A 72,089-nucleotide genomic window follows, 5' to 3' on the forward strand; every position below is an offset into this window, starting at 1 on the left:
TTACAGGGAATATATTGTTCCTATCATTTTATCCACGTGTTCGCGGATGTTTTTTAATGAAGCTTCATATACTAAAATTTCATTCTAGATATAATTCAGCTAGATACATATTGAAATGAAGCAGTATGCTCTAACACTACATTATTTTATACTTGTTTCGCCACGAAGAATGAAGACGGGACTGCACCTGTAAAAAGTCTTTCGCCTCCGTTGACATTCTGCCCTCGGGTTGACAATATCAATGTAACACACGCTGTCATATGATATTTATATACTATCACATAACTTAATTAATATCACATTCATCCTTATTAATATCACATTCATTTTTAGAAAAATACCCCTAATAAAATAGACAATTGCCTTTAAGTATCCAAGATTACTGTAAAAATTTACAAGGTCACAACATTACAGCTGTAAATAGTTTGAGGACACGTTATCTTCAGTTGTTACTTTGAATGCGACAAGTTCAGTCTAGTAAAAGTAGACCGTTCTCAAAAGGACTCCAGATGTGAGAAATTATTTGTGTAAACAAGTTATAAATGATAAAACTAAAAGGTAAAGAAACGCAAACATTAAAAAACGACAAAAAAGATATCCCACTTGTACACGACTTGAGTCATAATTTGCATAAACTGTATCGGATTGTATACAGTATCGAAAACAAAACGTATCCAGAATTTGTACGTCATGTCTGACCTAAAGGTTAAGTGGATCCATTGTTTTATCATATTTTATTACATTAAATTCTTCCTATTTTGTACAATAATAAATCGCTACGTTCACTGAAAAAAAGCAACATAAATTATCCCGTATCAACAAGATAAGTATTAACATAATGATAACGCAGAATTTGTATCCTTACGCGTGCAAAAAGTACCCTTTTTACTGCAAACCATAAAATGTCTTAAGCCTCGTCTACATTGTTCAATAAAAACTTGCACAAGACATAAATCATGGCAATTAACTTGTATAGTGTAGACAGTATACTGTGCCCTATTAGTGTCTTTTTGAGTTGCAGCTTCCAGATAATTTTCGGCTACAAGATCTTGTAGCGTTTAGAACTCTTCCTATTTTTCTTGCAAGGTTGTACTGTCAAATGCTCTGATAAAGGGTTTTTGGTGAGGATCACCTGCCCAGTATGGTATTTTGTTTATATTTTTTTATTAAATGTGTTTTTAGACCTAATCAACCACTATTTTTGCAGGGCTTTTTAAAAATATAGGCCTATATATCAATGCGGACAGCTAAATAATTGATGTTTTAATTGAATGATATGCTCAAAAGCTATGCTTATATAATTCACTGTCTTGTTCTTCAGTTGGCTATATATCACTGTAATAGAGTTTTTTCTCAATTAATATTTTCGCTAATGATTCATTATGTAAATGTCCAAATATTTCTTACTTATAAACAAAATTACTTGTATCAATGAGTTCGGCCATTTTCTTTATTTACCTGCTATGTTTTCCCTCCATTTATATTGATGTGTCTTCCAAGTTCAAGAAATATTGCAGAGTACTAATTGCTTGTACAAGAGATAAATCAAGACTTTCTTGCAGTATGTAGACGGGGCTTAACACACGGTTACAATTTATGGGCATAGCAATTCATCTCAATAAATTAATTACACACCACAAGTGAAATAGTCTTATTTTCTCCCTCACTTCGTTCGTCCGAAAATAAATTATTTCTTTCCTTTACTATATAACTAATACCAAACAAACAATTTAACACAAAATAGGTTTAAAAGATGGTTGTTTACTACTGTTCATATAACAAATCAGTAACACAATACAACAATGGAACACCTTCAAAATATATATAATAGTAGTCAGAAATACCATAATATACTAAATATGCATGTACTTAAGCAATCAATATGTCAAAGGAAACATAACATAAACCGGACTATGTATGAACATATGCAACAAGGCAGAATACAGAATGGACAGTTCATATGTAATACGACAAATACTTGTCACATTATCTTAATCTTTACGTATTTTGTTTTTAATTTCATCTAAAAACTACCCAGGAAGACAGGTTAATCGTATGCTGCGAGCCGGCTGCCCCAACCCTAACTCTTTTCTAATTTTTATAATATTTTTATATATGAGGGGGGAGGTAGGGAGAATCCGAGGCTCTGACCAGCGAAAAGGTTCTCTCCACCCCCTGCTTTCCGAGTATTTACTAACATTCTTGCATAAAAACTACTTTTTTCACTGGATCTGCCCATGTATTAACGGGAGAAAAATCGTGTGCAAACAAGGCAATTACCTTCGGTCTCGGTCACAAACAATCCCGCGGGCTTCTGCAGACGTTAATACACAAAAACAAAAACGTGTATTATTCCTACATCAATGTTTCTACAAGATAAATTAAATGTGCCAAACAGAACAAAAACAATATGAAAAAACTGGGTAATGTCCGTGAACTGTCATCCAATTATAAATCGATGAATTTCTTACAGAAATATTTCAGTTAATATGATTTTTACAGAATCATAATTGACATTAAGACCATCTCCTCATATTTCTGCAAATACTATGCCAGGATTTGGCGAACCTGCGTGTTATCGCTTTGTGTAGTAAACCTCAATGAACTATAGCCCGCGCTAACTCATGAGAACTTCGTGCTTAAAAACTAAAAAACAAGAAAGAACCATAAAGTACCAAAAAGAAAAAGATAATAACTGCATCTCAAATTTATTTGCTCAAATCTTTTAATGCGTTATATAATTGTTTTTATTATATTTTGAAAATATGTAAATAGAGTCGTTTTGTTTAATGTAAAGTCGATTCGCCATATAACTGTTTAGTTTACACTAGTTTATTTTATGTCGATTGTGAAGCAAGTTCTACTACTTATATTACTCACTCTCGACACCTCCTTCCTGGTGGGATCCATCACCACTGGAGTATGAGAGAAGGGAAGCCTGTTTCCCTTTTAATGCTGAGCGTCAATCAAGGGAGCTACTGCTACCGTTTTCCACGTCTTTGGTATGATGCGGCCGGGGATCGAACACATGCACGATCTTCCACACTCGAAGCGGACGCTCTACCACTAGGCTATCGAGGTAGCTGTGTCAAAAGTGGTTAGAAACAGAAACAGTGTTCTTTTTTTTTATCAAAGTTTCATTTAACAACTCTGCGGTATCCTATATTAATTACTTTAAGAACTGAATTGTACTATTTATTATACTTTTTGTTGCAAAATGTTTTTGTTCATAAATAAATAATTAAGGAACAAATTATCATTTTACCATGTTTAAAATAAGAAAATTGTGTTCTAATTTTGAACTTCAGTTTGGTGCATGTCAACAATTTTAAACATTTTACATATATATAGAAATAAAAGTATTTAAATCTTTTCAATTTTATTCAGATTAAATTTAAATAATAATCTAGTGATTTGAGATGTACTGTGAAATGCGAAGGTTTTTATTTTGAATTCTGAATATTGTCAAGAACATTTGACATGTGAAAAGAAAACATGAAAATCAGTGCACATTATTTAAACATGTTATTAAACTTGAGGCCTCAATACCTGTAGATTGTAGTACGAATGTAATAACCTTTTAAAAGCTTATTGTCAATGGGGTCAAAGAACGTTGTGCTATTTAATTGACCTGTCAAAACATGGTCCCGGCTTTCATGTTAATCTTATATAGGCTCGAACAGAATATAATAAAAGCCGGGTCCATTTTTTGACAGGTCAAATAAATTGGACAATACGTTGTACAAAGGTCAAATCGATTTTGCACACAGCTCTTAGCTTTTTCCCGCCGTGTGCAAAATATCAGCAAGCGAGACGTGTATAATTTCATTCATCACGAGGACATCGTCAAATTCGTTTGGTAAAACTTGGCGCTAAACTGAACAAGAGAAAAAATGGGCGATCCATGCAATTGTGCCGAAAGTAAGTCTTGTAATATTTGATAGATACATTCCATGCTTTGTATAGATATATATTAATTATTGATTATTGTGTCGCAAGTGTTATGTTTTTTATTATAGCTAATATATATATATATATATATATATATATATATATATATATATATATATATATATATATATATATATATATGCGTAATAAGTGTATATTTTTATATAACTACGTAATTTTATTCTTTTGATGAGAGTACGATATTTAAACTTTATTGAAACTGGACGCTTCTAAATTTTCTAAAATGTAAATATTCATAAACGGCATGTAGTATAGTGTACACGTATTTGTTGTTTTTTTTTGAAAGTCAAAAATTAGAAAGAAAAGCGATATAATTTTAGTTATTAAATTTGTTCAACACTTAAGTTTTAATGTTTTATTAATGTTGACTATACATGCTATGTTACCAACATCTGTTGACATGCCCGCCCGCTTAGCTCAGTAGGCGGGCGGGGCGTATGTTCTCCGTGACTATTTGATAAACGACATTGTGTCTGAAATCATTAGTCCTCCACCTCTGATTCATGTGGGGAGGTTGGCAGTTACTTGCGGAGAACAGGTTTGTACTGGTACAGAATCCAGGAATACTGGTTATGTTAACTGCCCACCGTTACATGACTGAAATACTGTTGAAAAACGGCGTTAAACCCAAAACAAACAAAACAAACAAATTAGCTCAGTAGGTAGAGCGTCGGTCTACGGATCGCGGGGTCGCGAGTTCGATCCTCGGGCAGGGCGTGTGTTATTCCACCTCTGATTCCTATGGGGAAGTTGGCAGTTACTTGCGGAGAACAGGTTTGTACTGGTACAGAATCCAGGAACACTGGTTAGGTTAACTGCCCGCCGTTACATAACTGAAATACTGTTGAAAAACGGCGTTAAACCCAAAACAAATAAACAAAATCTGTTGACATGATTAAATGATGATATGTCAGATTATTTTAATACCTACTTTGAGGCTGAACAAAGAAACATAATTATATTTAATTATAAAAATATGTGCGAAGATTTATCGGGTTTAATTAAAACTTTTGAAGATTTCAAACACGGTATGTGTATTATGAAAGAATAATTACATATACACAATCGATCGGTAAACTAGGCTCACATGCTTATTAGGAAACCAGGCAACACTATCGAGATTATAAACAAGTCGAAAGATTTCCTGCGGCCAGAAGTTATACAGACCAGAAATAGAAATTGTTACCGATGTTTGTGTGACCACAGTCTAAAAGTAACTTATGGATAAATAGCGAGCTTGGTTTTTTTGTGTTTTTTTTTTTCATACCATTACGCTTTAATGTAGAAAATATTACTCCATTCTACATGTTTTACAAGTAGATCTATGAAATATGTATTTCCAAAGAAGTATGAAATACACAGAATCGCAACAGGAGATAATCTATTTTTAATCTAATCTAAATTTATTTTTATAGCTCTTTGGTATTTCTTAATTCTGAAAGTCATTGTTTTTAGCAAAAATAACTATATTTTCCTTTCATGTATAACACAGCTTTTAGCTCAACTGGTCACATTCCTTGAATATTGAAACACTTTACTAGAGTTATCACAAATGTGATTCATGCCTTAAAAAATTCACTATTTGACATATAGAGCAAAACAACACAGAACCATAATCCAGGATATTAAAGAGCATTTAAAAAGTCTCTTATGCACAATTAAGTATCAATATTGATCATTGCTGAAAGTTTGAATAAATTATATGAAATAATGAATGAGGAATACAGATCAGAAGCATTTCTCTATATATCATATAGCTTGACAGCTATATTGCGAAAACGGCGTTCCATAAATGCGAAAAACCAATCACATATCGTTAAAAAATCACGTGATATCACCCATTCCCCATGTGCTACACTACTTGTTGCATTCCAATATGCCTGCGTTCAGGCCGCAGGTAATAAGATAATGAATGTATTTTCGTTATATTTATGTAAATATGACAAGATTCTGTTTTACTTCATTAATTTTATCATGACGTTCATCCATTAAACATGAATCATGAGTCGCCGAAAGGGATTGATCGACCGTGTAGTGATAATTCATATTTACTGGTATATCTTCTGTAAAACCAGTTTACCTGGAAGCGATGCTGCGCATATTTCACATATTCTTGCATACCAGACGGGGATTTCCGGTATTTTACCGGTGCTGGAAAAATCCACCTTACATCCCGGGGTGTAAGATGACTCTCGTGCTTTAAATGACGCATTACGAACTACATATATGTAGAGGATTTATGTAGTAATTTGTATTTTATTTAAAAAACGGAATAAAAATTCAGTACCTTGACAGTTCCTATTGGTTCCTGATATTATAATTCTCGATTCAAATCACGTTATTTTATCAAAATCCATAACGTTACGGTGCAGCTGATAAAACTAAACCGGAACTAAACATTGTTATTTGTTTTGAAACGTTATGAAGTCTTTCCTGTTTACGGACGTTGGTTTCCAGCGCTTTGTTTAAATACACTGCTATAAAAAATAGTTCTAAACAGAAAGCCGTTTGATTTTATCTTTATTATTATTTCTTGAAATCGGTATGCAAGAAAAAGATTCTTTCAGCTCTCGGGTAACTGTTTAGGCGGTAACTCGGCAGGGAGCCTCGTTACCACCTAAACAGTTACTCTCGAGGCCGGATATTCCCATCTGCACCTACAACCAGTGAAAGAATCTTATATTATTAAACAATTTCGTTGTCAACACAATTCATTGTAAGATGATTTTTGACTATCCTTTGGCTAATTTATTTCTCGCATTTTTAGCTCGACTATTCAAAGAATAGTCTATCTATTCTACTCACCCTGGCGTCGGCGTCGGCGTCGGCGTCACACCTTGGTTAAGTTTTTGCATGCAAGTACATACAGCTATCATTTTAAGGCATATAGCTTTAAAACTTATTTATTCTTTTTCTAGGTCAATTACCAACCTCACTGGGTCAAGTTCCATAACTTTAACATATATTTTGAGCAAATTATGCCCCCTTTTGGACTTAGAAAATTCTGGTTAAAGTTTTACATGCAAGTTACTGTCTCAAAAACTAATGCAGATATTGAATTGAAACTTCACATGTGTCTTCGGGGTTATAAAACTAGTTGATAGCACCAAGTCCCATAACTCTGACCTTCATTTTGGCCAAATTATGCCCCCTTTTGGACTTAGAAAATTCTGGTTAAAGTTTTGCATGCAAGTACATACAGCTATTACTAAAAGGCATATAGATTTGAAACTTATTTTTTCTTTTTCTAGATCAATTACCTACCTCACTGGGTCAAGTCCCACAACTCTGACATGTATTTTGGGCAAATTATACCCCCTTTTGGACTTAGAAAATCCTGGTTAAAGTTTTACATGCAAGTAACTATCTCCAAAACTACTACAGATATTAAATTGAAACTTCACATGTGTCTTCGGGGTTATAAAACTAGTTGATAGCACCAAGTCCCATAACTCTGACCTTCATTTTGGCCAAATTATGCCCCCTTTCTGGACTTAGAAAATTCTGGTTAAAGTTTTACATGCAAGTTACTATCCCCAAAACTAATGCAGATATTGAACTGAAACTTAACATGTTTCTTCGGGGTTATAAAACTAGTTGATAACATCAAGTCCCATAACTCTGATATGTATTTTGGTTAAATTATGTCCCCTTTCGAACTTAAAACTCTTTTGATATTTAACATTTTGGGTAATAATTTTCTGCTTCTGTGACAATATTTCGAATAGTCGAGCTTGGCTGTCTTACGGACAGCTCTTGTTTATGGTGCGAGTTGAAGGTTTGACAGCTTTTGACAAACTAATTTAGTGATGTAATAAAATTATGGTTAACAGCAAAATTGTATGTTCATTGACTTTTACCATACCGAAGAATATTTCTCCGGCCACTAATCGATAGCGGTCAGATTTTCTATATAGAAATAAGAAGGGCATGTACACATTTTACTTACTAACAAAATTACTAAAAATAAGAAACCTTAGGTGCAAAAATATTACCAAAGTTCAACATTTGATTCATCACAAAGTTTTTTTTTTTTAAATTAAATTTTATCTTTATTTTTGATTCGTTCTTCGCATGAAGTTTGATGCCATCATTTCGTCATTTTTTCCCTTCTTTTTTTCCGTATAAAATGTGCAAAAATCTCATACATGCGTTTCTTCAAAGCATTTTTTTGTATAAATCCATTGATATGAAAGCTTAAGTGCAAGAACTTACCTTCTCTCATTGAATTTATGTTTTGAAAGATATTTATTTCATTTTTGTGAAATAAAAATTTGATTCGGTCTCAGACGGTTTATTTTCACTAATTTCGAAGAAAAACTAACTTCAGCGCGAAGTTGTTGTTGTAGCGTCATAAGCAGACGATATTATAGTATGCCGCGTGAACATGCGGTATTGTGATCAAAACGTTAAAGTAATGATTTAATCATTTAATGTAATTTTACTTCGCGAGTAATTCATTTTGTGTTAATATCACAAATTAACAATATAAGAAATGCAATTAAATATTGCAATTAATATTTCGGTTCTAAAAAGAAAGAGACGCGCATTCTTTGTTGTCAAAGAGTATATTTTATTTATAGCTCTTGTTGTTGTCTCACCTTATTTCATATACATTTAAATATCAGTGTCAATTATGTCAATTAAACATTAAAAGATAATAGCTTCCTAAAACTTGATCTAAAATGCAATCTGTCGTAAAAAATAAATACAGATTTTTGTATATTTACTAATATTTTTGAATAATTAAGTCGCTAAAAATGTCGTCGTGATGAACTTACTTTCATAATTTATTGTACATGTTAAATTCAAGATGATTTTACATAAAACTAATTTCTATACTGTAATCCTATTGTATATGCATCACGCATAAATCCTTTTTATTGGACCTGTAATAAAACTTGCCAGTTACCTCTAAATAAGGAACATTAAAACAACACAGACGTTTATAACACTGATAAGGCTATAATTGCGTTTTGAATTACGGGTATTTTTTTTTTGTATTTACAAGGTATAATTATCATGCGATTTTAATCTTTCGCATATTTTTTATTTTGCAAGCAGTTTTCATATATATTGGTGGAATATGTGTACTTATATTAAAATGAATAATGTCTGCTTGAATACGGCAAAATACCTGTACCACGCTGATTGCCACTATCTTTTTTTTTTAATTTTACAAACTTCCTATTTTGCCAATATTTTAAGAATTACTGAATTGATATACGTGTGATGTTCAACCATTTCAGAATAAAATAATTCAAAACCTACACCTGTGTAATTATAAATTGTAAACAGCTGTTTTAAAGGGAAAAAAAAAAAAAAAAAATAATAACTTACGTACGTTTGTATTTTTGTGACATAAGAATGGACGTGGTAGTGGCAGCAGGTATAATTCATATCAATCAGACAATTTTAAAATATATTAGTCAAGTTTATTTGTATTTTGTGACTTCCCTATTGGATATTTGTCTTTGTGTTTTTTTCTTGTTTTTTTGACAAGAATGTGTTATGGCCGTAAAAGTTATAAAATCGTATAAAACATGGTTCGATCTTTTCTTTTTTGTGTGGGGTGGGGGGTGGGGGGGGGGGGGGGGGGGTACTAGGTCTTTTACACATATTATACTTAAAGACAGCGTTATTTAAAACAATGTAAAATCAGATCATATTTCTTTAATATATATGTCAGATTTTATTTTTCAACGACAGCGTATTTTATAGATGGGAGACGCCGTAAAAATATCAATGCTAGTGCTATATAAATATAAAAGGAAGTGTCTATGGGTACGAACCTCCTTTTTTCTAGAGATTAAGGGTCATTTACATTTCAAATTTGGTTGAAAATGAAAAAATAAATAAATAAATAAATAAATAAAATAATTAAAATACTTCATCGATATTTACCTTTAACTTGAATCTAAATGGTTTACAGATAGCAATGATCACCCGATTTGTTACATTGTTTTTCGAAAACATGTTAAAATATACATTCTTCTTATATAAGAATATGTATGAAAATAATTTTATGGGAATATATGGTTTTTATTGCTGATAGATATGTTATATTGATATAAAAATTAATTTAATTATTATAAAATAACATGTTAAAAATGCTATGGTTCAGAAAATTACATATTAAACATTCTTTAGATAAAATGACTTGTTTTATTTCTAATGAAAAATCCCTTTTCCATAGTTTGTAACTCCAGTGACATTTCAATTAAGCTTGTTTAATTATCTTATGAAAAACCTCTTTTATTACACTTGATATTGAAATAAACATCCAGGTGACAATACCCGGAGGCAGTAGATATAGACATCGCAATACCGGTCACCTGTTACCAATACCAAATAGCTGTTGTCTCCCCTGATAACGATTTATAGGTTACACTCTACCAATTCAAGTCCTTATTTATTTCATATTAATAACAAAACATTCAGACCTCATTTTCAGCACTTTAGAGCATTTCAATGATATGAAAACCATATATGGTCATTTAGTATAACATGTCTTCTTATCAAAAATAGAAAAATATTGACATGTTATGTTGAATATAAGAAAAATAATCTGTTCTGAGAAACATCACCCTCTAAAAATGCCCCCATGAAAACAGCCGTTTAGCAGTTACGCGTAGGTAGACATTTTTCGCAAAGAATAAAACTTATTCCAAGAAATTTACAATGAAAATGGTCTAGATCTATTCTCAATACTATAAGCAATAAACATAAGACAAAAATTTAACTGTCACCTCCTCATGTCACTCATTATACCAGATTTCATCCATAGCATGGAACTACATTTTGGACTACTTCACATGTAACACTGAGTAGTCACTTCCGGTTTGGTGTAATCCGTCCACTGCAATATCGGTCATGAGGTCAATTCTTCCTCATGTACATGCAATAGTGTATTTTAGCTAACATAGGTACCAACCAAAATTAAACTGTACGGTTTAAACAATTAACAAAATGTTTGAACTTACCAATTATCTTACAATAAAAGAATACGGCTAAGTTACTTAAATGCAAACATCCTAGTAGGCTGTAATTCCAAAGGTGTAAGTCACACAAAAATGTTATGTAAAATAGGATTATAGCTGTGCATTTGATCTTCCTTGTATAATTTCAACTTTACCAAAATTGATATTAATAATTTATTTTTTCATATTGTATACGTTTCCAACTGTTTTGAAAATAATTGAAATTAATTCCGACGTTCACCGTCATGTGTATTTAGCAGTCGGTTGCTTCTCAGAACTTGAATCGAAATATTCTGTACAAGTACTTGGGTTTTATGGTAGTACAGATAAATTCTGCATACAGTTTTTGTTTTATATATTATAATTATATATATATATTATTTAAGTGTTTACATTTTCTACATTGTATCATTTATAATGTTACAGCGGGAAGCTGCAGGTGTGGTTCCAATTGCAAGTGTGGTGCTGACTGCAAGTGTTCCGGATGTAAAGTTGTTTGCAAATGCGGGGGTATGTATATCATATAACCACATTTTTTAAGAGTTAAGACTGAAACGAAAAAGAATACTTCCTGGGTTGTCTTCCTTTTTATATACATTTTTATATACAGTAAAATACACGAATATGACGATGTAACGCCTGTCTACTAGGCTACAATATTTGGTCTGCTATTTTACTTTCCTTCTGATGTACATGAATTAGTAATCTAAACATAACGTATAATATAAGACAGAGACGTGCTTAAATGTATTTAAACAATCCGAGTGGTGATTGCACATTACGTGGGAATTCCCACGGGCGTTGCCCTCGTGAAATTATTGATCGGGAAATATTACCTTGTCGTCGTGTTTAAATTTATTAAAATGTATTTCTACTTTATATTTTTCTTAAACTGGACAAGCTATAATACGGATTATCAATTCACGTGAACTATGTCATTTTTAGATAAATATAACATTGTTATACATGATAGATAAATATATAACGCTATTGTACGATTATTATATAGAATTAGTTGATATCAGTTTAGTTTTAATCTATAATTTCAATTTTTAGATTCGTGCGTATGCGGGAAAGGATGCACGGGACCAAGCACGTGCCACTGTGATAGTGGCTGTTCGTGTAAGTGATGGGAAGAAGTCACGCGGTTTGAGCGGTTCGTGCGAGCACATGCCATGAAATCACGTTGCCACTTGCCAAGATACTCCATGCACCGCTGTAAATCATCAGATCAGAGATGGCGGTTTCACAACTTTTATCAAAAGACTGTTGAAAGAGACACTTGTCTCATTTCATTTCTTAAAACCGCGTGACATTCGTTGAAATAATTTGACAGAGTACAAATAAAATGAATTTAATAATATTGTGTTCAGTTTTGTGTATACACATAGTCTTGTGCTAGTCATATGCTGCATCTTCTGATACTTACCCTGCTAAATTTCTAAATTAAACTTGTCCATCTTTCAATTTGAACAGTATCATTAACTGTTAAAAGGGATGCTAATCAAAAAAGTTACTGACTGAATGGCGAACAGTGCAGACCATGATCAGAATGCACAAATGTGCAGTCTGATCACGATCTGCACTGGTCGCACAGGCAGAATCAATCGTGCCCAGCTTGATAAGGGTCAATCCCTGTATACAGGTGTGTTTCAATGATCCATTTTAAATACCAATACCATGCCTTTGCGTTTGTGTCATTTTAGACAATGATGCACTGTTTAAACTAGAGAGTGTCATCACAAGATATCAAGAGAGTGACAAAGCCATTTTCTAGGGTTGCCACTTACTTTGAAAAGACAGGGAAAAATATTTTTTTCAAGGTAAGTGAATTGACAGGGAAATCTTGATAATGGTCATTGAAAAAAATATAATTTTAGAAACGTCAGGGAAAAATGATATTTTATAAAAGGGTGGATTGGATGACTGTAGAGGAGGAGGCCAAAAATATGGTGGTATTGGCCAGTGAAAAGTATGGTTTAGTCAGGGGAAAGTCGGGGAATTTTTTTCTCAGCTAAGTGACAACCCTGTTTGCAATAGATGCACCGTACACAAAGACACACGTAAAAAGTACTGCAGTAAGGCCCTCTTCTAGTATATTGCACGTGTACAGGTCTCTGAGCAAAATGTACTGCAATAAGGCCCTCCCAAGTTTATTGCACGTGAACTGGTCTTGCGCAAAAAGTACTGCAGTAAGGCCCTCTGCATTTTTATTGCACGGGTACTGGAAATTGTTAACTATATAATATAATGAGTATACATGTGTATTTCTTTGTTATAGTGCAAGATCGAAATATTTTTTTTACCGAGTGAGCACCAGATGCATTTTTTTCTACGCGATAATTGGTGTTCACGAGTGACGAATTATAATGTTTTGCATGTAAAACAATTTTATTATTTTATATCTATCAATGGCTTTAAACTTTGTACATTGACATACAGTGAAAATAAAACTTGATTTTTTTTCTGTGTAATTACCAGATACCTTTCAGCCTAACAATACACTGAAAACATTTAAGGTTGAAAAACATATCTATAACTTTGTTGCAACTAATATTTTCCTATTCCCAAATCATTTAGAAAACCTTACACTTGTTTACTCAAAATTCTTTCTAAAATTTAGCTCACCTGCATAAACGGTTTAAGATAAGCTAGAAGTTATATGTATATGTGGACATGGAAATAGGATGCGTTCTTTCGCCCGCCCGTCCATCCGTCACTAGGTGCCCGGTCCATAACTCTGCCATCCATGGTCGGATTTTGAAAAAACGTGGCATAAATATTCCCCATAATGAGACGACTTGTCATGCGCAAGGTCCAGGACCTTAGCTTCCAGGTCAAGGTGACACTTAGAGGTCAAAGGTTAACAGGGTCTGTTTCGTGTTAATGTCCATAGAATTAATTGGCAAAAAGTGTTCCCAATAATGAGACGTTGTGCCATGCGCAAGACACAGACCCTTAGCTCCAAGTCGACGTCATAGAAGTGAAAGGATAACATAGTCTGTTTCTTGTCTGGTCAATAACTCTGCCATTCATCGAGGGGTTTTTTTTCAACCACTTAGCACAAATGTTCGCTATAATAAGTTTGTGTCTTGCACAAGACCCGGACCCCTAGCTCCAGTGTCAAGGTCACACTTAGAAGGCAAAGTTGAACATGGTCTGTTTCTTGTCCGGTCTATAACTGTCGTTTATCAAGGGATTTTAAAATTACTTTGCACAAATGTTCCCCATAATGAGTTGATGTATTGTATCAAGACCTAGACTCCTAGCTCCAAGGTCAGTCACCTTTAGAGAACATGTTTGGTTCTTTGTAACTTTTTTATACGTTGGTGTATATTTAACATTTACCCTGCTAAATTTCTAAAATCGATCGGTCAATCTTTAAATTTCTCAACATCTACTTCACCTAGGACCTTGAAACTTAAGGTATGTTGGTCTTCATGTGTACATGACCCCTGTTGATTTCGGAGTCGCTGGGTTAAAGGTCAAGGCCACAGGGACCTGAACATTGAAAGTGGTTTCCGCTCAATATCTGGACAAGTATTTCACTAAAGACCTTGAAACTTCATACGTATGTTGGTCATGATGTGTACATGACCCTTACTGATTTCGGGGTCAAAGGTCAAGGTTATAGGTATATAAACATTCAAAATGGTGTTTTTCTTACTTTGATTTTGTTACACCAATGTATTTCTTTAATTTCATTTTCTACCTGTCCATTTCTTTTTCCCCCTTTTTCCTTCAATAGTGCTTATTAGTTTGGGGGTTATTTATTGTATGCCTTTATTAGAACTTTAACTCATTATCACCTAATTCGGACAACCCGGCCAAAACACTGTCAGGCGTTAGCTGCTTGTTTTATACTTATTAACTAAAAGGTAAACATATCCCTCTTGTATATGACTTGAGTCATAATATCCATAAACATATATATGTATACAGTATCATTACGGTGAAATAAAAGTACCCAGATTTTGTACGTCATGTCTAGCCCCAAAGCTTAAGTGGGTCCTTCGTTTTATCATATTTTATTAGATTAAATTCTTCCTATTTTGTGCAATGATAAATCACCATGTTCACTGAAAAAAAAAACAACATAAATTATCCCGTATCAGAGTGATAAGTATTTACATAATGATAATGTAGAAATTGTTTCCTTATACGTGCAAAATATACAGTTTTACTGCAAACCCGAAAATGTCTATCTTATTTTGATATGTTACAATTAATGGGCATAGCAATTGACGAAAAAATTAGCATCTCAATAAATTACAAATAATTAATAACACATCACAAGTGAAAAAGTCATTATTCCATCTCAAGTTGGAACAAAACGCTTTTTTGGAACTTTATTCTCTCAAATCTTTTAAGGCGTATATAGGTATTTTCAATGGACCGTATATAACAGGGAATGACAGCAGCCATAAGCCAGACGCAAAATCATCAGCCATTATTAAGAGAAAACAATAAAATTACAAAATGTATTATCATTTCGTTGGCACATGAGTTAGCGTCCGACCATATACGTCTGTCATACCCGCTGCAACTTATTTATCAGTATAAATGAAAACTAGGAAAAGGCCGCGACTTGATTTAAAGATTTCCTATGGCAATTGACAAGGCGAGATAATGTTTAAAATGCACATACTATACAAACAGCTAAACATGTATATTGAAAATAACCTAATTTCATTTGCCCCTGCGAAAACTGCAAAGGAACAAACAAAATACATTAAACAAAATCCAGTGAAAGAACAATTATCACCAGCGATGGCTGCAAAGGGAAAAATTACTAACTATACACATAAGTTATTAGAGAGTACAAAAGTACCTTACTGATACCATAAAACAGTAAACACCAAATTAACATTCTGATAATAGAAAAGCAAACATACGACATCATGTACAATTGTTCAAATATGTACACATATTATACGAGATGCCGTCATATCAGTTAAGATGCATGCCGCAATCGAATCTGTATATTAAACAATACAGTTCAAGCCTCTACATGTTCTTAGGAAGAACAAATTCGATTGTATATTTCTCAAACGGAATACGAGCCGACCACAAAAAAAAAACTACCCAATTTTAACTAGGACAGAAGGAAACGTGTTTCCGTAGCCAATGTATAACACATTGAAATGCTCAGACAGACTAAACGGTGGGGAAACCAAGAATGCAACGTCATAAAAAAGCAGCGCAAATGAGCTGACCACACACAAATTTACGTCGATTAAGGTAAGAAAAGTCTTGTAACTTTTTTATTACTGCAGCTTTCGCCTCGGGATAAAGAGCACCGTACCCGGCCTGGAGTATACTATTCTGCGATAGTGTTCCATATTGTATGTATAGCTTGGTTTTTGCTCGAAAACGCGAACAGTTGGCAAAGAGGGTATGAGCTGTACCACACTTTTGTCTAAGAAAGTGAGTTTTGACCGTATTTTCGTGAAATGAGGACAGATTTGACGCTCATATAATATCAGTGACTAGCATAATAGTCAACCATTGTTTTATTTTGCAATTTACAAGGATATCTGACGATATTTTATGCAAAACAAACAACATTATTAAAATGAGAACGTCCACACTGACGACTTTGTTGGAGAACATCCACACTCCTAATTACCATAGTGCAGTTATGCTTCCTAAAAGCTGTTTCTTAGGCAGTCAAGCTACGTTGTTCAACAACAAATGTCGTCTATACATACAATCAGCAGTTCAAACCATTTACCGCGAGGCTGTAGACCAGTTAAAATAGATCTGCCAAATCATATAGCAATGGCTGAGCTCATGTTAGGCTAACATTAATCTTTGTGTATAGTGTGGCATAAGGACACTGTGTTCAAATTGATTGCATCTTAGGAAAAACATTATTTTAAGATAACAAGACAAATTCGCATAAAAATCCTGCACACAAAGTTTAAAAGCAAATAAAGGATTGGAATAATTATTGTATTGTTATTTTGTTTATAACTATATCCATCCCAAAGTGCATAAAACACGGATAGTTAGTACTTTAACTAAATATTATAACTGTAAGATATTTTAAATCTTATTTCAGCAAATGGAAGTTTCCTTCAAATATCAAATACAATCCAACCTTATACATAAAAGGGCATTATCACTTAAGGTGATTATGCACATTTGATAAACCGGCAGAAAGGCATACATTGTATTATCATTACGTAGACTAAAGCCTGGGTTCTGCATACGGAACCGAAATTTATTTATTGAATGGCAATCCCATGACAACAATATTATATTTCTAAAGATAAAACATGATATTAAAATTGTTCAAACATTAAATAGTTCTAAACAGTGTCTTTAAATCAGCTTGAAATGCGCTGATCTCTTAAAATAAAGGCAACGTCTATAGCCTAGTGGTAGAGCGTCCGCTTCGGGTGCGCGATGTCGTGGGTTCGATCCTTGGCCGCGTCATACCAAAGAGCAGAAAAAGCACATGACACTATCGATTTACATTTGCCAAAAGTTGCAAGTTTATTCTGTAATTCGGAGTTTAATCCAATTTAAAATCAGTGAAGAAAAAAAAAATGGATCCGAACTTGTAGAACTTCCATAAGCATCATACGGGAAAGATTTTCATGTGACGCCTTAAACTTTCATCAGTATTTATACACCTTTCCACACTCCTCACATCCTTGGTTTTCTCTCTCCGCTGTGACTGTCTAAGTGTTCCCGCAGAGCAGGTTTTCCGGCTGAAGCTTAGCCCCTAATATCGCACTTCAATCAAATGCTGATTTATTAAAATAAATTTCCCATAATTTGAAATGTACTGCAATGCTATTGGACAAAAAATAATTTCAAACACTAAATACTGTTAGGCCACACCAAATTAATTTCTTGGTCATCGGATTTTTTCCAAAAAATTTAGGAGCGAGCGAGCGAAATAAAAATAAAAATATTTGTTTTTGGATTTCACCTATTTTTGGAGCGGGCAAGGAGCGATTTAAAGAAAAAAAATAAAAAACCTTGTTACAAAAAGCAACAAGCACTGCAAAAACTTATCAAAATGGCTTGAAAAGACATAAAAGAACCGAAGATCTTTAAATGTTGATGGTTTAATTACAAACTGTTCCCAAAATACATTACAAACATTTAGACATTTAAACAAACTGGGGGAACAACAGGCGGATACAAGAAAATCTGGCAATTTGACCGTATTTCTAGTGTATATAACTAATGTGTTTGCTAAGTTTTATCCTAGGCAAGCCAGTACCCTGGCCACATAAAGGGTTTTGCCTTAGATTCTATGTCACTACATAAGAATAAGAAAGCTGTTACTCTCATGTAGTGTATAACAGAAATCATTATATATATGGAAAATTCTGCAATCACCTCACTAGTATATTAGGTATACTCATGTCCTATATATCATAGTGTCTGTCAACTTTCGATGCAATTTCACAAGATACCAGGAAATCCATCATCCACTGATTGCCAAATTCACTTGTAAATTCAATGACAAATTTTACACTTTCTGTTGTTCTTTGATTTAACATATAACTTTGGCAGATAAAGAAATAAAATCTGGAAAGTAGATCCCTCGGAAGCACCGAGAACAAAGCAAACAGTGAAAATTGCAACTCGGTTTTATTGAGTCTGTTCATGAGCAGTAATGGAATATGTAACACTGCCCAGGCCCACTAGCACCGGCATTTTATTACTTTTGATGATGCAAGTCTTAACAATAAATGCATTATCATCTTCAGTTTCTTTTTGATAAATAGATCTGATGGTACCCATTAAACAAATCTGAAAAAGGATCTTTAAACAGTTATGTAATATTCTTGTTTTTCAACTCTACTTGAAAAATAAAAAAGTAAGCCTTTTGTTTTCTTGGATTGTGAGTTTGTAAGCTCTTTAGGATTCCTTTGCCCTAATAAAGTTCCATGTGCGTACCCCTTCTCCGCATGAAAATTGTGTTCATTTTACATAGCTGATAGAAGCAATGTTCCAGTCCTTAAAATCAAAGTTATTTAAACAATATATTATTTATGATGTAACACTGTATGTGAAGTCCCAACTGAATTATACCGCCTAATCATTTAAGTACTACCAAATTACTGCTGATATGTGTGTATAATTTTAAGGATTGCAGCAAAACGTTGTTTTAATCACCAGCCATTATTAAATGACACTGTTTTAAATAATAAGATATTGATGTTCATCTTGAGGAAAAAATGTTCTGCGGAAACTCTTTCTGATGATCTTTCAAAGATTTATTTAAACAATCTAACTGTCATTTCGGCTGTCAGTTTTGCAAACTGGGGCAACACAGAGCCTCAAACATGTTCTTCTGGTGTTTTAATGGACAATTATGATTAAAAGTATTAAATTTTATGAATTACTGTCGCTTCACAGTGATAATAAGGCCCCTAAACAGTGAAAAACGCCCGCTCTGAAATTTTGAAATCAGTCTGCAAAAACTGAAGCGAGCGGAAGCTGATTTTCAAAAAAAATATTTGTTTTTGATTTTGGAAAAAAATGGAGCGGGAAATCCGTTGACCAAGTAATCAGTTTGGTGTGGCCTTGCAGCTGTATTAATAAATTCACTAGTTGCGGACACCTATTCACATTAGCATATCTTAATAATTTCAAACTGTTTTATAGAGTTTGAGCCGTATTGTTCGTTAATAGTAGTTCAGCCCGGAAAATTGTAAGGGTGTTTAAGTATAGGTTTGTGGTTTGGCAAAAGAAATTTACATATACTTTGTTATCTCGCATATGTAATTGGTGCCAAAATAATTTAAATGGGAGAAGTTTTATTTTTCTAATAATTGGCTAACCTGTTTAGTGTTTAAAATTATTTTTTGTTTACATATTTAAGCTCCGCGTACAGTATGTGTCTTACCGGGTTAATAAACGACTGGAAGTAACTGTTGATTTACCAAAATTAATTTCCCCATAATTCCAAAAATACTGCAATGACAGTGGGGAGAAAAATAATTCCAAACACTAACAAGAGTGCCAGAATGTCACAATATACGCCCGTCAAAGCAAATTTCTTTACTCTAGCACCTGTATTTGCAAATTGAATTTTAATTTTGTGGTTGTTTAGTAATCATTGTTAGTCGTTTGTTTTTAGTCCACAAAAAACTCCTTACCAGGTAGAGATGCCTTAAAATACACCTAAAATTGGAAAGTAACATCTATGTTGTACCAAAGAAAAGTGGTCTTATTTTTCCCTACGGTCAATTATAAAAAAGTTACAATATAAGTTATTTATTGTAACAACTAAGGGAAGTTAATCTTAAAAAATCCAAAAAAAAAAAAAAATTGTAAGTCCACACAAAAATCTTTACCAGGTAGAGATTGGTCAAAATACACCTCAAAATTGGATGTAGCGTGCATGTTGTACTACAGAAAAGTGGTCTCGATTTTTCCCTACGACTAGTAATGAAAAAGTTACAATATAAGGTATTTATAGTAACAACAAAGGGAAGTAATTCTAAAGAAGGGAAACATATGACACTTCGTCTCATGATGGTGTATAATTGTGCCAAGTAACAACAAAATCTCTCCATGCCTGAAGAAGAAATTCTCCGGACAAAGTCATTCTTGTATCTGACCTTTGGTCTCTAAGTGTGACCTTGACCTTAGACCTAGGGATCTGGTTCTTGCGCATGACACTCCGTCTCGTGGTGGTGAAGATTTGTGCCAAGTTATATCAAAATCCCTCTATGCATGAAGAAGAAATGCTCCGGACAAGGTTTTCATTCTTGAATCCTTAGACCTCTAAGTGTGACCTTGACCTTAGACCTAGGTACCTGGTTCTTGCGCAGGACACTCCGCTTTGTGGTGGTAAACATTTGTGCCAAGTTATATCAAAATCCATCCATGCATGAAGAAGATATGCTCCGGACAAAGTTTTCTTTCTTGTATCATTTGACCTCTAAGTGTGACCTTGACCTTAGACCTAGGGACCTCGTTCTTGCACTTGACACTCCGTCTTATGATGTTGAACAATTGTGCCAACTTTCATCAAAATCTCTCCATGCATGAAGAAGATATGCTCCGGACAAAGTCATTCATGAATTAGACCTTTGACCTCCAAGTGTGACCTTGACCTTAGACCTAGGGACCTGGTTCTTGCGCATGACACTCCGTCTCATGGTGGTGAACAATTGTGCCAAGTTTCATCATAAACCCTCCATGCATGTAGAAGATATGTTCCGGACAAAGTCTGTGGACGCCGCCCGCGCGCCCATCTGCCCGCCAGGGGCATTCCCATAATACGTCCCGTTTTCCAAACGGGCGTATAAAATGGTGGAAAAAAGATTTATGTTTTCTTTTCCATTTTTATATTATATATTATATTATATATAACACGATCTTATTCATGTAGAATCTACTCTACTGAATATTTATATAGATCAAACGCCCTATATGGATTGCAACAATATTTTCAAAATTGACATTATTAAATTTATGTCATAAAAAGAAATAAATACTGTCATCCGAAACAAAATAACGAATGACGCGCAGATTGAATGCAGTGAAACTTATCACTTTTACCTTACTTTTTTACATGTCTGATTTTAAAACAAAAACGGTTTTGTCTTAGATTTTTCTAAATAGTGCATGATAATAGTGTGGATGTTCTCCAACAAAGTCGTCAGTGTGGATGTTCTCATTTTAATAATGTTGTTTGTTTTGAACAAAATATCGTCAGATATCCTTAAAAACAGCAAAATAAAACAATGATTGACTATTATGCTAGTCACTGATATTAAATGAGCATCAAATCTGTCCTCATTTCACGAAAATACGGTCAAAACTCACTTTCTTAGACAAAAGTGTGGTACAGCTTATACCCTATTTGCTAACTGTTCGCGTTTTCAAGCAAAAACCAAGCTATACGTACAATATGGAACACTACCGCAGAATAGTATACTCCAGGCCGGGCACGGTGCTCTTTATCTCGAGTCGAAAGCTGCAGTAATAAAAAAGTTACAAGACTTTTTTGACCTGAATCGACGTGAATTTGTGTGTGGTCAGCTCATTTGCGCTGGGTTTTGATGACGTTGCATTCTTGGTTTCCCCACCGTGGACTATTCCTCGAAATACTGAAAAACGGACTGAATTCAAGCATGCTAAAATATATAACAATATTCGATGTCTATCATTTTTAGCTCGACTATTCGAAGAATAAGTAGAGCTATCCTACTCACCACGGCGTCAGCGTCGGTGTCGGCGTCGGCGTCACACCTTGGTTAAGTTTTTCGTACCAGTCCACATTTTGACAAAGTCTTTTGAGATAAAGCTTTGAAACTTTCAACACTTGTTTACCATCATCATGGCCAGTTATAGGCAAGAGCACATAACTCCATCAAGGTTTTTGGCTGAATTATGGCCCCTTCTGGCTTAGAAATCATGGTTAAGTTTTTCGTACCAGTTCATATTTTGACAAAGTCTTTTAAGACAAAGCTTTGAAACTTTCAACACTTGTTTACCATCACCATGTCCGGTTATAGGCAAGAGCACATAACTCCATCAAGGATTTTGGCTGAATTATGGCCCTTTTTGGACTTTGAAATTGGTTCTGTTTTCATACAAGTCCATGTTTTGTCAAAACTATTTGACATATGGCTTTTAAACTTTGAACACTTGTGTATCATTATGATTTCCATCTGTAGGCAAGAGTACATAACTATTTTGACTGAATTATGGCCCTTTTTGGACTTTGAAATTAGCTCAAACATTGCCTTTTTGGACTTTGATGCTACCATGCAGGAGCCTGAAAAAGAGATGAACAGAAGCAGCAAAGATTACTGATTCACGATAAGTTTATTAACAATATATGCAATTATGGGGATGGGTGGATGGGAAAAATTCGGCGAAAAGTCTATGTTGTTCCATTGCTGATCAGGACTGAAATGGCAAAGCAAACGGGGCAAATCTAAAAACGAAATTCACGATTTTTATAAACAGGTTTATTATGCACAAAGTGCAACATAAAACCCAATATTTATAAGATATCTAAACAGGGTCATTGATTAAGGTTTAAGAGTATATCACCAAAACACAGAAATATTTTATAAACGAACAACATCGTTACCAATAGTTTACATGACCATTACATGTTCTGCCGTACTGTCCCGTACTGAAAATATTCTGAAAAAGTTGTCCCCCTTTGAAAATGAATGCCATTTGTAAAGAAATAAAAATAAACAATCGCTGAAAACTGTGTTCCGCCTAGCTATGTGAAATTTCAACACTCGCACGCTATTACAAATGCATCAAAACAAACATGTGTAACAGTTCCTTGAAAATGGTGAGATTTTAAAAGCGCTTGACTGTCTGGAAGTGGGGCCTGTTTAAACAGTTCTTTTTTTCGGAATTCAATTCTTATATCAGTATACTGACACTTGTTTTATAGAGTAATATAAGTAATATACACGCTATCATTACAAAAACAACAAAACAAGTGTCAGTATACTAATATAAACATTGAATTCGAAAAAAAGACTGCCTAAATGGGACCCACTTTCGGACAGTCAAACGCCTTCAAAAAGTCACCATTTTCAAAGAACTGTTACACATGTTAGTTGACACATGTTAAATTAATGCAACAGTATCTACATATTCGATCTTCTCTTGGAATTGCAAAATGGCGACCAGTCTCAATAGCAAATTTATGGCTAGAACATCTAAATCTTGCAAGTGATTTTCTAACATAAAATGGTAAGTTCAAGCACAAATACCTTTCGGGATTTAAACAAGTTTTAAAATGATTGTATGTATCACAACGAGTCGAGCTATGAATATTATCATGCCACATTTGATTCATACAGTCAATTAATCTTTGTTTAAATACACAAATAAAATTGCTAACATCACCGACCTCTTGACTTAGCCATACAAAACCAAAGCCATAGCATACAACAAATTTTTGACAGCGCTAGCCCAATTCTGTCTTCCTATTTCATCGTGCCTTTTCAACATAATATAACAATTTTGGGATATTGTGCGTCAGACATGGCAAGTAATTTACACCAGTACTTAATACATTTTACATGATGATCAATGCACAAAGGTAATCTGCCACATTCACCAAGGGCAACACTATCATTTACGTAATTATTAACTCCCAAAAACTGCTTACAATATTGAATTTGAACCTGCTCCAATATGTGACATACTTCTGTTCCATGTATTTCAGCCCCATAAGTAAGTATGGGTTTAACCATTGAATCGAACAGCTTAAAATATTCATTATGTGAGAATGCACCAAAAGATTTCTGATAAGCCTTTATAGCATAAATAGATTTTCGAGCACATTAAACAATAAACCCCATGTTTCCGCTTGTTTTCATATTATTACAACTTTATCGTTTACATACCTTATCGTACGCGGAGTAAATATGGCCGTGAACTTACGTACGGTGAACTACTTACGCTTATCGATAAATGCTATACTGAACTATATATAGTACAGTTTAGGTACGTTGTACAAAGGTTAAATCGATTTTGCACACAGCCCTTAGCTTTTTCCCGCCGTGTGCAAAATATCAGCAAGCGAGACGTGTATAATTTCATTCATCACGAGGACATCATCAAATTCGTTTGGTAAAACTTGGCGCTAAACTGAACAAGAGAAAAAATGGGCGATCCGTGCAATTGTGCTGAAAGTAAGTCTTGTTATATTTAATAGATAAGATCTCATGTTTAGTATATATATATATTAATTATTGATTATTGTGTCGCAAGTGTTATGTTTTTTTTATTATAGCTAATATATATATATTTATGCGTAATAAGTGTATATTTTTATATAACTACGTAATTTTATTCATTTGATGAGAGTACGATATTTAAACTTTATTGAAACTGGACGCTTCTAAATTTTCTAAAATGTAAATATTCATAAACGGCATGTAGTATTGTGTATATACACGTATTTGTTTTTTTTTGAAAGTCAAAAATTAGAAAGCGAAGTGATATAATTTAAGTTATTAATTTGTTCAACACTTAAGTATTAATGTTTTATTAATGTTGACTATACATGCTATGATACCAACATCTGTTGACATGATTAAATGATAATATGTCAGATTATTTTAATACCTGCTTTGAAGCTGAACAAAGAAACATATATTTGATTATAAAAAATATGTGCGAAGATTTGTCAGGTTTAATTAAAACTTTTGAAGATTTCAAACACGGTATGAGTATTATGAAAGAATAATTACATATACACAATCGATCGGTAAACTAGGCTCACATGCTTATTAGGAAACCAGGCAACACTATCGAGATTATAAATAAGATAATGAATGTATTTTCGTTATATTTATGTAAATATGACAAGATTCTGTTTTACTTCATTAATTTTATCATGACTATCATCCATTAAACATAAACCATGAGTCGCCGAAAGGGATTGATCGACCTTGTAGTGATAATTCATATTTACTGGTGTATCTTCTGTAAAACCAGTTTACCTGGAAGCGACGTTGCGCATATTTCACATATTATTAAACAATTTCGTTGTCAACACAATTCATTGTAAGATGATTTTTGACTATCGTTTGGCTAATTAATTTCTCGCATTTTTTATGGTGCGAGTTGAAAGTTTGACAGCTTTTGACAAACTAATTTAGTGATGTAATAAAATTATGGTAAGCAGCAAAATTGTATCTTCATTGACTTTTACTACATGCAATAGTAAAAATGTATTTTAGTATAGGTTAGTGTTTATTAATGTGTATTTACAAAGTTTAATCAGCTACGAGCGGCGCAGCCGCGAGGCTGATTAAGTTTTGTAAATGCACATTAATAAACACTAACCTATTTAGTGTTTGAAATTATTTTTTGTGTTCGGATGACATCAGAGCAAATAAAATCAATAACGCACCTCTTGTCCCTTCTATACACATGACTCACCTGATAAATAAACGACTGCAAGTTAATGCTGATTTACTAAAATAAATTTCCTGAAAATTTGAAAAGTACTGCAATGCCATTGGACAAAAAATAATTTCAAACACTAAGCTAACATAGGTACCAGCCAACATTAAACTGTACGGTTTAAACAATTAACAAAATGTTTGAACTTACCAATTATTTTACAATGAAAGAATATGGCTAAGTTACTTAAATGCAAACACCCTAGTAGGCTGTAGTTCTAAAGGTGTAAGTCACACAAAAATGTTATGTAAAATAGGATTATATCTGTACATTTGATCTTTCTTATATAATTTCAACTTGACCATAATTGACTTTAATAATCAATTTTTATATTGTATACGTTTCCAGCTGTTTTGAAAATAAATGAAATTTATTCCGACGTTCACAGTCATGTGTATCTAGCAAGTACAAGGGACTCAGAAATCGAAATATTCTGTACAAGTACTTGGGTTTTATGGTAGTACAGATAAATTCTGCATACAGTTTTTGTTATAAATATATATGATGCAACGATATTTGATCTGCTATATATATGTGTTTACATTTTCTACATTGTATCATTTATAATGTTACAGCGGGAAGCTGCAACTGTTCCGACCAGTGTACCAGTGATGGTGGCTGCAGGTGTGGTTCCAATTGCAAGTGTGGTGCTGACTGCAAGTGTCCCGGATGTAAAGTTGTTTGCAAATGCGGGGGTATGTATATTATATAACCACATTTTTTAAGAGTTAAGACTGAAACGAAAAAGAATACTTCCTGGGTTGTCTTCCTTTTTATATACATTTTTATATATACATGTATCAGTAAAATACACGAATATGACGATGTAACGCCTGTCTACTAGGCTACAATATTTGATCTGCTATTTTACTTTCCTTCTGATGTACATGAATTAGTAATCTAAATATAAAGTATAATAGCAGACACAGACGTGTTTTAATTTATTTAAACAATCCGAATGGTGATTGCACATTACGTGGGAATTCCCTTGGGCGTTGCCCTCGTGAAATTATTCATCGGGAAATATTACCTTGTTGTCGTGTTTAAATTTATTCAAATGTATTTCTACTTTATATTTTTCTTAAACTGGACAAGATTATCAGTTCACTTGAACCATGTCATTTTTAGATAAATATAACATTGTTATACATGATAGATAAATATAACGTTATTATACGATTATTATATAGAATTAGTTGTTATCAGTTTAGTTTTAATCTATAATTTCACTTTTTAGATTCGTGCGCATGCGGGAAAGGATGCACGGGACCAAGCACGTGCCAGTGTGATAGTGGCTGTTCGTGTAAGTGATGGGAAGAAGTCACGCGGTTTGAGCGGTTCGTGCGAGCACATGCCATGAAATCACGTTGCCACTTGCCAAGATACTCCATGCACCGCTGTAAATCTTCAGATCAGAGATGGTGGTTTCACAACTTTTATCAAAAGACTGTTGAAAGAGACACTTGTCTCATTTCCTTTCTTAAAACCGCGTGACATTCGTTGAAATAATTTGACAGAGTACAAATAAAATGAATATAATAATATTGTGTTCAGTTTGGTGTATACACATAGTCTTGTGCTGGTCATACGCTGCATCTTTTGATCCTTTCCCTGCTAAATTTCGAAATTGAACTTATTCATCTTTCAATTTGAACAGTACCATTAACCGTTAAAAGGGATGCTAATGAATAAAGTTACTGACTGAATGGTGAACAGTGCAGACCATGATCAGAATGCACGAATGTGCAGTCTGATCACGATCTGCACTGGTCGCACCGGCAGAATCAATCGTGCCCAGCTTGATAAGGGTCAATCCTTGTATACAGATGTGTTTAAATGATCCATTTTAAATACCACTACCATGCTAATTGCGTTTGTGTCATTTTAGACAATGATGCACTGCTTAAACTATAGAGTGTCATCACAAGATATCAAGAGAGTGACAAAGATTTTTGCCAGGGTTGCCACTTACCTTGAAAAGTCTGGGGGAAAACTCTTTTAAGGTCGGTGAATTGACAGGGAAATCTTGATAATGGTCAGTGAAAAATGAAGAGGAGGAGGACAAAAATATGGTGGTATTGGTCAGTGAAAGTATGGTTTAGTCGGGGGAAAGTCGGAATTTCCATTTTCTTAGATAAGTGACAACCCTGTTTGCAATAGATGTACATGTACACAAAGAGTTTAGACAAGCGCAAAAAGTACTGCAGTAAGGCCTCTTCAAGTTTATTGCACGTGTACTGGCCTCTGCGCAGAAAGTAATGCAGTAAGGCCTCTTCAAGTTTATTGCACGTGTACTGGCCTCTGCGCAGAAAGTACTGCTGCAAGTTTTTTGCACGGGTACTGGAAATTGTTGACTATATAATACAAAGAGTATTTTTCTTTGTTATACTGTAAGATCGAAATAATTTTTTCTTCTTTTATATCTATCAATGGCTTTAAACTTTGTACATTGACATACACTGAAAATAGAACTTGATATTTTTTCTGTGTAATTACAAGATACATTTCAGCCTAACAATACACTGAAAACAATTAAGATTGAAAAGCGTATCTATAACTTTGTTGCAACTATTATTTTCCTATTCCTAAATCATTTAGAAAACCTTACACTTGTTTACTCAAAATTCTTTCTAAACTGTAGCTCACCTGCACAAACTGTTTAAGATAAGCTAGAAGTTATGTGTATATTTGGACAAAGAAATAGGCTGCGTCCGTCCGTCCGACGTTCCCGGTCCATAACTCTGCCATACATGAAGGGATTTTGAAATAACTTGGCATAAATGTTCCCCATAATGAGACGATTTGTCATGCACAAGATCCAGAACCTTAGCTCCAAAGTCAAGGTGACACTTAGAAGTAAAAGGTTAACAGGGTCTGTTTCGTGTTAATGTCCATAAAATTAATTGGCACAAATGTTCCCGATAATGAGACGTTTTGCCATGCGCAAGACCCAGACCCTTAGCTCCAAGGTCAAGGTCACACTTAGAAGTGAAAGGTTAACATACTCTGCTTCTTGTCCGGTCCATAACTCTGCCATTCATCAAGGGATTTTTAAAATCACTTCGCACAAATGTTCCCTATAATGAGTTGATGTGTCTTGCATAAGACCCGGACCCCTAGCTCCAGTGTCAAGGTCACACTTAGAAGGCAAAGTTGAACATGGTCTGTTTCTTGTTCGGTCTATAACTGCATTCATCAAGGGATTTTAAAATTCCTTGGCACAAATGTTACCCATAATGACTTGATGTATTATGTGCAAGACAAAGACTCCTAGCTCCAAGGTCAAGGTCACCTTTTGAGAACATGTTTGGTCCTTTGTAATACATTGGTGTATATTTAACCTTTACCCTGCTAAATTTCTAAAATGGATCGGTCCATCATTAAATTTGGGCAGCACTATTTATTATTCAAATAATTGTTCACTGAAAATTTACCGACTGAATAGCGAAGAGTGCAGATCAAGATCAGTCTGCACAGCACTGGTCGCAGAGGCAGAAACACTTGCCGCCAACAGGCTAAACGTTACTGAATGATTTGGCATACATATTCACCATTACAAGAGATTGTCAGTTGCAAAGGTCAAGGTCACAGACAACCAAGTTAACTTTCATTTTTGTTTGTACCTGAAATCTTTTAAAAGTTTACTGACATTCAATGTCAATATTTCCATTAAAAGCACGGACTTGCTCCAGTTAGTCGCCCTTAGCAAATGGCGGCCTAATAAAAGACAAGTTTAAAGGTTTCCAGATTGGCTATTTTGATACGTTGAATACACGATGAGGTACTGTTGAAGGATATTTGTTGTGATACATAAATCGTATAAAACTTTCTAGTTTCAACTTACATGGATAATGATTTATCTCTTATTCAGTAGTAAGAGAGTTTTTATAAGTTCCTAAGGAAAGAAAAACAAAATAATTTGTAATGAAAGAACATCGGACAAAGGTTTAAGCTGTCCACTGAACTTTAAGCGGTTCATTAACTTTTAAGTGAATGACTTACGCTTAATGAGAGATAACATTTGATAATGGGGAAGACAAGAAGTGGCTTTTCTTCAATTTTTAAGGTCATTACTTTCTCGTTAACCTATAAGGGGAATATAAGGACAGAAGTGCCTTGTAATAATATGATCATACATCGAGATATATACCCGTTGAGTTATGTTAACAGGAGCAACTTTCTCCATCTCTGATTTATGTTAGATGTCTACAATGTTAAGGAAAAGTTTCGTGCATTTTAAGATGAGTTCAGTAACAGAGGCCGAAGACTTCTAGGTCCCGTGGTCTATCTTGTAGTAAAGCGAGTGCTCTCCGCAGTGGCTTTAATAAAGTGCAATTCTTTCTCTGGCTGTAATTAATGTTTACAGAGAAACGAAAACAGACTTCAACCTAACAAACAAATAGAAATATGCAAAACATTGTTATGAGAAAACTTCAGTTAAGTTTGGTAAAATGTTACATCAAAGCAACTGTTTGTACTTCATTTGTTTTATGTCAGGTTCAATAATTCTGCATACTTTATCACAAGAATTCAGAAGCAGAGAAACACGTGCCAGTCCAGTGTAACAAGTAGGACACAAATTATCATATTTTAGGCAGCTGTTTACTAATGGACAAAATAATTTTTTTTAGAGGCACATCACATCACTTTCACATTCTCGCATACTATTTTGGATGTAACAACAGGTCACCTACTTCAAATTATTAGCCCGTCACAATTATGGGTCCAAACCCCGCTCGGGTGTAGAGTTCAGTAATCCAGGGTAGGTCTAATGCAAAACATAAGCGTTTGCCTTTTCCTGAAACAATACCTTGATCGTCTTTGAATCTTGACAAAATTGTTAAAGGGAGAATATCATTACACGTATCTAACAAGTTTTGTAAAATTGAATTATCTTTCTGAACTGAAAATGAATAGCAATATTCTGAATAATTATCCCGCCTTCGCGATTTTGCACATATCTTGAAACAATACTAAACGTACTTTTTTTTTAATTACCGCAAGCTCAGAACATTTTTTGTACATTTTCAAATCAAACGATGCCATCATATAAATTTACTCACTGTACGACTTTCAATCCATATTTTGAACACTAAAGGACTGCAATATAGAAACTAGCAAAACGTCATAATAGAAACAAAACAAAACATTTTTAATTAATAGATTTAATATAGTCATCGATATTAGCAGACTCGGTTTGATTGAGTCTGTTCATGAGAGGCAATGTAAGGTGCAACACCTCTCATGCCCCCCTAGCGCCGGCTTAAGCGGAAAATGAGTGTACTCCATGATTCCAAAGGACCAAAAATGTAACAACACTGAATCCAAAGACTGCATTAAACACAACAAACGAAATCAAAGTCATAATGGAGAAATCCAAGAATTGATACTGTAGTCGAAAGATATACTCAGTTCACGTTAAATTATTTACCGAATGATCATACTAAATGGGATTGTTACTAGACTAAAATGAATACAGTTGTTTATCTATATATGACACAGAGTACAAAAGCGACATTGCATTTGTAACAATCGTTGAAGCTTTATAGATGAAGCATTTTTTTTTATACGAAAAGACCTATAAATTCGAGGGAAATAATATGTTTTACATATTGTCATGCTGCGTTCACATTTGCCAATGAGCGTTGAAAGTTTCTTTGAGTAAATAGAATCAAATTGCAATAAAAAGCATTTTGATATCAGTTAGCCAACTTATACTAGATAGGAATAAATTCATATAAAATTGTTGGGTTTTTATAATTTAACTTTCAGGCCCACATTTGTAGGCCTTCTCAATTAAGGCAAACTGCACATAGGTCACCCAATTGGTGTTTGCATTGAAAACAAGTTGTCCTGCACATATGAATCCCTTTGATAACTCAATGCACAATAATGTGCGTGCATTAAATATGCTTGTGTAAATACATGTTATGAGAAAACCTCATGAAAATGCATATATGAACTCCATGCTTTAGTGGAAGGCTGAGCAGAACCACATCCGTTATTTGAAGTGATATGTAGCTAGTTTATGTAAGTGAGCCGCCATAAACGGTTTTTAACTAAAAACAAGCGTATTCAGACACATATTCAGTAGAATTCAACCCTTTAAATAATTATATTTAAAAAGAGGCGTAAAATTGAACAGTTATATGATGCAAAATAGGAAAAGAACTCCGTGATATAGTATTTTCTTATATCTTATATTTTTCGGTCCTTTTAAGATCTTATAGTACATTCAGTTTACTATAACAAACTTCCTCTAAAGCCGGTTCTACAGGGCGTAAGGTGAGCACCCCTGAACAGACTCATTCAGTCAAAATCTGCTACTACAGGGCGTAAGGTGAGCACCCCTGAACAGACTCATTCAATCAAAATCTGCTACTACAGGGCGTAAGGTGAGCACCACCCCTGAACAGACTCATTCAATCAAAATCTGCTACTACAGGGCGTAAGGTGAGCACCACTGAACAGACTCATTCAATCAAAATCTGCTATAAGTTTGCTGCTATTATAGCAGCGATGAAGTGGCCTTTGGCGATTTAAAAAGTCTCCCCGTATTTTGTCTCGGTTTTGTTATACGTTTTAGTCCAATGCGATTTCATTCAATCTTATGAAAGATTTCCTCGTAAACCGGTGCAGGGGGTGGGGGAAGGGCGTTAGGTGTGTTGCACATTTCTTTACCTCTCAAGACCAGACTCAGTAAAACCGAGTCTACTATTATTTGCTTGATTGCTTTTAATATTTCCAAAGGATTTTCTTACAGATTTTATTAAATGAAATTATCTAGGTTACTGAGGTATGCATAGCTTTAAAGGTTTTATAGCTTTACTATATCAAAATTATACTGCTGACTCAAATAGGAAGCTTGAATGAAAAAGAATAAAAAGACCAACCGAATGCCTCGAAAAATGTATGTTTGTCTGATTGTGTACAAGAGAAATAATCATAGATCTTAGAGTTGTTACTTTAGACAAGTAAAAATTACATAAAAATGTTAAGATTTGATATGGCATTTCGTTTACATTAAATTCTTTGTCTCATTCTATTTAAAAAAAAACTAGTATAATATGATTATTGTAAAGATCTCAAGCCATTCCCTACAAATTCAGTTAATATGTGATTGTCAATTATAAAGGCAAGTAATTTCCTTTTCCTTCGTTTTGTTATTTGATATAAACGTAGTACATGCAAATGAATCCATTCACGGGAATGAGTTGCCGTATTACACTTATTAACAATTATTACTTTTAGATCTAAGTTCTTTATTTCAAAAACTATTCATCAACATGTAGTATAAAATGAAATGAAAATTTCACAATTGGCTGAGGGGGAATTTTCCGTTCGCACATCAAACTTAACGACCTCGACCCGAGCAGTCGTTTTTCTGCATGCTTGTACATGTTAAAGGTAATGTATTCATTTCTTCCTACCCTAACCAATTCGTTATGTCTATATCTGGGACAAACTCCCTCATTATTTATTCAATTATGAATGTTTTATTTTTCCATTACAAAACATTCCTTATTTTAAGAATTTTGTCAAAAATATTATTGAACGGCAGTATTTCACAACTTTAAGCGTTACGGTAAATCCCCACAACGTCAACTGGTAAACAACCTTTTTTAATTAAAATTATTTTTAGCGATTACGATTATGCTGCGGTTGGTTGAATAAATACTTCTATATAAGGCATTTCCTTGAGTCAATCTTCATATTCTGCATAGAAAGAGCAGCGTGTAAATTTCAAGAGACGAAAACAACAATATGAATCACGTTTTCAGCATAATCTTTTTTACTTTCTCGATGTGTATCACGCATTCGTTTGCACAGCCGCCACGGAAAGGTAAATACATTTAATGCATAGAAACCAACTAAACGACAATTTTATATTAAAAGCGTAATATCTTGATAATATAGTTATAGGTAAAAAGATGCTATTTCATGCATTTTCAGTGAAAAATAAAAATACATTTCTTCATTTTCGAGATTTTTTTTTATTTTTATTGTCTTTGACGCTGACTTTAATTGTAATATTGATTAGATAAACAATAATACAATATATGTCTTCTGATTAAAAACGTGAATTTACTTTCAGAAGTGGCATGTCCATCGTGTTTCCATCTTGAATTCGAAATCCGCAACCTTCCAAGGTTTATCAAGATATTTGTCGAATCCATGCTGTCAGGACTAAAATTGTCCAATCCGAACTGCGCAAGCAATAAAGTGGCACCTAAAGCCTGCCCGAAGCCTCTAATCCCAGGTCTCATGGAAAACAAGTGCCAGACAGCAACTATAAATCTAAAAGCCGTCGGAATAAAATCCATTTTTCCAGGTAATGCATTATCCAAATTCTTTTATAAAATTCGCATTTTCCAGCTAAAATTTGGTATAAAGTTTATATTGATTATATTTCGTTTGTTATGCAATACTTTTCCCAAACACAAAACTGTCGTCATTGACGTATCAAATACGGTAAAGAGGATAAATCAAAAGAAAAATCATGAATTTCAAAGTATTTTCTTACTTTTTATAAGTGTAAAAAGTACTTGATAAACAAAAAATAAAAATCATTCAGTGTGTTTGTTGTTGATTCTCCGATATAATATAAGTTGAGACAACAATTAGGAAAAAAAAAAAAAGATTTCACAGTTGTGGCTCATTTTTGCCAGCCCCCTCCACCTTTCCCCCCCACCCAAAAAAAAATTGTATGAGAATCTAATTTTAACCTGTTAAAATATTTAAAAAGCAATATGTCAAAGCAAGTTCAGTCGTTATACTAACTGATATGTAATTGATGTTACAGATGCGGAACTAGATGTTGGTGTTACAATCCGAACATGTGAATCTGGATGGTCAGGAACTGTGGATAAATGTATGAAACTAAGCGAAGTTGATGCTGCAACTAAAGCAGAGATTACTAAGAAGCTTAAAAGGGTGGAAACTCAGTGGAACAGCGTCACCTACACCGGAAACGTTTGCATCAAAACACCTTAATCACAGGAATTTTGAACTCCAGTACCTACGTGTTATTCCCGTTTTAAACTCTCGTTTCATACTGAACCAGATCTTTTTATATGATATTAATACCTTTTCTTTTAGAGATTTTTACCCTTTATTTTTATATAAATCCACGTAAAACTGTTTTTATTTGTATTATTATGACATGGTAAATATCATCTTTTCAAAAAGGCATAATTGTTTCAGGGAGTTTGCGCATGTTCGTGTTTCTTCCTGTATAGCCAGTGTGATACTATCTTTTCAATAAAATAAACTTCTTTTCAAAAGTATTGTCTACTGTCTGTTTACACTAATAACGATTTATTTTATGTAGAATTCCATGCCATTACAAAAGTACTTAAAGGCCTAGATCCACTACTATAAAAGTGTTTGACGTCGTTTTTCAACAGTATTCCAGTTATATAACGGTAGACAGTTAACCTAACTAGTGTTCCTGAATTCTATACCAGTACTAATCTGTTTTCCGCAAGTAACGACTAACTTCCCCACATGAATCAGAGGTTTATCAACCGTCACGGAGGACATATGCCCCGCCCGGGAATCAAACTCACGACCCCGCAATCCGTAGATCGGCGCTCTCCCTATTGAGCTAAAGGGGACGGCTACTATACAAGTATCCTCAACCCTCCCCAAATCTAGAAAACAACTCCTGTCTTATCTGTTGCCTATCACCGATTATGTAACAGTAGCTAATTGGAGGGCAATAAGCACAACAGGGTCCCCACTATAGTAAACGAGGAGAAGGAGAAGAGGCTTTTCTTCAATTTTAAAGTCATTACTTTCTCAGCCTGTAAGGGCAAAAGATGGACTGAAGTGAAGTGTCTGGTAATAACTGCGTCCCTTAATACTGAATACTGCAATATTTTATCCCTCAGTACTGCATACTGCAATACTGCACCTCTCAATACATTCGATCGTACATTAAAGGCAAAATGAGGACGGAATTGAAGTGCCTCGTAATAAAATGATCATTGATTAAGATATATACACGTTGAGTTATGCTACAAGATCAACGTTCTCCATCTCTGATTCATGTTGGACGTCGTTAGATGGACTGCAATGTTTAAAAAAGGTTTCGTGCATTTAAAAGTGAATTCAGTTACAGAGGCCGAACACTGCTAGGTCCCAGGGTCTATCTTGTAGTAAAGTGAATGTTCTCAGCAGTGGCTTTAACTAAGCGCATTAAGTTATCTGGCTCTAAGTCATGTTCAGCGCCATTAGATGACTGAAAAAAAAACAACTAATATAAACATGCGACCATTGTTTCAGTTAACTTTTGGTATCATCTTTTGATACTTTTTCGCGAATTATTCTTTAATATCAAGACCACCGTCGATTGGAAATATTGAAATTCTACAACCACTGAAAGTCTTGTCAAAATTAGGAAGTTTTTGACATATTTACATAACTTGGAGCTTTTGTTAAAATGACCGGGGGATTCCACATTCGCAAACTGCTGTCTTGTGAAGGCATGCGATGGTTTCTAATATATTTTCGCTTCCAACTCGGTAAGCAAACATCAAACATAGAGTGGTCATATGTTAAAGTTGCACGTATGGAAATTAACTGGCAATTTATTGTTGTTTTCCGACCAGACTATGACACTAGCTACCCTAACATACCGAGTAAATTGAAAAGCAGAGATGCATGTGCTACTCCCATGTGACGTGGGTGACACTAAAAGTTGTTTTTTTCTCACATGAAGAATTCAACGCCATGAGTGAGCCTCGAACCCACATCGATGAGGGGCAAGTGATTTGAAGTCAGCGATCGAAGGCCGCTAATTTATTTATAAATTTAATGAAATAAGCAATATAAGAAGCACGCATTTAAAGCAATTGGGATCTTGACAAATATGAAAGGGAGAGCATCATTATAAGTATCTAACAATACGTAAAATAAATATGTGAAATAAATCTATCTTTCTTAGACAATGTGCAGCCCGCCCTATACGGGATATAAATTTTTCTGAAAACTATTAACATGCGCCGCGCCATAAACGGTTTTTTAACAAAAAGCGTATTCAGACACTTATTCAATACAGAACTTTTTACTAATAATATTTAAAAAGTGGCGTAAATTTGAACAGTAATAAAATGATAGGAAAAGAATTTCGTGATATATTTTTTCTTCTTCTTTGTTATATTGTCTGGTTCTTTTGATGGCGTTGAGTACTGAATGTACTATAACAATAGATTTCCTCTTAAGGAGGAACCAGCGTGGGAGCAATCGCGTAATGGCGGGCATGTTTTTGAACACCAATTTTTCACTTGACATGGCTACTACAGAGGTCTAAATTAAAGCTGTTTAAATTTCATTGTGGATGGATTTTTGACATTTTGGTAGAAAATGGGAGAAGAGTTTGTATTTGGTGGTGTAGGTGTGTTGCACATTTTCGTTACCTTTCAAGACCAGACTCAGTCAAACCAAGCCTACTATTATTTGCTTGGTTGCGTTTAATGTTTCCAAAGGGTTTTCTTACAGGTTTTATTAAATGAAAATATCTTGATCACCGAGGTAAGTATAACTATATAGGTATAATGGCTTTACTATTTCAAAATAAAATTCTACTGCTGACTCAAATAGGAAGCTTGAATGGAATAGAATAAAAAGACCAACTGAATGGCATTGCGTCGTTAAAGCATTTAGTGAAAACTTCATGTATGTTTTATTGTGTTAAAAGAAAATAATCATAGACCTTAGATTTGCTACTCTAGACAAATATTAGATACATAAAAAGTTAAGCTTTGGCATTACCTTTCTTTTACATTAAATTCATTGTTTCTTTCTGTTTTGGGGTTAAAAACCAAGTATAACATGATTATATTAAAGATCTGTCTCTATCTATTCCAAGGAAATGCTGTTATTATGGGATAATTAATCATAAAGGCAAGTAATTTCCGTTTCCTTTCATTTTGTTATTTGATATAAACATATGGCAGGCAAATGAATCCACACACAAGAATGAGTTGCCGTATTACACTTACAAACAAATATTACTTTTAGATCTAAATTCTTTATTTCTAAAACTATTCATTAACATGTATAAAATGAAAACATATACATGATAGTAATTGAAAATCTCACAATTGACTGAACAATTAATTACAGCGAACATTAAACAAAACGACTTCGAACGAGCTGTATTTTTTTCTGTAGCACAGGCCGCTGGATCGGAAATTTTTAGGGTAATTAAAAATTCTATGAAGAGAAAGTTGGTTACTTATTCCTTATTCCTTTTTCGAATAAGGAATAAATAACTAGGTACATTTGTTACTTATTCCTTATTCAAATGCGAATTAGTAACAGGCACATTAACACCAGATAAGATCTCCTACAGAACGTGTTCTGAACACATCTCAAATCTATTTCGCTTAGAAATGATAAAAATTGAATAAGGAATAAGTAAATGGATTCATTTTGTTACTTATTATTGTGAGTAATTAAATCTTGTTGAAGAAATATTGAACGCGATGAGACTTTATTTTGTTGTTAATTTGTCTGTTACTTATTCGCGTTTGAATAAGGAATAAGTAACAAAATGAATCCAGTTATTTATTCCGTATTCGACGTATATCATTTCTCGGCGAAAACGATATGACATGTGTTCACAACATCTTACAGTGAATAATTAAATCATGTTGAAGAAATTGTGAACGAGATGAGACTTTATATGGTATTTGTTTGTTACATATTCGCGTTTGAATAAGGAATAAGTAACAAAATGAATCCAGTTACTTATTCCTTATTTGACTTTTATCGTTTTCTTTCGAAATAGATATGTGATGTGTTCAGAACACGTTTTGTAGGAGATGAGACTTTATCTGGTGTTAATGTGTCTGTTACTTCTTCGCATTTGAATAAGGAATAAGTAACAAAATGTACCTAGTTACTTATTCCTTTTTCGAAAAAGGAATAAGGAATAAGTAATCAATTTTCTCGTCATAAAAATTCTGTTTTGTGTATTTTATTGAACATAGATTAACTACATACATGCCTGTTTGTTAATTTCTTTTTAGTAAGTGTACTCTCAAAGGCTGCGTTGTAAATTCTCAAACGTAAGAACATTCTTTTTATGCTTTATTTAACAAATGAAAAAAAAAAACATTTCATTTCTTATAGTTACATTATATTTCCTTTCCATTTGTAAACAAAATTATATTATAAATTGCACACACTTTGTTGCATTTAACATTAAAATCAGCATCCCGGTCATTCAGTTCACCAGACGGAACAACTGCGACATCATCTAAGGAACGTTCTCCCTGACTATACGCGGACGTCGCCAAAACAGCGGTCGGTTATCACAAAACAGCGTTGACGTGAATTTTGCGCCTTTCCTTTCCTTTTGCTGTTCATACGAAATGAAAGTCAAATTTTCAATGGAAAAGAATAGGGCGAATGTAAATATTGAGTTTTAACGTTTGAATTCATAGTTTTCATTATATTTATCTTATCATACAAACCATTCTTGTACAAGAAGTACACGAGTATGCCAGGCCGCCAAGCCGCTGGGCCGCTAACTTCAGGCCGCTAGGCCGTTAACTTCAGCAACACGGTAACTGATATGAAATATATCGATATCTTCGTATCCTAACCAATTGGTCATGTCTATATTTGATATAAATTCCCTCGTTATTTATTCAATTATGGAAGTTTTTTTTTTTGTTTTATTAAAACAATCCTTATTCTAAGAATTTCGTCAAAAAAAAAAACTCGAACAACGTATAGCGTTACGGTAATTCACCACAACGTCAACAGGTAAACAGGATTAACACTACGTTTTGAAGTTACTATTTTTAGCGATTATGGTTATACTACGTTCTATTGTATACACACTTCTATATAAGGAATTCCCTTGTGTCTATCTTCATATTCTGCGTGTTAATTTCAAGAAACAACAACAACAATATGAAGCACGTTTTCAGCGTAATCTTTTTAACTTTCTCGATGTGTATCACGCATTCGTTTGCACAGTCGCCATCGAAAGGTAAATATATCTAATCCGGAGAAACAATTATACGACAATTTTATTTTAAAAGCGTATAATAGCTTGATAGAATATGAATAAGGTAAAAATGCTGTTTTATTCATTTTTAGTGAAAAATAAGAATTCACTTTTTTTTCATTTCTTTCTTTCTCGCATTGAAAACAATTTTGATTATATAAAAAATATATGTATTTTTGTCATCTGATCAATACAAATGTAACATAAATATACTTTTCAGAAGTGGTATGTCCATCGTGTTTCCATCTTGAATTCGAAATCCGCAACCTTCCAGGGTTTATTAAGATATTTGTCGAATCCATGCTGTCAGGACTAAAATTGTCCAATCCGAACTGCGCAAGCAATAAAGTGGCACCCAAAGCCTGCCCGAAGCCTCTAATCCCAGGTCTTATGGAAAACAAATGCCAGACAGCAAGAATAAATCTAAAAGCCGTCGGAATAAAATCAATTTTTCCAGGTAATGCATTAATTCATTTTAAAACTTTGCATTATTCCCTAAATTTTGGGGAAAATATATAGATTATACATTTATGCAATACTTTCCACAATCATTGACATATCAAATACGGTGAAAATAGAAATAAATTGATCAACAGTATTTCTTTACTTTTTTGTTGATGTAAAACTTACTTGATAAACAAAAATAGAAGTCATTCAGTCAGTGTTTGCTGATTTTTCTCCGATATGATATAAGTCGAGATAAGGAAACAATTAAGAAAATCAAACTTAAGATCAAACAGCTTTGGTTCTTATTTGTCCTTCCCCCCTCACCCCATCTCCAACGCCCCAATCCCTAATATTTTAGCTCTATATAACTGATATATAATTCATGTTACAGATGCGGAACTAGATGTGGGTGTTATACTTCGAACATGTAAATCTGAATGGTCAGGAACTATGGATAAATGTATGAAACTAAGTGAAGTTGATGCTGCAACTAAAGCAGAGATTACTAAGAAGCTTAAACGGGTGGAAACTCAGTGGAACAGCGTCACCTACACCGGAAACGTTTGCACCAAAACACCTTAAACACAACGATCCAGTACCAGATATTTTTATATGACATTGCTACATTTGTAATCATTTTCTCAGAGATGTTTTAATCATTTATTTATATAGAAATTCAGGTTTAACCGTCTTTTATTATGATATATTAACATCGTTCTTCCAAAAGAAGATAATTGTATTAGATAGTTTGTGTATTTTCGTGTCTTTGCATGTATAGCCATTGTGGTACTCTCTTTGAATAAAAATAAATTTCTTTTCAAAAGTATTGTCTACTCTCTCTTTACACTAATGATGTTTTACAGTATGTAGTATTTATATTATTACAAAAGCCTTGAAAGAATATTCTAATATGCTTATGTAGGGATAATACACGTTTTTTTTGTGTATAATCGTCTGCAGAAGCCCGCGGGATTGTTTGTGACCGAGACGAAGGTCGAGGTCACAAACATATCCAAGGGCTTCTGCAGATGTTATACACAAAACAACGTGTATTGTCGCTATTCTTGCATAAAAAAATATTTACGACGATTTATGTATTGTTTCATATGTGATGACTTGACGATTCGTACATTTTTTATTTACCATTCCTGTTGTTCTTGGAAACGGTAAAATGTTTTAAATATCCGTATCCAGGGCCGGAAAAAACAACACTATCAAAAGCACATCCTGAGGTTTTTAAGTGATTTTTTTTATCTCTCATTATTACAAACATAAAATTACCAATAATTGTTCATATCATTTCACAATTTGGTGGACTCGATCACAATTTCAAGAATAATAACTTTGCATTCGAGTTATATTGAGTACGGACACGCAGTTGGAGTACGGATAAGTACGAACGTAGTGTCAAGTTTCCAACCTGTTTATATAAATTCTTCGAGAAATTAGATAAAAACATACCGACTGATACTTACCAAAATCATAAATATAATACCTTAAAACTAACAATAGCACAAGTTACACGCGATACTTATTTATTCACAGTTATTTACAATAACCGAACAGACGCTTTGTAAACGGAGTGAACTCTAAGAGAAGCTAGTGCGTACATTGATGGGGGCAGTACGTTTGGGGTTGGAAACAGATACAGCTAAACATACTATGGATTACATTGTATCTATAATGCTACAAGATGAGGTTGTTAAGGAAGAAACAAGACGCAGATGCCAAATATCAGTGTGCGTAAAAATACATACATATATCCCTGGCAAAGCATTTCAAAAATAAAAATCATGTATTAACAGCACGTGAATTGCCTTGTTTGCACACGATTTTTCTCCCGTTTATACATGGGCGGATCCAGTGAAAAAAGTAGTTTTTATGCAAGAATCTCTGTTAAAACGCTTTTACGCTAGAATGACATGGCGTTAACGTGCGGTGACGTCAATGTTTTTGTTGCGACCAAGAAAGAGCGCTACTCAATTTTATCTACTGTTTTAGATTAAGGGCATATTATAATCGAAATAATACTAAAACCGTGTTTTAACACTATTCTTACTCTCGCCCTCGTGAAATTATTACGCCCGGTGTCTAACCGCCCATTGTGTATAAATAGTGTTAAAACACTCTTTTGCTATAAATTATTTCTTAAATATAACGAGCACACAAAAATGAAGCAGTGCTGTTTTATTCTTGCTGTTGGCATTTCCGTCATTTAAAAAACCCAAACTGCATTATTAAATCAAGTTGTTCATATATATGGTTTAAGGGTCTTTTTAAAATATGTTTTCACCGCTTTAATTTTGCAGATCCAAATCTCGTTTAAGAGGAGAAATAAGAATTATACAGACTTAATAAGTAGTTGTTTTAGTTGGTAATGGTTGGTGATATAAGATACACTTAATTACATATTACGCGATAATTTTCGTAAATCGTTCCACTGCTATGCCGATTGACGAATATAGCCCTTTCTGTTCTCTGTTGGTTAATGAATTTTCATACTAGCTTATATTAAAAAACTGATTGAAAAGATATGTATATGTTAACGTTAAAAATAGCTGTTTTAACAATGGCTAGTGCGCATGCATTAAATTCAACTTCCGTTCGGGAACTGAGGATATGGAGCCTGCGTAGAAGAGGAAAATTAAAAAGCAGGCTATATGTCAATAGGGGGATTAACTGCTTTATATCAATGGGGGATTAGCTATTCCTAAAACTATGATAGTGGGAGTATTGGAACCGCTAACGACGGACAACTAAACAGTATCTCTGTCACACAACGTACTCCTCATAAAATAACTAACGTGTTTGTAAATATTGACGGTTCCAAACTGAAGGGGATCCATGCTCAACAATAATGACAAAATACAATACATATCGCATATTCGGGCCCTGACCAACGTTTAAACCGGGCCAGTCTATTTTATAAGTACAACAACACTGTTGAACCATTTAAACGAGGAGTAGATGCAATGCTTAAGGATCTGTAAATATCGAAATATAACGGCTCTGACTGAATATACGGGGAGTTTTATTACTTACCATTTTACAAATAACTCCTGCCAATGAGATTTCAAAATTACATAAGAAAAACACTGCCAATATTACGTAAATAAATAACGAAATCAATCAAAATATTTTGATATATTCAAATTGTGTGTGCTATATCACATATGTAAATAAATCGTCAATTAATTTGTAACTTCTTTGTCTTTTTGTAATTAACCCATATCATTTAAAGCCAAGTATAGCAATGGAATCTTTATTTAGTATTTTATAAGAATATTGTTTAATATTTTGTGAAATATATTGTTCAATTTCCATGCAGTTGAAATTCAAAATGATTACAGCACAAAGAATCTTTATATGATCCGGTTCTCAAATTTTTGCATATATTATGAATTTGTCACGGTATCATACCGGTGCACGGGTAAATACAAGGTAGATTTTTTATTTTATTACTTTGCCTAGGTTGTCGGGTTTACATAACTTAGGCATTTACCTAGGGCATTTTATTTTCAAGGAAAATAATTGTGGTCTGACTGAAATTTTTGAAATTCACAGTTAAGATTTTTTATGTGTGCACTCGGTACAGTTTTGCGGGAAGCGATAAGTTTAGCCATGGAGAATTTTCTTCTTCTACAAAACAAGGTAAGTTTTGACAGTTTTTTGTTGAAATATATAACTGATAGCTGACACATAGGAAAATGTTTTTTGGGTTTATAATCCATCTTACAGATTTTTTTTTGAAATGAAGAAAAAGGGGGAATTCTGTAAATATCTTCTATATATGCAAATGAGCTGAAAATTGTATATGAAAATGACTAATTCGAAGTTAATGCCTTTCCAGTAAGTTTTTCCCTACCATGACGATAGTTATTAAAAAGTATAGATAATCAACCTCTTTGCTGATATTAGTACCTAAAACTTTTCAGCCTGTGAATAGCTGGGAAAATTTGGGACTTCCTTTTATTGAAGATATAAAAAGATCTAAGCTATATTAGACTAAAGTTCATTCAGTATAACACATGTAGAGAACCCTTACATACAGTCAAATATTCTTGATATTGCAAGGATATATAAAGCATTTTCCAATGCTTGGCTTTTCTTATTGTGCATACTTGATATAGGTCTTTGTCAATGTCAACTACATTATACTGACATTTGAAGTTGTTGTTTTTTTTCTAAATTAACCTCCCTTATAATGCTTTTCTTCATTCATTTTAGTGATATTACTTCCCTTTCATGTTTAGCAAAAGTCTCAGATTGCATTTAATTAACCTCCTTTATTTAACATGAAAAATACTGCTGATTAAATGATTATTTGTATATTTTACTTACAGTGTCCAGATACATGTAGTTGCAGTCTTTCTTTGGAACGCTGTAGAAATAACAAGAAAGAGGCTGACATAGTGGTATAGTTTGTTATATATGAAGTTTTATTGATGCATTCATTATCATGATGATATCAATAAAGAACAAGCATACATTGATTTTCTGACAGTCCATGTGTTATTACATTTGAACAGAGACTGTTTATTATCAGTTCATGATAACTTATTTTAATATACATTGTATACAATATGCATTTTTTTCAATATTAATTGCAGCTTATAATAAGAACACTTCATGTTCATTTTTGATATTGTTTAGTTAATGATTAGAATTTTAACATACAAAGAGTATGAGATATTTTTATTTAATATTTTAATATATTAGATAATAAATGTAAAAAGTCTGTATTAAGCATAGGTCATCTTTGAACAATAAATATAATGGGAAAAAAAACTGTAATAATTTTCATTTTTCAGTTTTTGGTAAGGAAAAAGTTTGAGTATGTACAAGTACAGTTGTTCGACCTGTCTTACCCTGTGGCAGTCAAGAAGAGTTACCCTTACGAACAATGCAGAGGTATTATGCTTTGTATGTAAACAAAGGTCTCAAAGCATATATATGCTGTATGGCTACATTCTGCTCTGAAAATAACTGACCACGACAAGCAATAAGACCAGACGATTCCTGACAAGAATGAGAACCTCCTGGACTTTATGTCAGCCAGGCATAAACATTTCTTCCTGTAGCTTTGTGTACCCTCAATTTACTAAGAACAATGTCACCATTAAAAATAGGATAGATAATAGATAATGTTTAGTAATAAATGTGGATAGCTTTGTAATGTCACATTTCAAAAATAGAATGAACATGTACATTGAAAATAATATTGAAATACAAATTCAGTATATGTATCATCAGCAAAAACAATGAAGTACATTTGATCTTGTATTAAGATAATTAAAACATTTTATATTCAAATGCTTTGACACTGATTATATGTTGATATCCTAATGTGTGTGAAATTAATGTTTTAAATCCTTTCAGAACTTGAAGACAATGATAGTGCAAAGGACATAAAAGTTATGACAAAAGTAACAGATAAAAAAGGTAAATCTATTGTGATAAAAGACCATGGCCAGTGCTGCACATCACAAAGGCAATAATTGAATTTAACTTTTTTTGTCATGAGTTCTGTAAAGCTTATTTTGGCAATTTATATAAAATAGAATAGACTATTTTTTTTTTACTGTGATCTTTTTTCACAGAATTTGTAACCTGACTAATTGTTCATTGAAAAGATAATAAAGGCGGCATTGTGTCACACAAAAATATGTCTGCATACGTTGCCTAACATTAAAGTCAAATTAGTAAACAAGGAAATTTCTAAAATTTGGAAAATCCTTATGTTGTTATTTCTTCATTTAGCTCATATGAAGAGATGAAGTTTAAAGCATTATTTCACTAGTACAACCCACTCCAGTGTAGCTCAAACCGACGTCAAAAACCTCTCTATAACAACAATCATTAAATTTCCCTAAAGCCTGAAAAATAACTATCAAAATTTACATTCTTCCAGAACAACAACCTCAAAATAACTAAAATAAATGTATATCCAACAGGGTATTGCTCTACAGCGGTTGCATTGTACATATAATAACTATGATAACAAAGATGCTTTAAGAAACAACACTTTCCAACAAGGGGGAAAAGTAGCATATATAACTCATAAGTAAGTTTTTGGCAGTTCCCAAATTCCATTGTTTTTGCATGTTATATAAAAACACGTTACGTAGTTTATCATTATTACAACATCATATACTAATTCCGAGGTTGTAGGTTTGTTTGTTGGAGCTTTTAGTGAGATCATAGGTGAACATCATCAGATTTATCTGTTTGAATATTTTTCACCCTTGATTACTGAATATGTACATTGATGTTTAAAATATGCAATCGTTCAGACAGTCCTAATAAAAAACTTGTCATTTAGTGGATCTAAGTATAATGTAAAAATTAAATAAAGCAGCAAGCCAAGTAGCACCACAATCATGCGGCTTAAAAAACAGAAATTCCTTAGATAAGTTGAAAATTAGAACAAAAAGGTCAATTTGTAGAGTACCTACTTGCAGCTTGATAATATATTTTCAAAGTAGAATATCTCAAATGTCTAAAATGATGTTTATAACTGTTTTAAAAACATCATCATGTTTTATTCCTCTTTATGTAATCTAGATTAACATTTGTATTTCCAGAAGTGCTACAAGTTGTAGTCATGTGAAATGGAATATACCCCAACTGTGCTGCAAAGATGAATATTCAAGTGCAAGACACCATGCACCAGCTGGTAAACTGAGATGGACCCATAAAATAAAATATATTGACTTTTCTATGTATTACATGCTGTACAAATGTTTCATGACAAGACAGTATACCTATATAGTTAAATCTTTTTTATTTCCAAAATTGCAATGCATGTAAGAAGCAAGCATATAACAACTGCATTCATAGAGTGTTAAAATGTGATCAATCTAATTTAAAGAAGCACATTTAATTGGACTTTATAAGTTTCATATTATTTGTGGTGGAGACTGACCCAGTCATTCAGCAACTTATTCTGTCTGAGTGTCATTTCTTGTATGTATAGTTTTCTTAATTATACATTAAAATGTCAAAGATAAGGAAAAAATGAACGTCATTCCATCCACTTGAAGATTAATGGTTAAAGCAGTTCAACATTTTACATAAGTTAAACTAATAATTTTATTTAAACCAGAATTGTCACATATTATCCTATAAATATTTGATAATACAGTCTAATCTAATCTAATATGATGTACCACAATTTTTTTAGTTATATTTTATGTTGATATATATGAAATTGTTTTTCATTCTCAACATATAATTACTACCGATCAAAGAAACTTAAGATATTTTACAATTTTGGTTTGAATAAATGGTTGTTTGTTAAATATTTATTTTTTTCCATCCAGGAGAATATGAAATAAACATTTCAAAATATCTCATCATTCCAGATAAGTAAACTACATATCCAGATAAAAGAAATAATAAACAAAAGATCTTTGGAGTGGAATGGAGTGGATTTTTTGTGATAATACAGTCCTTGTAGTATTAACTTTCTTTAGATATGTTGGACAGGGGGGGTGAAAAGGGAATAACAACAATACTTTAAATTTTTGTAGTCATAAGTTAATATGGAATAAATAACATAGCTAAAAAAGATTATAAGACTCACTGTAAATGCCAATCAGACTTTAACTATTTTCAACATTGTCATTGGCAACAAGGCTCAAAACTATTTGTTGAGTAAACATCATTTATGTGAGATAAAATGCTTTTAATAGTATTCCATTAATATAATTATGCTTTTTATCTTACCATGGATTAAAAAAATATAAATTTATTTGTCTGAAAATTAAGGTAAAAATACTGACTGATTACATTGCAATAATAGACAGGCTTATTTGAGATAAAAGGAGAGTAATACCATAAAAATATGTAGAATGTAGATGATAAATGTAATGAAGGGAGGTAAGAAAAATAATGTGAAGTATATTAGTCCTTCATTTCATATGATGAGCTAAATCCATGTTAAACATTTTGTGGGGGGGGGGGGGTGATTAACTACACGTATGACCTGACAAAGTACCTGTCCTGAAGGCAAATAAAATATTTTTGTATGATGTCCTTGTACTGTTAAGTGTTTCTGAATATAGTTTACCTACCATGTCTGAATGAAATGACGAAACAGACTATAATGAGGGTACCCGGGAAAATGGCCTAAGTTTATTTTTTATATCAGCAAATTTGATGAGAAAGTCATTCAGGATTTGACATATCTATTTCCAAAAAAGCAATGGGACTAAATTTATTGGAGTAAATATCTCTTTAAAAAAATAACACACAGCAAAGTTAATATTGTATATATATTATCTGATGCACTTAGCAATATATATTAGGAGTCAAAATGTTTAAATTCCGGTAATAATTTTTTTAGTTAAAATGTCTACAAAACTGCATGATATACCAATTCAAGTAAACATGACTATTATTGTAACCAAAAAAAACCTGGGGGTTTTTCCCATTTTTATAGAAAAAAAATTTAAATATTAGTTTTATGCCACAATATATAAGCTTTAAAACTTTTATTAATGGGCATAATGTAGGCACTTAAACTGACGTGCAATACCGTATACACGGTTATGCAATGATAGCTCTTAACTTATACTGACAAGCTTGAGCATGAAATGATAGATTATGTCTTGTTTAATGGCAGTACTGTTGACATGGACATGCAATGATAGCTTTGAACTTTTGTTTACGCACCTGAGCATGAAATCATAGATTTTGTCTTGTTTAATGGCTGTACTGTTGACATGGACATGCAATGATAGCTTTGAACTTTTAATGACGGGCTTGAGCATGAAATGATAGATTTTGTCTACTGTTGACACGGATATGTAAAGATAATGTTTAACTTTTATTGACAGGCAATAGATAGATTCTTTATTACCCCCAACAAGGAGAGCTATCAATAATTACAGATATACATACAAACATAATCACATCAATTTTTTTCAGAAAATGATAGTGTGCCTAAAGAAAAATTAATTTGTTTTGAGGAAATATAGGGGGTGTGAAGGATGTTTCACATTTCAGTATCTTGCCTCAATCCAACTGATTTGATGAAAAATATACGAGAAGCAAATTGAATGAAGTTTTTGATGTAAAGATGCCTTAGTTTAGTTTTATCTTATTTTCTTGCTTTTGAGCATTTGACAATATATATCAAAACCACATAATTAGTAACAAAAGCAGTTGGGTTGGCTGCAAGTTAAAACAAAATCAGAATTCAACCCATCTATACCCGATAAACGGAATTTAAGTAAACCATATTCTTTTGTATAATATTTGATGCGTATTTTAGTCCTTAACTGTAATATGCAATTTGTTGTGTAACCACTTTTGATTACAAAAAGTTTTATATGTTGCAGATGTGAAACTAAATATTCGCACTGTACTCCTGTAAATCGGTTTTATTGAGAACTGTGGACAAATATGCATGAAATCAAGCAAAGTTGACACTGCAACGAATGCAGAATTTCCAAAATTACATGAAACAAATTAATGTCATTACTGTTGCTATTTCATTAACGTTAATTGAAAGTAAAAATGGACTGACTGATCCTTGTTGAACAAATCATGGTGTGAAATATATGCCTGAAACATGAACAAGCGGTTGTCTATCACTCACATATGGCCTCCATTAAATGAAAGACCTATATAACTTCAAGTTTAGTAACTAATATTATCAACAGTTAAAAGAAAAGCTTTCTGTACATCTAACATCGCCATGCCAAGAAGATTACCTACAAATTGTAGTCCGAGTATAATCATGTATCACTGGTTGTAGATACAGATGGGATTTTACGGTTCGAGGGTAACTGCAGAGTGTCGTTACAGCCGAAAGAGTTACCCGAGAGAGGGATATTCCCTTCTGCATCTGAAACCATTCGTAGATTATTTTTTGCATACTGTATTTTACAAATAATATAATAAATAAAGCGAAACAAAATACTTTTTGTAGCACTCTTTCTTATAACAATGTTTTCAACCACTGAGTGGGAAATTAACATGCGTAAACATGATGTTTCAATGACAAAGTTTCAGTTTATTTTTTTCCTGAAATCATTTATTTTGAATCGAAAATTATACTATAAGGAGCGAAGAACATTTTATCAAGGTATTTGATTTTCATCGCATTTTACATAAAAATGTATAATCTTTGTACGAATCGTTAGTTGTCATTAATAGCACGAGAGTCATCTGCCAGCGGGGAATTTATGAATATGAATATATAAAATATAATAACATAGCAAAACAGTCATAAAATGATACAAGTTGAATACGTCTGTACTGAACCTGACCCGTAACGTACATTAAAAAATTGTTGTCAGGTCTATCCATGAAAATTGCATAACAACGAAGACGAAAAAACCACAATGATAAGTAGACAATCGGGAATCTACAAACATTATAAGCAGCACAACAATAGATAATTGCGAAATATGATTCTCTCAAAATATAATCTTTACTTGTGGGCTTTTCTCTTAACATTCTACTTTGCGATTATATCACATGCAAAAGGTAAATTACGTATTAGTTTCAAATAAGGTTTCATGATCATCATTAAGTTACTATTAGGCTTTCTACCAAGTTCATATAACCAATAACTAATAATTGTATTGAAAAATGTTTACTCTAAAGTCTGTGGCGAATTGTCCGAAAATTTGAATTTGAAATTTGTTTTGCTACATTATACGAAGTTGTATTTTTTTTAAAGTTTAAAATTCCAGTCGCCCAAAATTCCATTGGTAACATTTTATCAGCATTATTTTGGCGGTCCATATTGATTACACAAATTAAATTACAGTTAATACTTAAACATCATGTATAATTTTATAAATACACTTCTTTACATTTATAAATATAAATTGAACGTGCCATGAGAAACCAACAAATGGGTTTGCGACCAGCATTGATCCAGACCAGCCTGCGCATCCGCGCAGTCTGTTCAGGATCCATGCTGTTCGCTTTCAAAGCCTATTGAAATTAGAGAAACTGCTGGCGAACAGCATGGATCCTGACCAGACTGCGCGGATGTTGTTTTTCTCATGGCACGGCTCAATTGTGTATTTAAGTGAGAAAAACAGATTTATTTGAAGGTTAGATTGAATATATAACGGTATACATTTTGAAATATGGCAGCTATGTTGAAATTCAAGATGGCTGCCGCATACTGATGACCGAAAAAATGTTATCAATGGAATTCTTAATATTAAACACATAAGCTTTAATATAGACATAACTTTTGAAAATATAGGAAAATAATCCACAGGAGCCACAGACTACTTGGTCTGCGCATAAGGTGACACCGAATTAAAAATTAAACCTCAAGAGGATTTTTTTTCTCCTCAATTTTTGACGTAAGGTCTAGAAAACATGTATTGACCGTTATACTCTGCGAAACACTAATACAGACCCGGTGATATATATAAGGATCATGTTAATACATCTACTACCACCCGACATGTCATTCAATAGGTATTACAAAACATCTGATATAAATTTTCTTAGATTTCTATTTAATTTCAACCTTGCAAACATTCATTGAATATAGACCGGTCGTATAGCACATACTATGGACCGATCATTGATCTGAGGAGTCGTATAATAAATAATTTGAGCCGTGCCATGAGAAAACCAACATAGTGGCTTTGCGACCAGCATGGATCCAGACCAGCCTGCGCATCCGCGCAGCTCTGAACAATCCTGGCCAGGATAACATGCTGTTCGCTTTTATAGCCTATTGGAATTGGAGAAGCTGTTAGCGAACAGCATGGATCCTGACCAGACTGCGCGGATGCACAGGCTGGTCTGGATCCATGCTGGTCGCAAACCCACTATGTTAGTTTTCACATGACACGGCTCATTTTATATTTAGTACCATTTTCTTTTATGTTACTGACTTTTGTTTCAGGAGTCACATGTCCGTCGTGTATGCACGCATTACTTATGACGCACAATTTACCAAGTGAGCAAAAGTATGAGATGTACAAAATCATGCTGCCAGTGCTGAAGTTGTCTGATGACAAATGTGAAAGCGGCAATACTGTTCCCAAAGTCTGCAAGACAACACAGATTACTAGCTTGATTGTTCACAAATGCCAAACAAAGAACTTTACTTTGAAAGCCTTTGGTATGAAAAATATGTTTCCAGGTATGTCGGATTTTCAAATGATTTAATGAAACATTACATTTTAGTTGTATTTGAAAATGACTCATTGCTATAATTAAGTGCATAGGAGCTAGATTATTCCACTTTATTTGAGATTTATGAACAGATATAAGATTTCTTTTTAACCAGCGTTTTATTTTCTTCAATGTACCATAATAATTGTTTTTGCATATGCAAATCGTCCATACACGAATTTGTTGTTTAAGGAGTATGTAAATTGGAACCACTGATAAATAAAAGGTCTTACAGTGAAGAATTTGGTTTATGAAAAAAAACGTGCCAATGTTTAAATAACTGTCTATTTCAGATGCTGATCTGGAAGTGCGTGTCATGATGAGAGAATGTGTTTCTGAACTGTCCGGCAATGCCTTCATGTGTACAAAACTAGGCGTTGTAGATTACACACTGCCCAAAGAGATAAGAATACCTCTCAATCAGCTGGAAGCACTGTGGCAAAATGTCACATACACCGGAGATTTGTGTAGATACAGTGGTTAAATATTGTAATATTATTTCAGAAATAAAATCTGTAAAAGCTTCTTTGGAAGTATATGCAACCAAGCAAAACTAATAGCAGACTCGGTTTGATTGAGTCTGTTCATGAGAGGTAATAGATTGTGCAACACTCCTTACTCCCCCCTAGCACTTGCTGAAGCCATATTATTCATATTTGTTTTCTTTGAATGACGTCAGATTACGCGTTCAGTCTAGCGTAAAAGGCTATCCTTTCATATTTTAAATAAAATAAACGCTTTTGGGGGGGGGCGGGCGATTTCCAGGTCAAAAAAAAGTGCTTTTACAATATTTGTAAAAGACAATTGCATGAAATAGTATTTATATGAAGCATTTTCATTCATTTAAAACAGGCATTCTTTCTTAAAAGCATTTATTACAGTAGCCAACATGTTTGTTATTGTTCACTATTTTATTACATTGCATCACATTAAGAAGTAAAAGGGATGAAACAATTTTGATTTATTGTAAATTCCCCTTACAAACCCACAAGGCTGTAGCAGTGGTTTACGTGCATTTATACACGGTCAATCTTTCCAAGTCAGCATTTATACAAAATATTCGAAAACATGACTGTATCAAATTACCCTTACTTGGAAAATATGAATAACTTTACTGAATGTACATATTTTTAACACAGTTACACGTGCAACCCATCTTTTATTTATCTTATATTTCGAATTATTATATGGCCATGCCATTCAAGCCCGTGCCTAATTATACCAGTATAAACATTATCTGACAAGTCTGTTACGACTGGGCAAAATTAGGCTGGTAATGCTCGGTCAAAATACATACTTTCTCATGACGTGTAATTTTTATAACGCCTTTATAAATGTCGGAAGTTATTTAAACTGTAAATTTATAACCAGTCAAATGGAAATATTAAATGACAGATAAACAACAACTACTACTACTAGTTTTGGGTGGGGGGGGGGGGGGGGGGGGGGGGGGGGGTTGATACTACTACAACTACTACTAACTACACTACTAAATAATAATAATAATAATAATGAAGCCCTTTATTTAACAAGGAGAACTCATTTGACAAAAACATCAATCTTCCATGAGGCCCTCAAAACAATACATAGTAACTGTTATTTCGTTGAAATCAATTAAAAGTGATTATGTTATGAAACTGTCAATTAACATATGTTTTAAAATGGCGATAAACTCTTGAAACACCGTATTGACTATTGTTCTGTGGCCTCGGTCCAATGCTACGCACCTTGGATCATTTAAAGAAGACAATCATATATGGTGATATTACTTTTAAACACACAACAAAGTTTACATTTTGGTACAATCCAAGAAAGTGGCATAATCTTTATCAATCAGTTTTTGAAGACACACATAGCGTCTGACTAAATATATTACATCACTGCTCAAGATTATTGATCCGAGTATATATATATGAACACTGCTGTACGGAATTCAACGTAAAGACTTTGCGACCAGAATGGATCCAGACCAGCCTGTGCAGAGGTGCAGTCTGGCTTGGACCAATACCGTTCGTTTATTGTATACAAGTGCTGAAATGTACATGTATGTGTGTGGGGATAAATGAACAGTAAGACTGTGCACTGATCTGGATCTTTGCTAGTTGCAAAACCCTAAAGTTGGTTTTCACACAGCGGTGCTAAATTTATATAAAAAAAAAACGATGAAAGAATCAAAATGCTTCAGCTAAAACAAAACATAATTTTAACTAATGACCGAATCCGTAAAAAGCACAAATGCAAATGACTGAATTAACAATGTTCATGCATTGTACAGTTATAAACGTAACACCGATCTGATTTCAAAGGTTCAGTATAAAGGAGTTATTGATCACACATCCGTTGTATATGAACACTGTTCATGGAGACTTAATAACAAACACTACCGGTGACGTGGCCTATTCCACCGGAGCTTCTAGCGTTTAAAAACATTGTGTTACTCGCTGCTTTAGCACAAGCGTCCAATCACTTATTTATAATACACTGGTCGCAGTTTTCCTAACCATACAGAGAACAGTTCGGAGAATAAAACTGATGTCATATTCACAATCTGTAATATAAATTATATGTGTACATTATTAAACCAGATTAATTGAACTATAAAGTTTGTTTCAACCCTTTTATCAAATCCTTCTTAAATACGATGACAAGTTTGTTTAATCATCACATAATGGCCGCCAATTTTAATTTGCCGCGGACAATATTTGGCAAAAACGCCTAGTTCTTCTACAAAGACTTTGAACTTAGAAATGGAATTAAATGATAACCTATACGTACCATATACCCTTTCCGCAGCCCTAACGTGTTAACAACGTATAAACGTCTGATGACCCTTCACGCTTCGTCGAAATCCAACATTTTATTACTCGAAATTTATTGAAAATTATTTCTGAAATTCTAGGTCTGCAGCTCTCAAATACGGTTATATCGTACATCCGAGAAATATACTGACACTCTCAGACAACTAAAACGACCTTTCGAGCGATTTGATTAAATTCCAAAATTATCAATGTACTCTTGGTCCGTTACGAACCCCTGTGGAATTTGTGTTTATTCCGAGCTCAAATATCATTTTGTAGATGAAAAGCTGACATACGGTAATTTCAATTCGTTAGAAAGTGTTGAAAATTGACTCCACAATAGCAAAAAAAAAAAAAAAAAAAAAAAAAAAAAACAGAAAAAAGAAAGAAGTCCACGCGCATACATTTAGACGGGGTGACCCCTGCGCGTGACCCCTGACTATCTACGAATCAAAATACGGTTTTCGTTTTCAAGTTTAGCATTTCTGCTTTCATTTTCTTTACTCCCGGAAATAGCTGAAGGTCGAGTGACGTCATTTTAGGTTTTGTCAAAAACATATATATGCCTGGCAGGATCGCATAAATATGTGCTGGCCGTCCTAAGGATACCAACTTCTTATTATTTTTGTAGATATTATTATTCAAATTTATGGGAAATTTCCTACGGGAAAAGGTCATTTCCCATGGAAAAATGGCTTTCATCCCCTATGTCAAACGAGAAATCTCTTTTTCATGTACCAGTCTCAGGAAAAAGTTCAGCCTCGACCGGGATTCGAACCTCGTACCTTCGGCTTACCGTGCCAACGCTCTACCAACTGAGCTACCGAGGCCGCCCGATGCGAGAACCGCTACACACCTTCCCTCTTATTGCGAGACATTGGAACTCCTGGCCAGTGTCTGCCGCAGACTGTTAACCGAATTCAGATGCACACCCCAGCCAAACTGCTTTGCCCCGCATGGGCTCCAAGGGTGAGCATCCCGGACGAGCCCCCAAATGTAACAGTCTCAGGAAAAATGTGCAGCCTCGACCGGGGTTCGAACCTCGGACCTTTGGCTTACCGTACCAACGCTCTACCAATTGAGCTACCGAGGCCACCCGATACGAGAACCGCTACACACTTTCCCTCTTATTGTGAGACATTGGCACTCTTATGCTCTACCGACTGAGCTACCCGGCTGCCTACACATTCTCTCCCCGTTTTAATATTCAAATCCTCTACCGTGACATACTCCCCCGCAATATGAAATTCAGCGGGTATTTTATATATAAGCAATTACAGGCGTCGGAGACTAACCAGTGTAATGCCGTCACGGCCCCACGTTGGGCGCCAAAATGTCACAGGGTGAGAAAAATGTGCAGCCAGACCGGGACTCGAACCCGGGGCCTCGGAATACTGTTCCGATGCTCTACCGACTGAGCTACCCGGCTGCCTACACATTCTCTCCCCGTTTTAATATTCAAATCCTCTACCGTGAATAAAGACTAAGAACGTTGGGTATAAGTTGTGTAAAACAAAACTTCCTGCTGTCTGTATAAGAGTTGAATATTTACGTTATTTGGACTTCTTCAAAAAGTACGATTTAGTTCCGCATAAAAAATGCTTACGTTTTAAGGCAAAAGTAATTATTATTATTTTTTTTCCTTTTGAGCGAATGTAAGAAAATCCTTACTTGAAAAGTAGTACATGTGTGTTTAGCTAGTAAATATCGAACATAAAAATGTACGCGACGAGTGAAAATTCAAATTTTGATAAGCACGAACGATAATTATTTTGACTGTACAGTTAAAGCGAACTTTTCTTTTAATTTCAGTAATTTTTCAATGATTTCAGAAAATTTTACCCATATCGTTGTCAAAATCAAGACGTCGAAATGCTTATGTTTGAAAAAAGAACTTATGTATATATACGGGATTCATAGGTTAATATTACATTTTGGTACAAATGTACGTATAGTTTTTTTCTTAAAAAGGTAATGTAGATGTACATTTTTTCCTGTGTTTAAAAATACTTTTGATAAGACCTGTCAAATTCATATTCTTCAGCGGTCAAGTGTAGTTCCGTACCAGCAAGAATGATATATTGTTAAATCAACAGAAGTAGTATAGTTGGCACAGTTTCGGAATTTGCCTGGTGCCCTGGTGCCATACCACGAGACCCCATGACGTCATCCATGACTGCACAAGAACAATGGGGCGGTATCCTATGACCGCGCAGGAACAATGGGTCGGTATCCTATGACCGCGTACGAACAATAGAGCCTCGCAGGCGAGGATATCACGTTACACATGACGTCGCGATCGCGCAACAAGATGGCGGACGGGTCGATGCTCTAGAACAATGGGGAGCCGCACCCAACATTCCAAAGAACAAAAGAGAGTAGGTGAGTCAATAGGAAATTACCATGACGTCATGTGCCGCACCCAACATTCCGTTACTACCCGGTTTATCTATTTTTAGACAATAGAGGGTATTATATAACGTTATTCCTTTTATTGTCAACTTACGTTAATATTTCATTGTTTTATTCGTTTAGAACGGTGATTTAGGGTCAAATTTGACATTTCGGGTTTTTGACATTTTGGAAAGGTCGAGAGGTAAACATTACGAAAATCCATACTCAGACCGGAAGTGACGTCATCAAAATTCAAAGTCGTCGTAGAGGCATATTGTTGGTACCGTTGGAAAGGTCTCGTCGAGCACGTTCAGAAAATATATACTTTTACGGGTCTGTCTAGTACGGTTCTTGAGATATTTGGATTTAAAGCGAAATCATTCATGCGTTGCAACCCGGGTTTTCTCTTTCGTTATTGTAGGGAACCTAGGCATGTAGAGTATCTAACGAAAGGTCTCGATGAGAAATATTCGATGACCACGTTTATTCTAGTCTAAAATCACTCATGCGTAAAAACCGGTTTGGACTCCGAGGGTGGGTTCGAACCTTGTCAAGGAGGACACCCCTATAAAGGTCTCGTCAAGACAATTCAGAAAATATATACTTTTACGGATCTTTCTAGTACTGTTCTTGAGCTATCGGGATTTAAAGCAAAATCATTCATGCGTTACCACCCTGGTTTTTTCTTTCGTTATTGTAGGGAACCTAGGCATGTAGGGTATCTAACGAAAGGTCTCGATGAGAACTATTCGATGACCACGTCTAATCGAGGCTAAAGTCACTCGCGCGTAAAAATCACTTTGGACTCCGAGGGAGGGTTCAAACCTTGAAGATATCCACTGATCTGTTACATTTTACGATGCGCAAAACGCGATATTACATTGTTATTTGATAATAGCCATAATTACAACAATCGTAGGGACTTTTTACGATTTTATTTGTAAATATATGTATATGTTACTCATCATGTTGACTTTGTCTGTCAATAAATCTGATCTACTCACTCCAACTGTCTAGAGTATTATGATTACTTTGAAGACTTACACATAGCTTTATCGGTTATAAGATTTGATCACTCGGATGTTCTCAGAGTCCATTTCCTCTCCTTCTTCAGATTCATCGTCGCTTTCCTCGCTCTCTGTTTCAGTTTCATCCTCTGGCTCTTCCACCTCTAACAGATCTCTAAATTCTGATTTATGCTTTCTTAACGAACGTTTTACTGCTGAGACAGTGGACAATCCCTTTTGTTCAAGGGAATTGATATCCTCTAATATCTTCTTATGTAGTGCGCTGGTTCGTAGGGGAAGGATGAAAGATTCCAATAATTGTTCGTATAATACGAAGAATTTGCGTTTGATTTGCGGTTGAAGTCTATCTTCCGTCATTTCTCGAGCCTCCTCTTGGTCTTCCCCATTTTGTATAAACTGATCATAAAGTTTGTCATATTTATCGCGGGTACATACTCTAGCCCTTTTCCTCAGCGAAATATATCCCTGATTGTCCGCGACATTATAGTCCAACTCGCTGTCACTCGTTTCGTCCATTCTGACACGTTTAGAAGGTGGCTCATTGTACGCAGAACACCAACCACTTTTTACGTGCCTCTGTACGTCATAAGGATTCTCGAAAAGGAGCCCACAGTCGAAGCAAGCTTCTGCTTTGTTAGCCATTTTGTCAAGTGACTGTTCTTGGATGTGCATGGATGGACTTCCTTCTAAGGAATGATAGGGTCCCACCTCCTCATAGTCTCTTATAGCTGTATCTGGTGATGCCTGGCCATGACTGGTCGACTTATTATGAAAGTTTGTCATAGGCTTGGACATCTCAGTTTTATCCGTAGAAGAGATTCCCACATTTCGCCTTATATGGTATTTTAATCGGTCGTTTTCTGCCGTAAATGGTTTCAGATCTATCATAAGATATCCGTACGGATCTTTCGTAGCTTTTTCGAAGGCTTTCATTAATACGTCCGTTTTATTTGGATACATTTGTCGGGCCAATGTCAACACAGACTGTTTATCCACAGGATTATTAAAAAGCGCTATATAGTGACAATTGCGCCTTTTTGTAGGGTCTTTATTCCCGTATAAATTCTGGTTAATGGAAATGACTGACAGCGACCGATGATGGGACCCTTCCGTAAACAAATCTGTGATTCGTTTATCCTTGCCAGCTTCTGAGAATAAGTCTTCTAAAATGAGTAAGTTATTTAGTCTAGGGTCGAAAAAGTCGTCATCGGCCAAATCGGACGGAATGCCTTGAATAAACTCTAACCTGGGAAGCACTGTCCTTTGAATTACAGAATAAAGAGGTTGCCATCTCTTGTACAGCCAAACGATTCTCTGTATCCAAGGACCGATTTTAGCTTCGTTATTTCGTAATAATTCCTTGACCAGCGTTGTCTTCCCGCAAGCCGTTGGACCCGAAACCATCATAGTAAATGGATGTTGAAAAACCATGCCGGACATACGCTCTGTAAACGGTGTTAGCATTGATCCTCCCGACTGATCTTTTTGTGGCAGTAAAAATGGAGACGTTGGTATTCAAGGTGGAGGTGGTATTTTGATCGGTTTTGACAATGGAGGAGCAGGCTGATACCCTTCACCATTTTGTGACGGGATGGTTTCTCCGTGTTTGTTTCTGCGGTGTCTAAGCATAACGTCTTTTCTTGAAAAGTCTCTCTGACAATCCGGACAATTTGTCATGTTGCTTCCACGGATGTCAAAGAATGAATGAAAGGTCCGTAAATCTGCATTAAAATTTATATCAAACTACATCATGAGGCGAGCGAATGTGGTGGCTTTGGTTGCGGCGGTGGTGGTGGCGGCGGTGGTAGTGGCGGCGGTGGTGGTGGCGGCGGTGGTGGCTGTGGCGGTGGTGGCGGCGGTGGTGGTGGCGGTGGTTGTGGCTTCGGCGGTGGTGGCGGCGGCGGTGGTGGCAGCGGCGGTGGCGGTGGTGGCGGCGGCGGTGGTGGCGGCGGCGGCAGTGGTAGCGGCGGCGGCGGTGGTGGTGGCGGCGGCGGCGGTGGTGGTAGCAGCGGCGGCGGCGGCGGCGGCGGCGGCGAGGCGGCGGCGGCGGCGGCGGTGGTGGTGGTGATGATGATCTTTCTTCCTCGCGCTCTTTTTATTTAGATCAAGAACAGGGACCGTTTGTGGATTGGGTAGACTTCTCCGACTCATTTAGTTGTTCGGGGTTATCCCAGTACGGTTCTCGTCTATATACGAACGGAATGTTGGGGTGCACCAAATCCCTGGATTGTCCTACGGGTTGACAGAACACATTAAAGATGTAATTATTTAAGCTGGCATCGGAGTAAAGGACTTTTCCTGTTGGTTGGTAATATCTAGCTCGAACAGCGCTATTCTTATGCGAGTTAGAAGCCATACTTGTTAACACACGTATGTTTATCTTCCTCAAAAGTTTAAATTGAAGTGATATTCCGAATGTAACCTTGAAGATGTCCACTGATCTGTTACATTTTATGATGCGCAAAACGCGATATTACATTGTTATTTGATAATAGCCATAATTACAACAATCGTAGGGACTTTTACGATTTTATTTACAAAATTGCCAAACTTTTGAGGAAGATAAACGTACGTGTGTTAACCTGTCCTCCTTGACAAGGTTCGAACCCACCCTCGGAGTCCAAACCGGTTTTTACGAATGAGTGATTTTAGACTAGAATAAACGTGGTCATCGAATATTTCTCATCGAGACCTTTCGTTAGATACCCTACATGCCTAGGTTCCCTACAATAACGAAAGAGAAAACCCGGGTTGCAACGCATGAATGATTTCGCTTTAAATCCAAATATTTCAAGAACCGTACTAGACAGACCCGTAAAAGTATATATTTTCTGAACGTGCTCGACGAGACCTTTCCAACGGTACCAACAATATGCCTCTACGACGACTTTAAATTTTGATGACGTCACTTCCGGTTCGAGTATGGATTTTCGTAATGTTTACCTCTCGACCTTTCCAAAAATGTCAAAAACCCGAAATGTCAAATTTGACCCTAAATCGCCGTTCTAAACGAATAAAACAATGAAATATTAACATAGGTTGACAATAAAAGGAATAACGTTATATAAATTAAATACCCTCTATTGTCTAAAAATAGATATCCCGGGTAGTAACGGAATGTTGGGTGCGGCACATGACGTCATGGTAATTTCCTATGGAATGTTGGGTGCGGCAGTGACGTCATGGTAATTTCATATTGACTCACCTACTCTCTTTTGTTCTTTGGAATGTTGGGTGCGGCTCCCCATTGTTCTAGAGCATTGACCCGTCCGTCATCTTGTTGCGCGATCGTGACGTCATGTGTAACGTGATATCCTCGCCTGCGAGGCTCTATTGTTCGTACGCGGTCATAGGATACCGACCCATTGTTCCTGCGCGGTCATAGGATACCGCCCCATTGTTCTTGTGCAGTCATGGATGACGTCATGGGGTCTCGTGGTATGGCACCAGGGCACCAGGCAAATTCCGAAACTGTGCCAACTATACTACTACCAGATTTTTTTTTTCAAAATAGTAGCTCAATTATCAACTGAAGATATCAAATAAATTGTATTACCTGGACATATGTATTTCAATCCGGTCGTATGTAGATTTATGGTCACTGTCTGGCACTTGTTTCCCATAAGACCAGGGATGAGAGGTTTGAAGCATGTTGTAGGGGCCACAACGTTATTAGCGCAGTCAGGATTAGACAGTTTAAGTTCTGTTAACATAGACTCGATATGCTTATTAATAAACGACGGAACGTTGTGACTTTCGTATTCTAGATGAACACATGCTGGGCATGACGCTTCTGAAACAAACAACACATTCTTATGATAAGTTCTGCAGATATTGATAAAATTATTCTAATAAAAGAAGTAAAAGGATTAATTCATGATGCTAGTTATATATCTTATTCTCTGATACAAGAATTAAGAAGTATCTAATAGTTAAGAAGTAATATAAGCATTTACATGAAATAAATGAAGTATTACCTTTTGGAATCCTTTTTACTAAAGCCAAGAAAAGCATCAAGAAACTGTAGATAATAATACTGAAAAAAAGATTCATATTTATGTTAATGAGTTTATTGCTTTTTTAACAGCTCTGCCAATCAAGCGTTTACAAACCAAAAAGTGAAATTAATTTATAGAAATGCGTTTGATGTAATCATAATGAAAAGATAGTAAACTAGAAAAAACGTTGTCCTGTTGTGGTTATTATATATTTAATTTTCGAAGTTCATGTAATTCCCCTTCTTACGACGTAATATGCTGTCATTTATCTCGGACATGTTAAATGTAATGAATATGAGTCAGTGGTTAATGACATTTAAACATGTGTTAGCACATAGTTAATGTAGACTGGCTAATATACGTTAAGATAATTTAAAGATCTCTATCTGAAAGGTCAATGTCAGACTTGACCGAGAGGGTTGGGCAAGGGTCATGCTCATAAGGTTCCATCTCACGGAGGCATATAGTATTTCCCAAATGTATGACAACGTAAATTAAACCGACGGATGGGCGGGCAGGCGCACACAGACACGCACATTGTCATTTAGTTTAAACATATTTTTCTTCCGAAAACCATGAATCATATACAATATAACAGTTCAGGAATTGAAAAAAGTCCATATTAGCTAACTGTTGTCCTATCCTTTAACATGAAATGAAATATTTTTTCATGGCACATTTATTAAGTCTCCCATACCACGGTGATGTGGGAGATATATTCATTTACTCCTGCCTGTCTGTATGTCCGTCCGTCTGTCACAAACTTTGTCCGCACTCTAAGTTGAACATTTCTCATCCGATTTTCGCCAAACTTGAAAAAAATGTGTTTGCCAATAATTCCTCGGCCAAGTTCAATAACTAGCTAAATCGGCCCAGACCCTTCGGAATCATGGCCCTTGAAACATTTTTTTTATAATCAAAGCACTGAAAGTCTGATTGGGTTGTATCAAAGCTCTTAAAGTCTGATTGGGTTGGGGTTTTTTTTTATAATTAAAGCACTGAAAGTCTGATTGGGAATTAAAAATATATAGGGAGTAGGGTTTTCGTCCGAACATTTCTCATCCGATCTTATACTACTATTCAGATGATCAGGCAGTTGTCATTCTCATCCATCAGAGGTTCGTCAAAACCCCGACCATTCGTGGAACCATGGTAGACCTCTGGTATGCGAGAATGGGCAGTTGTGGGAGACATACACTTTTCTCAAAAGCGTATCTATTTTTAGACATATTTTATAGCAAAACAGTGTTTTAACACTATTTATACACGATGGACAGTTAACGTCGGGAGTAATAATTTCACGAAATTTGACAAATTCCTCCATCAAACAAATTTACAAATTTACAATCATCAATGTACGACCATGATTATGAGAGCGTTATACCCATAAGGCTGTCCCGGTCTTTCTATTTTGGTTAGCGACAAATCAAAGGTTTCTCCGTTTTGGTTATCCTATGCTCTTTCTAACGAAAACTTTTACATTAAAATGCACATTTGTGTTCGTGGGCCACATCGTGTTAAATAGGAGCAAATTATGGCCGGGTACATATTCTGAATAGAAGAGACTGGTGTTTTCATATGCATTTACATTCAATTGGTTATTAATTATGATTATAGAACTATAGATATCTACGTATAACTAATTGCTGCGTAGCAAAAAAAAATACATGAATCGGTTTCCGTAGCTGCTTAAAGGTGCACAGGTGTGAAATATTTTGGTGAAACAATTGCTATTTTTATACAACACGTCTCAGCGCAAGTTAAACAATACAGGATATTACAAACCTTAGTAATATCGGTGCACTGCAACACAAGCTGTCCTGGTCTTTCTATTTCGGTGAGCGGCAAATCAAAACTTTCTCCGTTTAGCTTATCTAATGCTATTTCTAACGAAATGTTTCACATTAAAATGCTCATTTGTGTTCGTGGGCCACATCATGTTAAATAGTAGCAGATTATGGCCGGGTACGTTTTCTGAATAAATGAGATTGGTGTTTTTATTTTCATTCAATTTGTTATTTATTATGACTACAGAACTAAGAGTTTCTAAATTATAACTAATTGGAGTATAACATAAAAAATGCTTAAATCGGTCTGGTTGCCTTAAGTTAGGAATACAGGTGCACTGCAGCAAAGTTACAATCATCAATGTATATAAGGCTGCCCTGTTCTTTCTCTTTCGGTAAGCGACAAAATTAAAGATTTCTCCGTCTAGCTTACCCTATGCTCTTTCAAACGACACCTGTTACAGTAAAATGCACATTTGCGTTCGTGGGCCGCATAATGTTAAAAAAATAATACCAAATTAAAGCCGGATACGTACTCTGAATAGAAGAGATTGGTGTTTTTATATCATTTGCATTCAATTGGCTATATATTCTGATGATAGAACTAAGGATATCTACGTATAACTAATTGCTGCTTTGCATAAAAAAAAATACATGAATCTGTTAAATATTTTGTTTAAACAACTGATATTTCTTATACAACACGCCTCAATGTAAGTTAGAACAGCACAGGATATTACCAGCCTTAGTAATATCGGTGGACTCCAACGCAAGTGTTTGTTGCTTTGTTCAAATGAAAACGAAGCTTCTGTATTAAGACTCTGAGACTCTAAGCTAGACTTTGAGCGTTTTTTTTCTACCAATAATAATAGTAATGGCTTGATGATGGTTTCAGTTCTGACAAAAATACAATCATCAATTTACGGCCATGATTATGAGAGCGTTATGCTCACAAGGTTGTCCTGGTTATGCCTAAAGAACTAAAGATTTCTACGTAAAACTAATTGCTGTGTAACATAATAAAATACTTGAATCGGTTTCCATAGCTCCTTAAAGGTGCACAGGTGTGAAATCTTTTGGTGAAACAATTAATATGTTTTATAACACGTCTACACGCAAGATGGACAGAAATGTATAATTCAAGCCGTGCATTGAAACACATGTGTTTATTGCTCTGTTCAAATGAAAAGAAGTTTCTGTATCAAGACATTAAACTAGACTTTGAGGGGTTTCGCTGCCAGATCGGTTAAGTAGTTAGGGCTAAGTGACGGTTTCAATTTTGACAAATTCCTCAATCATTTATAAAATTACAATCATCAATTTACAATAACATCACGTCGACGTGACTTCAACATGATAGTGTTGCGATTATTTAAGCATTGCCTAGTTAAATTAGTATTTAATTTATCAATTAATGCAGTATTATATTTCTATGATAAACATTGAAAGATGACATATTTCAAGAAGACAAAAAATGAGCCGCGCCATGTGAAAACCAACATAGTGGGTTTGCGACCAGCATGGATCCAGACCAGCATGCGCATCCGCGCAGTCTGGTCAGGATCCATGCCGTTCACTAACAGTTTCTCTAATTCCAATAGGCTTTGAAGCGAACAGCATGGATCCTGACCAGACTGCGCGGATGTGCAGGCTGGTCTGGATCCATGCTGGTCGCAAACCCACTACGTTGGTTTTCTCATGGCATGGCTCAAATGCTTTTGTAAAGTACCTTAAAGTTTAAATAAGAAAACATACTTCAGATATTAGAACAATGACTTATAGCAATAAGGATATGAAATAACAAGCAAATGTCATTGAAAGAAATTTTGATACTGATTAAAATGGAAAATGAAATAATTAAACACCAAACTGAATACAGAGTAGTAAAAACTTAAACACGTGAAAGAAAAAAAGTTAAAGGGATGAACGATAAAGCGATAGTGTGAAAAAATTATATTGCCCTTTATTATATACCTATAAAAATTCTGTAAAAAATCGGCTTGTATTTTACAATTAAATATGAACAGATAGACATAAATTCCGTATTGTACCTTTTAAATTCCGTATTGTACCTTCCGTATTGTATGCTGCCGGACTATTTTCATTAATATGCATGACCCGGCACATGTCTATAAATAGCGCACATTAAAACTTCACTAAGTTCCATTTAATATCGATAAACATTGAAGATTTCGTTCAAGAACAAAACAAGAATCAAAATGGTAAAGGTATATAATAAAAGGGTCATTATAACAGTATCTAGATCTGGGACTTTGTATCCGGCTCTCGTGGATTTTGCAAGGTCGGATCACACTCGGCGCTTGCGCGCCTCGTGAGATCCGATCTGGCAAAATCCACTCGAGCCGAATACTGCATCCAAGATCAAGCTACTGTTATAATAACCCTATTTTATTTATCTATATGTCATAAAAAATCTTGCAGTAATAGACTCGCTGATGGATTGAAGGTTGGGGTTTGGGTGAGGGAATTGGAGTAAGAGTGAGCAATTTCCTCTGATAAAACTTCATATGGGAATAAGATATCATAACTATTAAATCTTACTGACTTTTAATCTCAAATTTAATTAATTCTATAATGTCAATCCAGAAAGCTAAAAGGCGGCGTTCGGCGGGGAAACATTCGGCGGATCGACGTTCGGCGGGGCGACATTCAGCGGGGAGACGTTTGTCGGGCCGTCATAACGACGTTTGTCGTTTTGTCGCTGGGACAGAAAGAAATGCCGTAATGGCACAAATCAGTCACCATAGTAGCCTTTAAACGTCAATATAATGTACGAAAATAGTATGCCCTTAAAACTTAAATTCTTGAGTGAATCAGACGTGCGATAAAATACCACCGCTGATAAACGCACGCATTCGACCGTTTTGTTCCTTAAAGTGCGTTTTACTTGTAATTCTTTCATTAAACTGTCAGAGGGATAAGTTATTAATATCAAATGATGAGTGATACATGCAACTGCGCCACAAGTAAGTAGCATTTGAGCCTTTTATTTCTTTTCATTTAAGTACAATAAATTGAAACATATGTTTCTACGGTAGCAAACTTTTGTTTTATAAAATTACCAGTAAACATCCATATCAGTTAGCGGCATACTCACGTACGCCATCATGGCTGTGCACTGAACAAATGGTCTATAATATGTTTATTTTCTTCTTGTATGAGTTAACGTTTATTAAAAGAAAAAATATCTACGTGTAATAATTGTTCATGAATGCATTTTGGTTTAAACATATTTCATTTCCAAATATGTACATTTAAGATTTATGTGTTATTAGATTTGTATTGAGAAATATGCATGAGTTCTGCAGCGGAAATAGTGCGCGACATTATTCCACTGCATTTCTCGGTACAAATCTAATAACCAGTAAGTACTGACAACGTTTAAGGTCTCATTGAAACTTAACGGAATTTTAAAATGAGTATGTAATGAAATAGAATACATTGAAGTCCTCTCCATATAATATAATCAATTTATACAAAATTCTTACGTCAAGAATTTAATGCTGTCCGGAATTAGGTAGTATTCATTCTCTGGGCAGAATATTGCATCATGTCATGCATCAATAATAGAGTATAAGCCTCTAAGTATTATTTCTAAGTCAATAAAATTGTCCCTTTTTTCTTAACAATTCATATATTTAAAATGCAATTACTTCTGTAACATGTATAATTTCACTAATTTCAAGATTGAATCCCTTTTTTACGTTTTCAAAGTAAATCTACATCCGCTATGTAATCAAGAAATGTACATAAAGCCTATTTTAATTCCTTTTTTCCCGCGCCTTATGTGAATATAGCAAGTTAACAAACAACTTTTACTTTTAATATTATACTGATCCGAATGTTTTATCTGACAGTCAGTGTATGTTAAAGACTTTTATGTGAATATTTACCAAATAAAATGAGCCGCACCATGAGAAAACCAAAATAGTGGGTTTGCGACCAGCATGGATCCAGACAGGATCCATGCTGTTCGCTTTCAAAGCCTATTGCAATTAGAGAAACTGTGAGCGAACAGCATGGATCCTGACCAGACTGTGCGGATGCGTAGGCTGGTCTGGATCCATGCTGGCCGCAAATGCACTATGTTGGTTTTCTCATGGCACGGCTCAAATTATGATTAAGCATGAGTGCTCGAGTAATAAATAATTAATGTCACCGATGTTAAGACACCAATAAACCATTAATTAATTGTTTTAATTGTTTTATGGGTATTTTACCTGCATTAAAAAAAACTGAAAGCAACCAAACACATTGTTTGGCCGATATGTATGTGATTTTATATTTGATGAAACAAAACATAATTACGTTTTATTTTCTTGTAAAATCTAGAATGTTGCTAACTGGATTACGTTCCAATATTTTAATCTATCCTGAGCACAGAAGCTCAAAAGTAAGCTGCTACAAGCTGCAGCGAGCCAACTACCTGTATGAAATTTTACAGCTGTAAAAGACCTGTATTTTTGTTCAAAATTACAGTCATGATTATTTCAAATTTACACCTGTAGATTTTATATAACAACATTGATTTTACAGCTGTAGATTTCAATTTACCGCATCCGCGCAGTCTGGTCAGGATCCATGCTGTTCGCTCACAGTTTCTCTAATTGCAATAAGCTGTAAAAAATCTTACAGCTGTAAAAATGAAAAAGTTACAGCTGTAAAAATGAAATAGTTACAGCTGTAAAAATGCCTCAAAGTTACAGCTGTAGAAATATTACAGGTGTTGAAAAAGAAGACATTATTCTAAGGGACGAAAGCAGAGGTACAAAAAGTTTTAGGATGAATTGTAATTTTCTAGAAAAGATAGCAATTACTACAAAAATGGCAAAATAAATGATCTTGTAAGAAAAAAAAACAATAATGAAATATGTTTACAGTATAGCATTTGCAAAATTCAAGAGTAGGATAGTCAAAGTAGATACTGTGCATCAGATCTTGTTTTCATTCTTTGTCATGAAAACATATGACAATTTTGTAATTAATTCACTTAAACATATCAGCTTCAAATGTAGTGTCAGTAGTAAATGCATGTACATATATATGGCCTTTTATAACTATATTAAGTAATAATACAGTTGCACTTACTCTATAATAGTTAAAATTCCAATATTTTAGAAAATGTGGTTTCTTTGTGAACTTCAGCCAAGTTATATCCCGCCAAATTTAATTAAAGATGGCTGACAGTACTCATGTTTCCCTCCAAAAAAGTTACAGCTGTAATTTTGAGACATGAACATTTTACAACTGTAACTTTCAACTGTTTTTTTACAGCTGTATTTTTTCAGAACTGCATGTTTGACACCTGTAAATTTCAACTGTATTTCTGGTCATTTTCCACTTACAGGTCTTTTACAGCTGTAATTTCAAAATACAGTTCATTTACAGACGTTTTACAGCTGTAAAACAGTTCCTTTTTTCGTACAGGTCTAAGTGCCGGTATTTAATTTGTTTCTGTGGTAACACTACCTACATTTACTATCAGATATAAATGGAAAATGAAATCAAACGTCTATCATTACTAAAGGAAATATCAGAACATATGGATTTATCTATGACGTAACAAATGTTGTCCATTAACCATGACGTTTTCTTGCAGCGGTCAAACCGGAAGCCGAGACTAAGGCATGCTGTGCCCCTAAAACGAAAAGCTCGTGCAAATGTGGACCAAACTGCAAGTGTGGGGACGACTGTAAATGTTCTGAATGTACAACTGGTTGTAACTGCACAAAGGGTAAGCACTCTAACAGCCTGTGTTTTATATAATATGTTTCTTCGGTAGCAATCTTATGATTACCTGTAAATATTCAGGTAACGGGATACTCACGTACGCCATCATTTACGCATTTTTTTCTTGTAAAACAGAGAAACGTGAGAATGTAGCTTATTGGAGTACGTCCCAATATTTCAATCTATCTTGAGCACGGAAGCTTAAAAGCAAAATCGAGCAACTAGTGCCGGTATTCAAGTCTCCACGGTAAAACTGCCTACATTGACTATCAGATATAAATGGCATCTAACATAACTTTTAAAAAAATGAGAACATATGGATTTATCTATGACGTAACAAATGTTGTCCATTAACCATGACTTATTTATTGCAGCGGTCAAACCGGAAGCCGAGACTAAGGCATGCTGTGCCTCTAAAACGAAAGCCTCCTGGAAATGTGGACCAAACTGCAAGTGTGGGGACGACTGTAAATGTTCTGGATGTACAACTGGTTGTAACTGCACAAAGTGTAAGATGTCTTACAGCCTATGTTTTATAATTGAGCCGTGCCATGTGAAAATCAACATAGTGGGTTTGCGACCAGCATGGATCCAGACCAGCCTGCGCATCCGCGCAGTCGGGTCAGGATCCATGCTGTTCGCTTTTAAAGCCTATTGGAATTGGAGAAACTGTTAGCGAAAAGCATGGATCCTGACCAGTCTGGTCTGGATCCATGCTGGTCGCAAACCCACTATGTTGGTTTTCTCATGACACGGCTCAATAATATACATCGTAAACTTGTTTAACCGTTATCATGCTGGTCACGACTGACACAGCCTTTGCGACCAGTGCAGATCATGATCAACCTACACATCCGTGCCATCTGATCATGATCTGCACCGTTCGCCATTCAGTCAGTATTTTTTGGTCCAGTCTTTTTTAAAAGTAAATGGTTCTGTCCAAATGAAAAGATGGACATGTTCATTATTGAAATTTAGCAAGGTAAGGTTTATAATATCTAATATTTATTCGGTAAAAGAAAGTTGATTGCTCATGTCCTATTCTGATTAATGTAGTAAACACGTTACTATTGTCTGATCTTTGTGGTTTTCGTATTCATAAGGTTTATATGGTATACGTATCATAAACTGCGCAGAGTGATGGTATACCAAAATGCATTTTGCTTTGTACACATGCAATTTTAAAGATTAATAGTTTCTCGGCACTCCATTTAGCGAATGAGGGAAAAAATACAAAACTCGTAACCATATTACTCGAGTCTTTATGTAATTCAACACATTTGACTGCTTGTACATAAATAAAACACATAAAAAATCATGTTTATATGGAATACATATCAGTATTAAAACATCTAAAGAATTTAGCGCTTTTAAGGTCAAACGTGCGCAACACGTGTTTTCGGCTATGGCTGTTGATTGAAATGACATTTCTATTATACAATTTTGGCTTCAGTGATGAATAACTATCACTCAGCAATACACATATAACTTTTTTTAACGTACATCATGTAAAGGTTAATAAATGGAACAGCCTATTTTGGAGTGGGAATAATTGCTAGAATAAATGAAAGCATATCATTGATCTAGAATTACCATGCCTTTGCCATTATCACTCAAAATCAACGCTTCCCCATTTCAACCTACATATGCATCCCTTCAACGAAACAAAGTTAACGGTGGACCATTCGGAGAAACGAGCATGTGAGCGTAAGTAGTCCATGAAAAAAACAACAAAAACAATGCATCATAGCGTTTGCTGTTCCAGTAGCCGCTGTTCGTAGACCTAAATCTGTAAGGGAAAAAAAACAATGC

The 72,089-nt window shown here is 34.6% G+C and overlaps 7 protein-coding genes and 1 non-coding gene across 8 annotated transcripts in view; 7 read left to right on the forward strand and 1 right to left on the reverse strand.

The window, feature by feature from the left end:
• Positions 1 to 3,762: 3,762 nt before the first annotated feature.
• LOC123524364 (metallothionein 10-II-like) lies at positions 3,763 to 12,314 on the forward strand. The gene is made up of 3 exons (XM_045302511.2): positions 3,763 to 3,921; positions 11,379 to 11,462; positions 12,009 to 12,314. Exons 1-3 carry the CDS (start codon positions 3,894 to 3,896, stop codon positions 12,080 to 12,082), a joined length of 186 nt encoding a protein of 61 aa, XP_045158446.2. The 5' UTR covers positions 3,763 to 3,893; the 3' UTR covers positions 12,083 to 12,314.
• A 12,133-nt stretch (positions 12,315 to 24,447) lies between these two features.
• On the forward strand, positions 24,448 to 27,428 carry LOC123524363 (metallothionein 10-II). Its single transcript, XM_045302510.2, has 3 exons — positions 24,448 to 24,607; positions 26,462 to 26,581; positions 27,124 to 27,428. The coding sequence occupies exons 1-3, from the start codon at positions 24,580 to 24,582 to the stop codon at positions 27,195 to 27,197; spliced, it is 222 nt and encodes a 73-aa protein (XP_045158445.1). The 5' UTR covers positions 24,448 to 24,579; the 3' UTR covers positions 27,198 to 27,428.
• A 6,160-nt stretch (positions 27,429 to 33,588) lies between these two features.
• LOC123523426 (uncharacterized) lies at positions 33,589 to 35,171 on the forward strand. The gene is made up of 3 exons (XM_045301107.2): positions 33,589 to 33,729; positions 33,982 to 34,218; positions 34,690 to 35,171. Exons 1-3 carry the CDS (start codon positions 33,651 to 33,653, stop codon positions 34,878 to 34,880), a joined length of 507 nt encoding a protein of 168 aa, XP_045157042.2. The 5' UTR covers positions 33,589 to 33,650; the 3' UTR covers positions 34,881 to 35,171.
• A 4,575-nt stretch (positions 35,172 to 39,746) lies between these two features.
• Positions 39,747 to 41,185, forward strand: LOC123523425 (uncharacterized). Its single transcript, XM_045301106.2, has 3 exons — positions 39,747 to 39,894; positions 40,133 to 40,369; positions 40,751 to 41,185. Exons 1-3 carry the CDS (start codon positions 39,816 to 39,818, stop codon positions 40,939 to 40,941), a joined length of 507 nt encoding a protein of 168 aa, XP_045157041.2. The 5' UTR covers positions 39,747 to 39,815; the 3' UTR covers positions 40,942 to 41,185.
• Positions 41,186 to 50,715: 9,530 nt separating this feature from the next.
• Positions 50,716 to 53,046, forward strand: LOC123524359 (uncharacterized). Its single transcript, XM_045302507.2, has 3 exons — positions 50,716 to 50,856; positions 52,250 to 52,489; positions 52,815 to 53,046. The coding sequence occupies exons 1-3, from the start codon at positions 50,778 to 50,780 to the stop codon at positions 53,003 to 53,005; spliced, it is 510 nt and encodes a 169-aa protein (XP_045158442.2). The 5' UTR covers positions 50,716 to 50,777; the 3' UTR covers positions 53,006 to 53,046.
• A 3,630-nt stretch (positions 53,047 to 56,676) lies between these two features.
• Trnat-agu (transfer RNA threonine (anticodon AGU)) lies at positions 56,677 to 56,748 on the reverse strand. Its single transcript has one exon. It is a non-coding gene; the product is annotated as a tRNA-Thr (tRNA).
• Positions 56,749 to 60,240: 3,492 nt separating this feature from the next.
• On the forward strand, positions 60,241 to 62,863 carry LOC128555934 (uncharacterized). Its single transcript, XM_053539769.1, has 3 exons — positions 60,241 to 60,270; positions 60,497 to 60,743; positions 62,829 to 62,863. The coding sequence occupies exons 1-3, from the start codon at positions 60,241 to 60,243 to the stop codon at positions 62,861 to 62,863; spliced, it is 312 nt and encodes a 103-aa protein (XP_053395744.1).
• A 4,498-nt stretch (positions 62,864 to 67,361) lies between these two features.
• Positions 67,362 to 72,089, forward strand: part of LOC123524358 (metallothionein-like) — a 5,582-nt gene continuing 854 nt past the window's right edge. Inside the window, exons 1-3 of the mRNA XM_045302506.2 lie at positions 67,362 to 67,513; positions 70,147 to 70,281; positions 70,652 to 70,786. Of these exons, the coding sequence (XP_045158441.2) occupies positions 67,483 to 67,513; positions 70,147 to 70,281; positions 70,652 to 70,786 (301 nt within the window). The 5' untranslated portion in view covers positions 67,362 to 67,482. The remainder of the gene's footprint in view (positions 67,514 to 70,146; positions 70,282 to 70,651; positions 70,787 to 72,089) is intronic.

The sequence above is a fragment of the Mercenaria mercenaria genome, chromosome 3 (assembly GCF_021730395.1).
Source record: "Mercenaria mercenaria strain notata chromosome 3, MADL_Memer_1, whole genome shotgun sequence".
NCBI classification, from domain to species: domain Eukaryota; kingdom Metazoa; phylum Mollusca; class Bivalvia; order Venerida; family Veneridae; genus Mercenaria; species Mercenaria mercenaria.

Bases quoted from the DNA above. Each gene is read 5' to 3' on its own strand.
- LOC123524359 (XM_045302507.2), top strand. From the start codon at position 50,778: ATGATTCTCTCAAAATATAATCTTTACTTGTGGGCTTTTCTCTTAACA. The intron at 50,857-52,249 runs GTAAATTACGTA...CTTTTGTTTCAG, and splicing joins GATTATATCACATGCAAAAG to GAGTCACATGTCCGTCGTGT. The intron at 52,490-52,814 runs GTATGTCGGATT...TGTCTATTTCAG, and splicing joins TATGAAAAATATGTTTCCAG to ATGCTGATCTGGAAGTGCGT.
- LOC123523426 (XM_045301107.2), top strand. From the start codon at position 33,651: ATGAATCACGTTTTCAGCATAATCTTTTTTACTTTCTCGATGTGTATC. The intron at 33,730-33,981 runs GTAAATACATTT...ATTTACTTTCAG, and splicing joins TGCACAGCCGCCACGGAAAG to AAGTGGCATGTCCATCGTGT. The intron at 34,219-34,689 runs GTAATGCATTAT...TTGATGTTACAG, and splicing joins AATAAAATCCATTTTTCCAG to ATGCGGAACTAGATGTTGGT.
- LOC123524363 (XM_045302510.2), top strand. From the start codon at position 24,580: ATGGGCGATCCGTGCAATTGTGCTGAAA. The intron at 24,608-26,461 runs GTAAGTCTTGTT...ATAATGTTACAG, and splicing joins TCCGTGCAATTGTGCTGAAA to CGGGAAGCTGCAACTGTTCC. The intron at 26,582-27,123 runs GTATGTATATTA...TTCACTTTTTAG, and splicing joins AGTTGTTTGCAAATGCGGGG to ATTCGTGCGCATGCGGGAAA.
- LOC123524364 (XM_045302511.2), top strand. From the start codon at position 3,894: ATGGGCGATCCATGCAATTGTGCCGAAA. The intron at 3,922-11,378 runs GTAAGTCTTGTA...ATAATGTTACAG, and splicing joins TCCATGCAATTGTGCCGAAA to CGGGAAGCTGCAGGTGTGGT. The intron at 11,463-12,008 runs GTATGTATATCA...TTCAATTTTTAG, and splicing joins AGTTGTTTGCAAATGCGGGG to ATTCGTGCGTATGCGGGAAA.
- LOC128555934 (XM_053539769.1), top strand. From the start codon at position 60,241: ATGGAGACGTTGGTATTCAAGGTGGAGGTG. The intron at 60,271-60,496 runs GTATTTTGATCG...CTACATCATGAG, and splicing joins TGGTATTCAAGGTGGAGGTG to GCGAGCGAATGTGGTGGCTT. The intron at 60,744-62,828 runs GTAGCAGCGGCG...CTTTTTTAACAG, and splicing joins TGGCGGCGGCGGCGGTGGTG to CTCTGCCAATCAAGCGTTTA.
- LOC123523425 (XM_045301106.2), top strand. From the start codon at position 39,816: ATGAAGCACGTTTTCAGCGTAATCTTTTTAACTTTCTCGATGTGTATC. The intron at 39,895-40,132 runs GTAAATATATCT...TATACTTTTCAG, and splicing joins TGCACAGTCGCCATCGAAAG to AAGTGGTATGTCCATCGTGT. The intron at 40,370-40,750 runs GTAATGCATTAA...TTCATGTTACAG, and splicing joins AATAAAATCAATTTTTCCAG to ATGCGGAACTAGATGTGGGT.